At 46.2% G+C, this 70,488-nt stretch overlaps 6 protein-coding genes and 1 pseudogene across 7 annotated transcripts in view; 6 read left to right on the forward strand and 1 right to left on the reverse strand.

The window, feature by feature from the left end:
* Window positions 1–1,830: 1,830 nt before the first annotated feature.
* LOC136552710 (L-type lectin-domain containing receptor kinase IX.1-like) lies at window positions 1,831–4,559 on the forward strand (annotated as a pseudogene).
* A 3,389-nt stretch (window positions 4,560–7,948) lies between these two features.
* LOC136549126 (patatin-like protein 1) lies at window positions 7,949–18,846 on the reverse strand. The gene is made up of 4 exons (XM_066540414.1): window positions 18,791–18,846; window positions 16,621–16,702; window positions 16,322–16,483; window positions 7,949–8,083 (listed from the first exon to the last, which is right to left on the reverse strand). The coding sequence occupies exons 1-4, from the start codon at window positions 18,844–18,846 to the stop codon at window positions 7,949–7,951; spliced, it is 435 nt and encodes a 144-aa protein (XP_066396511.1).
* A 1,344-nt stretch (window positions 18,847–20,190) lies between these two features.
* LOC136549127 (uncharacterized) lies at window positions 20,191–21,072 on the forward strand. Its single transcript, XM_066540415.1, has one exon. It carries the CDS (start codon window positions 20,191–20,193, stop codon window positions 21,070–21,072), a length of 882 nt encoding a protein of 293 aa, XP_066396512.1.
* Window positions 21,073–23,689: 2,617 nt separating this feature from the next.
* Window positions 23,690–27,061, forward strand: LOC136552712 (actin-binding protein wsp1-like). Its single transcript, XM_066544279.1, has 2 exons — window positions 23,690–25,429; window positions 26,788–27,061. The coding sequence occupies exon 1, from the start codon at window positions 23,754–23,756 to the stop codon at window positions 25,050–25,052; it is 1,299 nt and encodes a 432-aa protein (XP_066400376.1). The 5' UTR covers window positions 23,690–23,753; the 3' UTR covers window positions 25,053–25,429; window positions 26,788–27,061.
* A 911-nt stretch (window positions 27,062–27,972) lies between these two features.
* Window positions 27,973–34,090, forward strand: LOC136550397 (uncharacterized). Of its 2 annotated transcripts, XM_066541953.1 has the most exons (5): window positions 27,973–28,590; window positions 29,831–29,900; window positions 31,127–31,226; window positions 32,063–32,129; window positions 33,633–34,090. In XM_066541953.1, exons 1-5 carry the CDS (start codon window positions 28,456–28,458, stop codon window positions 33,729–33,731), a joined length of 471 nt encoding a protein of 156 aa, XP_066398050.1. In that variant the 5' UTR covers window positions 27,973–28,455; the 3' UTR covers window positions 33,732–34,090. The 2 variants fall into 2 exon arrangements, 1 of the variants encoding a protein (XP_066398050.1); XR_010782268.1 differs by lacking the exon at window positions 27,973–28,590 and having other exon boundaries at window positions 29,688–31,598; window positions 33,633–33,700.
* Window positions 34,091–57,024: 22,934 nt separating this feature from the next.
* On the forward strand, window positions 57,025–59,822 carry LOC136552713 (amidase 1-like). Its single transcript, XM_066544280.1, has 9 exons — window positions 57,025–57,224; window positions 57,321–57,473; window positions 57,595–57,719; window positions 57,839–57,964; window positions 58,168–58,353; window positions 58,451–58,598; window positions 58,959–59,127; window positions 59,218–59,352; window positions 59,441–59,822. The coding sequence occupies exons 1-9, from the start codon at window positions 57,106–57,108 to the stop codon at window positions 59,612–59,614; spliced, it is 1,335 nt and encodes a 444-aa protein (XP_066400377.1). The 5' UTR covers window positions 57,025–57,105; the 3' UTR covers window positions 59,615–59,822.
* A 4,009-nt stretch (window positions 59,823–63,831) lies between these two features.
* LOC136549128 (DNA-directed RNA polymerase 2B, chloroplastic/mitochondrial-like) overlaps window positions 63,832–70,488 on the forward strand; it is an 8,919-nt gene continuing 2,262 nt past the window's right edge. The window contains exons 1-14 of the mRNA XM_066540416.1: window positions 63,832–64,615; window positions 65,340–65,558; window positions 65,656–65,789; window positions 66,402–66,468; window positions 66,565–66,623; window positions 66,938–67,055; window positions 67,476–67,589; window positions 67,689–67,820; window positions 67,917–68,333; window positions 68,524–68,574; window positions 68,694–68,764; window positions 69,544–69,640; window positions 70,251–70,403; window positions 70,482–70,488. The exon at window positions 70,482–70,488 is cut by the window's right edge and continues 68 nt beyond it. Of these exons, the coding sequence (XP_066396513.1) occupies window positions 63,851–64,615; window positions 65,340–65,558; window positions 65,656–65,789; window positions 66,402–66,468; window positions 66,565–66,623; window positions 66,938–67,055; window positions 67,476–67,589; window positions 67,689–67,820; window positions 67,917–68,333; window positions 68,524–68,574; window positions 68,694–68,764; window positions 69,544–69,640; window positions 70,251–70,403; window positions 70,482–70,488 (2,404 nt within the window). The 5' untranslated portion in view covers window positions 63,832–63,850. The remainder of the gene's footprint in view (window positions 64,616–65,339; window positions 65,559–65,655; window positions 65,790–66,401; window positions 66,469–66,564; window positions 66,624–66,937; window positions 67,056–67,475; window positions 67,590–67,688; window positions 67,821–67,916; window positions 68,334–68,523; window positions 68,575–68,693; window positions 68,765–69,543; window positions 69,641–70,250; window positions 70,404–70,481) is intronic.

Consider the following 70,488-nt stretch of genomic DNA (forward strand, 5'->3'; position numbering starts at 1 on the left):
ACCCCGTCGCTGGAGAGGTCTGCCGCCGCCGCCGCCAGGTTTAATTTCCCTCTACCATGGCTCAGTTTATAGTGCCGCAGCTGTTATCCCTAGCCACAGCAGTCCATCACCAGTAGCCGTGCTATGCGTGCGCGGTCCGACCCGATGGGCTGCAGTTGGACCGAGCATGCCCATCTGGCCGATGTCCCTAGGCCGAAACTGGCCCATTTAACCTATCCCTTATCATTATGTTTTATTTTTCATTATAAATCTGAAAACTAGTAAATTCCGTATAAATAAAATCAATAAAAATCCAAAAATACCAAATCCATTTTTGGACTCCTCAATAATTGATCTATACAGTGAACTCGTAAAATAGTATGTTTATGTACAGATTGTCAGCTGTAAAAATAAATTAAATCTAGGGCTTAATGTGTTTAATTTATAGAAATAATTTCTGTTATCCAAATGATGTAAAAATTTTATGGTAGCTTATTCATGGTGTGTATGATCTGTGGTAAAAATTTCATGCCTATTCGATGCCAGATGACTGAGTTATTGTTTTCATGGTGAAATGCTTGTTTAATGCTTTTAATATAATCATCATGTATCACCAGCAGTGGATCCAAAGGAGCGGCGGATCCAGGGGGGGGGGGGGGGGGGGCTGGGGGGGCTCCAGCCCCCCCTAATTTCTTGATTTCAAGCATAATCACTTATAGCAAAAGCTTGATTTCACCATTAAATCTTCATGCAAATCAACATCTCCATTGTTTTAACCCCCCTTATCCCGCATCATGCATCCGCCACTGTGTATCACATGCATTTATTGCCAGTAAATCATGCGCCCCTGTATGCTTGTTGAATGAGTCGTTTAACCATGCTTATATATCTTCACTAAATCAGAATTATATATACCGCATTAGCTCGATGCATGGTAAGATATTAAGGTGTAAGGCAAGATCTGTAGCTAAAGAGTTTAGCCAAAATATGGAATTATGGTGAAAATTTTCGCCAGTTGCATATGGCCCCGTTCGCTGGTCTGAAACTTGGCTGAAACTGACTGAAAACACTGTTCTGGCTGAATTGTTGTGAGAGAAAAACACTGTTCCGGCTGAAAAAAGAAGCCGAACAAACTAAATATGGGGTAAGCCGAACAGGGCCGTAGATGAGCACGGGGAGAACAATGACCGATATCCTGTGCGGCTGACTCTGATTGGCCAAAATAAAAACTTCTATTTGACAGCGACAAAACAAAAACATGGGGGAGATTTTCTCAAAGGGAGGTAAAAGATTTGCCATGCGTTTTATTTGTGAGAACAAGAAAATAAAAACAAAAGACGACCTAGTCTTTTGACTGAAAACAAAAAATTGGAGAGAAATTTTCAAGGAATGGGATTGACAAATCAAAGCTATATAACCTTAGGCAACTTGAGGGACCGTCCAGCATGTCTTTTTCGCTAGTTAGAAACTGAGACTTTTCAGCCGGGTTATTAAATCGTATTAGAACCATTGGAACTACTACCTTTTTGTGGTTCAAAAGTAATCTGGTGAGCAGCTTGCGAGCGAAGGTGTTGATCGAGTCATCAAAAAGAAAAGGTTGCAGTCAGTGCAGTCGGTGTCAATACTAGTCGTTATTCATTCAGACAACCTAAAATAACATCAGAGTTATCAACTTACGTCGACGTCTAGTGTGGAGAGGTGAGGAACCGTGACCCAGGCCAAGGAAAGCAACGGAACAACCGTACCCCCTTGCTCATGCTCGTTGAGGAGTGCGACCAAATGATGCAGAGCACAGCAACAACGTGCCTGAATCAGAGCCACATGATCCAACTTGAGTACTTGACTGCCCCAGTCGTCTCGTCTGTCCTATATCAAAATAAGCCACCGCTGAAGAAACCTCCACCATATTTAGAACAGCTACTTCGTTACGATCAAAGGGGTGAATCATCAAACTACAGAAAGAATATCAGATATTACAATTCAATGTTCTCGTTCACTTCCATGGGCGGCCACATAGATCATGAGATAAATAGACAAGGTGGTGGACCTTACGTCTTTCGCTTGAAGCTTGGATTGAGACCTGTCCAATGGTTCTTCACCATCTTGCTAATAGCCACATGCTTCCACGCCAAACCATGCACATGTTCCAGCAGCTCCTACCAGGATCGGAGGGCAAGGTACATCTGGAACACTACTTTCCAGCAGATGAACCAGGGCCTTCTGTTCCACCGCGACAACGAATCGGTCACCTTACAACCAGGCAGCCTGGGCTACTACATGGGGAATTCCTCTCAGCTAGGGTTCAACTTGACAGATCCTGGCTGGTTTGTCATCCCTAAATGGTTTGATCCATGGAAAACGAGCCGTGGCGATGATAGGATCGACTTGCAGGAAGCATCCTTCAGCATCGTCTTCACGTTGAGCGTAGTAAGCACTCCCCTGTTATTTGACATCCTTCCCAGACTTGAACCCTCACCCACTGACGCTGGGGGTTTTAGACCCTTTAGCTATGAGCCTGTCAAGATAGAGGTATTGGACAGCACAACATTTCATTCTGGAAGAACTATCCGGGTTACAACTAAGTTTCAGCTACCCGAGGAAGACGACCCTAATCCAGCGAGATATAGCGTGTGCATCAATTACGACCATGATGCGCACAACCTCTCTGTCTACCTAGTCCATGATGCAGATGCAGGAACAGATGTGCCCGCCGCCACCATGCAGCTCGATGCCGGAGACACCCTGACTCCAGATGCCTTGCTCTTCGCCATTTCATCCTCCATGGGGCAGCTCTTGCAGCTACACACCTGGAACTTCACCATCGAGGTCCCGGTGACTGAACAGTCACAAGGGCCTAATACTGCCACCATAGTGTCTTCTGTTGTCGGATCAGCAGGTGCTACAGCCGCTATTGCTGCCGTTGTGTACTTCTACTTGAACTCCAAGTACAGGAGGTGGAAGAAAGACCTTGACAAGCTCGCCAAGACCATGCAGAGCCTCCCCGGTGTGCCTATGCAGGTTGACTTTGCTGACATAAAAAAGGCCACCAACAACTTCCACGAGACCATGAGGCTAGGCCAAGGCGGATTCGGCACAGTTTACAGGTGCAAACTTCCTGCGCCAAAGAAGGGAGAGCTCATAGAGGTTGCCGTCAAGAAGTTCACTCGGGCTGATAACCGGGGATATGAAGACTTCCTTGCCGAGGTTAGCATCATCAACCGCCTCCGCCACAAAAATATCGTTCCTCTCGTCGGTAAGCCTCCTTGTGCTATATATTCTTCAGTGTGATAATATGTTCTTGTTTTGTCAGCATGTCTGAAAAATGTAGCAATTAAAAAATCATCTAATGTTCTTTTTTTAATTTGCATGTAATTTACGTCGGCAAACATAATCAGGATGGTCTTACAATAAAGGAGAGCCCATTCTTATCTATGAGTACATGCCCAATGGTAGCCTTGGACCAACATCTGTTCCGTAGGAGCGGTGATGAGCAACGGCAAGCTACTTGTATGAGCCAATGGGGCACTCGCTACAACCTGGTCAAGGATATTGCGACCGGGCTACAGTACGTTCACCATGAGTATGAGCCTATGGTGCTCCACCGCGACATCAAGGCGAGCAACATCATGGTCGATTTCACCTTCCAAGGACGGCTTGGAGACTTTGGGCTCGCCTGCGTATTGGCCAATGGCAAGGACTCCTACACTGACTATGGCGCCCCTGGGACCCTTGGCTTCAGGGCACCAGAGTATGTGTACAACGGCAAGGCCACTAGGAAGACAGACATCTTTGCCTTTGGAGTGCTCGTCCTTGAGATTGTTACAGGAAAGAGGGCAGTTGGCAAAGATGTGCAGTTTGGACATGTTACAGACTGGGTCTGGAAACTTCATGCGGAGGGCAACCTACTTGCTGCTGTTGATGTTGTGCTCACCACCACCAGTGAGTTCGATGCCGATGAGGCCATACGGCTACTGCAGCTTGGCATGGCGTGCAGTAGCCCGAACCCATCTGATCGGCCAAGCATGGCGGATGCGGTGCAGATCATCAGCAAGTCAGTGCCGCCACCAGACATCCCTCTTTCCAAGCCACAGCTCGTGTGGCCACCAGAAGGGTGGGGGGACCCATCATCGACCTCCAATTATAGCACGTCGTCCACTAGTAACTTCAACACCACCTCGACATTCATGGTTGAGATGACGGTGGGCACAGAACACATCTCCTGAACATGAAGTCATGAACACGGTAGATTCACCGGTTATCCCAGAAGGAAGAAGATCTTAGCAGGAGCCCGTCTCTGTCTATCACTCTTGAACATGCCTTGATCCACAGCTGAGCTCTACTGACGAAACCACAATGCATGTGCATATGTGCTCCATTGTGTTGTACTGGTGTGCGACTTTTTTTCTAAATATATTTGTATTCTTTGTTGGTACCACAGTTAGTTCACTAGCTACTAATTAGTATGTAGATAGTAGTACAGTCATGGTTTGTAGCAATAATATGTTTAGTTAGTGAGAACAGAATAGGTTGGTACCATTGACGAGATATATATCAGATCACCTGGATGATCGCCAACCACAGTCCCTCTGTTTGCCGTGATCAATGACTCCAAGCCAAACATGATATGAAAGCCTTGACTGTGGCATTTCGTCGAGCACATGATTGGTTGGAAGTTCGGAACCGAGTCTGGACAAAAGAGGGCAAGGGGGAAAATGCTTAGAGAAGTGTTTACGAAGGCAGAGAGGCGGGAATCGGGAAAGTGCGGGCCGTGTGAAGTATGAGAGGGAGACCTGCCAATGGGATCGGAAGGTCCGGTCCCGCGAGAGCCGGTCAGCCAGGCGGCCCGGACCCAGGCCACCGGCGCCGGTCGCGGGGGAGGCAATGAGCTTCGTCCCCCGTCATCGTTCTCATCAAGGCCAGGCGGCCGCACCATCACGCGCGCCGGCGCCGGAGCCGGCGCCGCCGCAGCCAGAAGGTCCCATCGCGCGGCGGGGGCAGCGTTGATCTATCGCCGAAGGCGTTTTCCTCGCGCGCGTCCTTGCTACTGTGGTCATTTTTTTCTGGCCCAAGTCATCGTCGCTCGCCGACGCCATGAGGAACTACTGGCCCATGACGATTTGTATTCGTTTGTTCATTTTGTTTCTTTATTACTGATGCTAGATTTATTTCTCTTTTATTTTTTTTCGCATGGACAACGCTACGTTTTCCCTTTTCTTATTTATTTTGATATATAATTTTTTTTCATTTCTAAAGTACTTAGGTGTGTACCAATCATGTTAGAATTTTTACCGTGAATTTGGAATTGTTTCGAGCCTTAGAACAATTTTCTAGCCAAGCTGAACATTCTCCCCATTAAAAGAGAACATGTTTTCTTTTAAGACCGAATAGTTTTGTCCTTAAGTTGGTAATAAATTTTGTTTTAAATCTACAATATTTCTCATGTCTTTTATACTTTTCTCTCTTCCTGTTTCGAACATTATTACTTATTGTTTCTTTATATATATACGGCTTGTTCTTTTGTTATCATTCTTTGGTTCCCCAGCCGCGGAATTTGGAATTGTTTCGAGCCTTAAAGTTGGTAATAAACGAAATGAAAGCTATTTGTTTCTAATGCCATGACCATTTATTTTTCAAATATGGAGCATTTTCATGTGAACCTATAACATTTATTTTCATGTGAACCTATAACATTTCTTTTCACCACGGTCGCGGAGGAATGTTCGTCTTCATAGAACTCCGTTTCTTCGCAAGCTTCTGTTTCTACTAGAGGACGATTAAGGCCCCGTTTAGATTCAAAAAAATTTGAATTTTGGCTACTGTAGCACTTTTGTTTATATTTAACAATTAGTGTCTAATTATGGACTAATTAGGTTCAAAAGTTTCGTCTCGCAATTTCTCACTCAACTGTGCAATTAGTTTTTTTTCGTCTACATTTAGTACGGCATGCATGTGCCGCAAGATTCGATGTGATGGGTACTGCGCAAATTTTTTAAATCTAAACAGACCCTAAAAACAATATCTACATGTCGTTTTTCGATGGATGAATTTATGAGATGAGACACGGATCGGGGAGAAGAAGATACAACACGTACTGTGCAGTGCTCTGTACGTGGCATATGAAAGCACTGGAGCAAAGTGCAGAGAGAGGACAGGGGAGGCGACGCAATGGTGACGGACCACACAGTGCACAGAAGCTGCCACAAGCTATTAGTGCATTGCAGCTCTCACAGGCAGGGGTCATTGGCGGCGGCAGTGGTATATGGTAGCTTTCATTGCAGCTGCATCAATTCAGAGTGATCCGTTCGCCCGTCCATCGGCCAAAAGACTTGATTGCCAACCGCCAAGTACGAGAGCTCCTCCGCTCCTGCCCGCCCGAGTGCCTCTGTGCCTCGCCTCCCAAAGAGGCAGACGAGAGCAGCGGCACGGGCTGCGTCGGCGTCGCCCATCCTCCCTCCTGAGGCCATGCAGGCGCCCCCCAGACCCCAGCGGCATTAACGCGAGCCGCTCGATCTCGATCGTCGCTGTCGCGGCAGTTCATCAGAGCTGGCCCGGTCGCCGCCGCCGGGGAGGGGTGCCGCGCCCGCGCCCCGGCACCATCTGCTCGCCGAGCTACCTAGCTAGCTCGTCCGTCCACCAGAGACTTGTGTGGCGTCAGCATGTGGAGCCTGGAGAAGGAGAAGCCAGCCCAGCCTCGGCCCTCGGCCCTCGGGGTTCTCTGCTTGGCTGCACCTAGGCTACGCGCCATAATGTACTGCACTCAGAAATGGCTTCAGTTAAGCATTGCGTGGCTGACTGTGAGTTGTAGGAGGTGTTTGGTTCTTTAGGCGTTCCTAAAATTTATGTCACATCAAATGTTTAGAGGCTAATAAGAAGTATTAAATATAAATTAATTATAAAACTAATTATATAGATGGAGGCTAATTTCCGAGACGAATTTTTTAAGCCTAATTAATCTATCATTAGCACATGTTTACTGTAGCACCATGTTGTCAAATCATGGACTAATTAGGCTTAAAAGATTCATCTCGTAAATTAGTCGCAAGTTATGTAATTAGTTTCGTAATTAGTCTATATTTAATACTCCATGCATGTGTCTAAACATTCGATGTGACAGGAATTTTAGGAGGAGTGGAAGAAACCAAACAGCCCCGTAGTATGGTATGGGGGAAGGAAAGGGAGATGAGATGGCGCGAGCAGTTCGTGGTGCGTGTCGTGGCATTTACGCCGCGTTTGACGAATTTGCGCCGTGCGGGGTGTGGACGTTGAATGCCGTGGAAGCGTGGCTCGCGGACGAGGGAGCAACACGGAGATCGCTCCGGGTTTTTGCCCATCCTCCCGCCGTGCGCCGGGTACGTTCCGTAGCAGCGCTGCCCTGCGCAGGGGACAGTGGTCGGACTCGGACACAAGAGAAGAGACGCCGAAGCACGGGCGCCGCTAGCGCTAGGAGGAGTGCCGGCCCGCACGAGGATAGACCATAGACGTTTGGTCAACTTTTTTTTTCTTCTCAAAATGGTGGGCCGGACTGCATCTGTGTCACGCGGGCCTCATATTAAACATCGCCTCGGCCCTCGGCCACCCTGCGGCTCGTCGTCACTCGTCAGGACCTTTTCTCTTTGCAGCATGATACAGTACATACATACGTACGTACGTACGTACATACATATGCATGCATACGTACGTACGTACATACATACATACATACAATTGAAATGGATGAACAGTGAGGTTACTTAATGGATCTACGAATTGATCTACAATTAATACACGCAAAATCAACCTTCGAAACCTGTCCCTGAAAAGAAAACGTACAAGACAAGAGAGGCACCACATGCATACATGGCCATCGTAAATACTGTCTCACACGCACAAATACTCTAAATTATAAGTTGTTCTGGCATATAACCAACTACTCCGTATAATTTACTTGTGAAAGATCTCTTAGCACAGACGCACGCGCGCACACATGATCTCACAACGCGCCCTTGGCCGAGCCGGTCCCGATGGAGATCACCAGGAACTTGTCGTAGTCCGTCGGGCCCCCCGGGAAGATCTCCTGCTTGTCCACGATCATCTTCCGGGTTATCTGGTTGATCGTCACCATTGTCTTCACGCACGCAAGCAAGCAGAAACAAGTTAAGATTATATCTATATTCAGGCATTGTTTATTGTTTATATATAATAACGATGGTCTCTTGTTTTTGTAAGTTCTTTAGGATATCTAGGTGTGGATCTAGTGGGTGAGTTCTTTTCTCTTTGGGATAATCGGTGACTTAGGGATTCAGAGAGAGTAGGAGAGAGAGAGAGAAAAGAAAATGTAGGAACATCTGACAGTCGGAGGAGCTCCCTGCCTTTGCTGGTTCGTCGATGTAGATCTGCACACGGCAGCGACGGTCGGAGTAGCGGTGAAGACCGTGGTGGCGCAGTGCAGTGGCGGCGACGGTGCTTCCCGTCACTGGTTGCGCCCCTCTGTTAGATCGGAGTAGGGTTTCTAGGTGGGGCGTACGGCTCAGGCGAACCTCGTACTGAGAGCCGCCGATCCCACCTCTATTTAATGCGCAGTGTGACGGGGGCCCGCCAACCATAGATGGACTGGGCGCCCCCGATCAGGGCGCGAGGTCAAGGCCCAAGTGGCCGTTGGGCCACTGTGGTTGGGAGATCAAACCAACATTCTCCCCCTTGATCTCAACTCACACTTTAACTTTAAACTTTGACTTTAATCATTTTCACTTTTATTTGTTCCATCATAGATTAGTGCATAGAGCATGCTTCATCGTCACGGTCAATTGCCGATAGACTTAACAGCTACAATACACATCTCTGTTCTGAAACAGATACTTTAACTTTGGGCCCTTTATTGTCCGGAAATCATAGGCTATACCATAAACCCATGTCGACTATGTGTTCTCCAAACACACTGGGTGGTAAACCTTTTGTACGTGGATCCGCAAGCACTTGCTTGTTACTTATACGTTCAATACTTTTAGTATGATTCTGGACTTTCTCCTTCACAACGTACAATTTTAACGTCAATGTGTTTGGCAGCACACTTGACCCGTTGTTATAGGAACGAACTACTTAAATGGTCATTGCTGTTGTATACCATTATCAATTCCGGGTGTAAGTTCTTTTAACCACTTCGCCTGTCCTTAAGCCTCATAACAAGCTATACCATGGGTATGCATCTTTGATGACATCATAACTGTTTCTTTGGAGCTTTTCCACAATAAAACTCCAACTGCGAGTGTTAGCTACTATGTGGGTTTCACTAAACATCTCGCCAAAATTTAACATTTGTACCCACAACTATTTGAGAGTACTTATTCTTTCTTACTCACCATGAGGCCTATAAATCTTTGCACAATTACAAAACATTCTCAACTCCATTCCTGTGATCTATATCTGGACTGGACTTCTGCCAAAAACATCCCGGATACATAAACTGTGTCAGGGTAAGTTCTTGCTTATAAGCATTCAGTAAGCTTCCAACAGCTGAAGCATATAGGACATCCATTTGATCGATCTCACATTTATTCTTATAACACTAAAAGTTTCAAAAACTATTACCCTTGACTATATGAACAGGCGTAGGTTTATTCACATATATACTTTATTTCTTTAGAATCTTCTCTAAGTATACACTTGAGATAGTTCTAATACCCCTTTTACTTTTATCTTGGTAAGTTCCAATTCCTGTAACGAATGATGCTTTACCAAGATCATTCTCATTGAAACTTGAGGACAATAACTGCTTCTTCTCCAACAGTAGATTAACACCACTACTAGTGAGTAAGGTGCTACCCACATGCAGGATTAGAAAAATAAATTTCCCTTGTTTAAACTTTGCATAAATACAATTGTCCTCTACATTCTCTTTAAAACCCAAACTTTCTTATTGTACTGTCAAACTTCAAGAACCACTGTCTTGAAGCTTGCTTTAATCTATAAATGGATTTCTTTAGGCAACATCCCTTTACGTTCTTTTCCTTCCACGACAAAACCTTTTAAGTTATGCCATGTAAACATTTCCATACAAATCCTCGTTGAGGAATGTGTCTTTACATCCTTCTGATGTAACTGTAAATCGTAATATGCCACTAATACCATTATGATTCTAAAAGAATCCTTGCATGCTCATTATAATCTATTTCTTCTCTTTATGTAAATCATTTCACCACAAGTGGCGCTTTATAGCTTTCCATATTCTCTTTGGATATCTTTCTATATTCCCTTTGGAGTCACTTTGTCTTGTAGACCCATTATAGCCTACTGTTTTGGCTCTATTAGGAATTTCTTCCTAGTCCCAAACATCGTTGGTATTTATCGATTTCATTTCATGTTCCCTTGCTTCTTGCCATTTAGACAAGTGAACGCCTATCATGGCTTCTTCAAATGAGGTGGAATCACTCTCTATTTGAATTTCTTTCTTAACTTTTACTTCTTAGTCACCATAAATATCTGATTTTCTTATTCTTTAAGACCTTCTAGGGCCTCGTGGCACTTCTTTTATATGGGGCTATTATTACTCTTCATTGCCAAAAGGCAATTGTTCTATAGCCTCCTGTATCATAAGATCCTTGTTTATTTATTCATCCTCTTTAAGAGCTAACATCTGGTGTTGTATATGTCATACAACATCCGCATGTATAAAGCAATTTGTTGCTCTAATAAACACTGTAGTGGATATGTAATCCCATTTCTATTCAAGCCTTAGGTATCTACATACCATGCTCCCCTAGATTACTCCATCTTCTATAAAGATGGTGTATCTTCAAATTTCTTATTTTGGGTTTAATCTGCTAAAACTCATACGGTGCATTTAGCACCGCCTTGATAACTCTGAACTCGTCCAGTATGAATACTAGCCGACTATGCTATCTTCCCATTGGAACTATAAAAAATCCAGGAATTTAGCTATTTCTTTACTTTAGGGGTATCGTTATTATGACCGTCTTACTCCATCAACGATCACATTCATCTTTTATAGATCACTTTTACCTTCAATACATAGTATGCATTGCATTATCTGAAGTATGGGGAAGTATCTTTCTTAATCTTACATTTCTCCCCCTCGAAATGTGGTATGAACTTTTCTACCACAATTTCGAAACATTCAGAACTCTTGTGAATGAGGAAACTTTGATTACTTACTTCATCCACATGATTACATCATGCAAACAAAATTCGTATGGGAGTACATTTTCCTCATTACACTTCAAAACTCAACATAGTCTATTATTATCAATACTTCTGCAAGTCACACTTGCATATCATTCTTATCTCTTGGTTCACATGCAACTTTCTTTTGTTCTTAAACTCATTGAGTACTTAATGACCATGACACAATCAGAGTGTACGATCAATACTATGATAGCATAAAAGCTACCTCAAACTTCTCTCCATGTGCGGGATACACTTAGAGCACATGAGTCATCACATCCTTCTCCCGCCATGCGGGATAAGTACTTTGCCAGACTCTCCCGCCATACAGGATTGGTTAACATATGTACTATGCCAACTTTACCCCGCCATGCGGGTATTTTCTCAAACTTTTCCCACCATGCGGATACTATCATAAACTTTTTCCCGCCATGCGAGATATTCCTTTGAACGGACATAATTGCCAGTATTGGCTCGTGTTCAATCATCAAATTCAGAAATAAATCTGAATATCCTTTTAACACACATGTTTAATCCAATGTTAGTCAAATTAAACATGTATATGACTTTTACAACTCTCATAAGTGAAACTGAAAATAAATTCTTCTCCACAGAGAGTACATAAAAGATATTTCTCAATGAAGACTCTCATTGATCTATCTCTTTTCTTGTATCAATATCCTAGAATTCTTTTCTTTTGAAGCTATTCTTTAAAAAGAACATAGTCCCTTAAACAATGGTATTCTTTCATACATAACTTGCCCTTAGGCATTTCATCATCTGAGTCATAAGTACCCAGCTCATTTCTCTTACTGCCTTCAAGAATGAAAGCATGGAGGTCTTTTGTCTGAAAAATATTCAACAATAATGCTCATTAAACTTTTAAAAACTTTATGTTCTATTTTATATCACCGTTGGGTAGAATTAGAATAAAACATCATTCTTCTACATTAATTTCACATCATCGTTGGGCAGAAATGGAATAAAACATAGAACTACTCCTCAAAATTAAATTCTCCCGTTGGTTCAAATTTAATTAGAAGACAATCAACTTAATTGCAGCGGAAACATGAAAATACATTTCTCTAGTTTAAGAGCATTCCTTGATCTTTATCTTTTCTCTGAAAAATTGGTCACTTTGATGTAAAATTCATCAGAGATTTAAATTTTAAACACAAAACTCATAGAATTATAATATTGTTATCATCAATGTTGGTCAGAAAATAACAATACCATAATTTCGCTTTAAACTTAAACTCATAAATAAACTTATAATATTGTTATCATCAACGTTGGTCAGAAAATAACAATGTTATAATTTATCTTAACTATCAACCGACTATTCCTCCAATTAAACTTTTCATCATTTACTGAATAACTATAACTGCTCTTCAAATTAGAAGACAATAAAACTTTTAACTTTGCAACGGAAACTTGACAAAATTTCTTTATATACTTTTCAGAAGCATTTTACTGTACTTTTCTACTCTCTGAAAATTCTAACACGTTGGTGCAATAATTATCAGAGATTTTAAATCATTCTTTGAATGAAATCAACAAAATTTGCTTCTAAAAAATAATAAAACAATTTTTAATCATCACTGTGCATTTTGGCCTGGTCCAGCACTGTATAGCCTGGAGCCCACCAACAGCAGTGCACGCGGCCCAGCTGCACACGCGCTCGGCCCTTATGCTACAGCAGCGCGCGGCCCGCAAGCAGCAGCAGCGCACGGCCCACCACTACGCGCGCGCCTTCCTCCCCACGCCCAGGGCGCAACCTGGGCCTGGGCCAGGAAAGCTCAATCCCGCCTGGGCCGCTGAGTGGCCCGGTCATTCCATGCCGTCGAATCTTGATCGGACGGTCGTCCTTGCATTTCGCGCGAACAAAACCGGCACCAGTGGCCTCACCGTGAAACCCTAACCTCATTTCCACCCTCCCCTTCTCTCTCATCGCGCAGCGCAGCTCAGAGACGCAGCCGCAGCAGCAGCCACCGAGTGAGCGAGTGGGCGAAACAATGGAGCAGCAAGCCCCAGCGCCGTCGCCGGCCCCCTCGCCGGCGTGCGCGTTCCCCAGCGGGTGAGCGTGCCGCCGTCGAGCGGCCTAGCCGCGACGCCCCTGTGGCCGGATCCCGACGAACAGTGCCCCCCGACCAGCCCTTTCTTTTCCCCCCGGCGTGCGCCGGCGTGCACGACGGTGAGGTAAGCTCTCTAGGTTTCCCTCTTCCTCTTTTCCCCTCCTGTATTTCTCTTTTCTACTCGGATCTGATTCGATTTGGGGACGGGGATTGGAATTAGGGTTAGGGTTTCGGCAAGTTAGGGTTTAGGCCAATTCGATTCACTGTTCTTCTTTCTTTCCCTAACCCAGTTAGGGTTAGAGTTAGTGAAAAACCCTCTTTCTTTGTCTAGATCCAAACAGATTTAAACCGTTCTTATCTTTTCTGTTCTTTTGATTCTCTTCCCGCGCGTCAGCAAGCCGACGGTAGGTGCTCCATCCCACGTGAGGCGGTGGTGACGGCGGCGGGGAAGCCCTGGTGAAAGGTCCTTGTTTGGTTTTGGTAATTGATTGACAACTTAGGTGGACTAATTGTGTTTATGTGAGATTCACAGGTGATTAGTCCACAGGTACATGTGTATGAGCAACATATGCCATGGAGGTGAAAATGGCTTGGAAATATTGCAAAGCTCACACATGTGATGATGAAGGAGCTTAAATGCACATGAGACATGACATTGAGTCATGTGATCAAGGTGGAGAAGATCAAGACAAGACTTGGCTTGATGGACCGGTGCAAGTGTGAAGGGCAAGTCGAAGGCTTTGGAGTGATGGACCATGTGGCGGTGAAGCTTGAGCAAGACTTGGCGCCGATGGACGATGGCAACAGTGAAGAGCAAGTAGAGTCAAGGTCGATGAACCAATATGATCATGTGATGATATGAAGTGGATCATATCATTGTTGATCGTGTTGGTGCATGTGTTGCATCGACATTGAAGGAGATGGAATGGAATGCGTAAGGCAAAGGTATAACCCAGGGCATTTCATTTCATCGGTCATAGGTGTGTAGAAAAGTTTATGACCGGGTTTAGGATAGATGGCCGTACTATCAAGAGGGGCAAACTTATTTGCATATCGGTCATCTAGTGCCACTCGAGTGATCTAACTTTGCATTGTCACTAGGATCGAGTGGCGTGGCAAGTTGAGTAGCTAACATCCTTTGAAAAATGATTATGAAAAGCTAACACACATACACATGGTGATGTACACTTGGTGGTGTTGGCACATTTACAACCGTTGCCCAGTGAAGGGATAACGGCTAGTTTAGCCCTTGAGGCTATAAATAGAAGTGGCTTTCGGCCATGGCTGGTGTGGAGCACCTTGGGGGACTTTGTGTCCATGCTTGAGAGTGCTTAGGAGCCCTCCATCTCACACATACTTGATAGCGATCATCCGATTGTGTGAGTGAGCGATTCTAGTGCGATTGCATCGTAAGGTTGCATCAAGTGGCACTAGGTGATCGAGTTGCAAGCCGGTGGTGCTTGTTACTCTTGGAGGTTGCCACCTCCTAGATGGCTTGGTGGTGGTCTCCGTCGAAGCGCGCAAGAAGCTTGTGTGGCGCTCCGGAGAAGTGCTTGTGAGGGGCATTGTGCTCGCCCCGCGGGAGCCACGAAGAGCAACTCTAGTAAAGCGTGTCATTGAGCTACCCTCACTCAAGGGGTAGGTTCTTGCGGCGCCCGACGTGCGGGCTTAGCGGGTGATGCTAATTAGCCGCCGAACCACCAAGTGAGCGGTCGACACAACGGGGACTAGCGTGTTGGCAAACACGTGAACCTCGGGAGAAAAATCATCGTGTCAACCTTGTTCTTCCTGTTGGTTTGCATCCCCATTACACAAACTTGCAATTACTTTTATACATATTAAGCTTGTGTAGTTGCTCTTGTAATTAGATAGCTTGCGTAGCTTGCTAATTACCTTCTTGCTTGTGTAGCATAGAAGTAGCTCCCTTGCGTGGCTAATTTGGTTTTAGTAACCTTATTAGTCACATTGCTTAGTTTGTGTAGCTAAGTATTTGTGCTCTCTAATTAGGCATTGGTTGCCTTGTTATTGAGCATTGCTAGTGAGCTTAGTTGGCCTTGTGCTTTTGCTTACTAGCATGTGTAGGAGCTCCCTTGTTGCTTAAAAGTACTAGAGGCATAGGTTTGTGTGACCTTGCTCCTAGCATTGGTTAAGAGAGCTCTAGCTAGCCCGACACCTTTGTTGCATAATTGTTATCTTTGAAAGGTGCTAATGAACATATATAGTGGGGTATAGTCTTGGCTAGACCGATAGTTTTAATTCCGCATTTGTATCGGTTAGCCGACGCGATTAAGTTTTAGAAAAGACTATTCACCCCCCCTCTAGTCGCCATCTCTACCCTTCACCTGGTAAGATTTCCCTCCGGACCGTCCAATTTCTTTAGGGTTAGGGTTCTTTAGGGTAATCCGAATCGAATTCGAATCCACTTCTTTCTTTTTCTTTCTATCACCCGATTAGGGTTTAGGGTTCGATGAACCCTCTGTAATTCTTTTCTTTCGATCCGAACTGGATCTAACCTATCTTTTCTTTTCTAATCGTTTCTCGCCCCTGACAAGATCCACGCCTAGGTAAACCGGCTCCGATACCATTGTAAGTTCTTTAGGACATCTAGGTGTGGATCCAGTGAGGGAGTTCTTTTCTCTTTGGGATAATCGGTGACTTAGGGATTCAAAAGAGTAGGAGACAGAGAGAGAGAAAAGGAAATGTAGGAACATCTGACCGTCGGAGGAGCTCCCTGCCTTCGCTGGTTCGTCGATGAAGATCTGCACACGGCAGCGACGGTCGGAGTAGCGGTGAAGACCGTGGTGGTGCAGTGCAGTGGCGGCGACGGTGCTTTCCGTCACTGGCTGCGCCCCTCTATTAGATCGGAGTAGGGTTTCTAGGTGGGGCGTACGGCTCAGGCGAACCTCGTACTGAGAGCCGCCGACCCCACCTCTATTTAATGCGTAGTGTGACGGGGGCCCGCCAGCCATAGATGGATTGGGCGCCCCCGATCAGGGCGCGAGGTCAAGGCCCAAGTGGCCGTTGGGCCACTGTGGTTGGGAGATCAAATCAACAGTTTTGTCCACCAAAACCTAACACACGATGTGCACGTACAACTAACTAGCACTTACTGGGTTGTTGGCGGCGACGCCGCCGTCGATGAGGTTGAAGTTGCGGGTGTTGCCGGCGTCGTCCCTGGTCTGGAAGAAGTGGGCGGGGAGGTACGTCGGCGCGGCTGACGTGCTGATGCAAACGTCCGAGAGGAGCGCGTTCTTCAGAGGCCGGATCTGAGCCTGCACGCGTGCATGTACGCGGTTAACACGTCGATCTTAGGAGTATATATCTATCCTATATATACATTCCTAGTTGTGCATCATGATTCATGAATGAAGCCTTGCATGATCGAACAGACGAACACCGCATCACATACATCGAAGGTGGAGAAGATGGTGGGCTGGAGGTTCTTGACGTCGAAGGCCGGGATGACGACGTTGGTGAGAGTCTCGTTCACCCTAGTAGTGCCAAGAGACCCTGAATCTTGGAGTGCAGGAACTCGCCGTCGTATTTCGGCCCCTTGAGCTCCAGCAACGTGTTTACAAAGTCTGGCCTGTGCAATCCACAATTAATGGATGAGAGAAAGCTTAGCACTACAACATATATACTACATCTATCGATCAGTGTATCACCACTAATAAGCATGATTAGCTACTTTTTTCATAGCAATGAAAAGGGGTTTCCAGCCTCTGCATAACAGTTGTGCACGCAAATTCTGGTTCGTTATTGCAGTTAGCATCAAGCTGGAACAGTGAATATAAGATACAAAAAGTAATAACATATGCTACTCCTACATGAATTAAGCCTGCATCATCTCAACGTCTGCCACAAAATCTGCTGTTAGGTCATCATCATCACCCATTCTTGGTCAACATGAACACTGCCGTACACGTCGCCACAACTTTTCCTAGTTAATATAATGTTTTGATCTTGTTAAGATCATCGCTATCATTATATATATATACATACACTCCCATATATATATATATATATATATATATATATATATATATATATATATATAGGGAGAGGCTATTCAGTAGCCGGCTACAAAATAAGTTATTCTGTAGCCACCTCCATTTACTATAATTTTATATACTAATTTACCATAATGTCAATACATATTTACCATAGTTGGGTTACTATAACACATGAGGATATTTACCATAACGTTATATTAAACCACTTAGTAAGGAGTTACTATAATCTCGTAAATTAACATAGTAATTATCATAACTCAAAGTGGCTACAGAATAAGTTATTCTGTAGCCAGCTACAGGATAGTAGTTATATATATATATATATATATATATATATATATATATATATATATATATATATATATATATATATATATATATATATATCACGTAAGGTCGACTGCTGTTTTTATATGACCTATTGGACAATAATCAAAACATATGGGAGTGTATGGCAACCTTGTCAGAAGTCAGAACTACAGCAAAAAGAAGTTTTTTTTTTTTTTACATTGGAATCTATCCTACCCAACGACTTCGACTTATTTGATTACTCAACCCTGGCAAACGTGCTTTGAAGTAATGATTGAGTGTTTATCCAAAAATAAAGATATTATTCCACACCAATTATTGTTGGTCGCCAACCTCTGTCTGATGCATGGTCATACACTCGTCCCATATAGCACCTCAGTTAGATGCATGGTATAGCAAAATCCCTGTTGGCAGTAGTGTGAGACCAATATCCATGCATGTATGGGGCAAAATTATGTTCGTTGCAAAAGCTGTTTAGAGGATTGCTTTTTTAGCATAGCAAAGATCACTAGACCAAAGTTTAGTATTACTGTTCAACCAAATTTAAAAAAAAAACTAGCCCAATCTAGAAAGAACTATGTTGCATTTTATTAAAAAGAAGATAACACTACTGCAGACGGGCTCTTTGCCGAGTGCTTAGGGCACTCGGCAAAGCCCCTATTGCACTCGGCAAAGGCTTTGTCGGGTGCCGCACTCGGCAAAGAGCAGTCGGCAAAGAACCCGTCGGTACAGGTTTCTTTGCCGAGTGCCATATATCGGACACTCGGTAAAGCCTTTGCCGAGTGTCACGTTAGCACTCAGCAAAAAAATCCGACGTCAACTCTGACGGCCTCTTTGCCGAGTGCCACCTCAGCGGCACTCGGCAAAGAATTTTTTTTCTTTTTAAAAAAAATTCTTTGCCAAGTGCCATACTCTTGCACTCGGCAAAGAAATTTTTTTCTTTTTTTTAAAAAAAAATCTTTGCCGAGTGCCATGGCTCTGGCACTCAGCAAAGCTGGAAAATTGGGTCTCTGCTTCCCAGCTTTGCCGAGTGCCATGGTCACGGCACTCAGCAAAGCCCTCTTTGCCGAGTGTGGCACTCGACAAAGAGGGGGGAAATATTTTTTTGGTTTTTTTACTTTCCATCAGCACAAAACAAAGAAATCACATATATATCAACACACAGCACAGGATATATCACATACACATTCATATTCCATCACATACACATCCATAACACATCACATACACATCCACTATCCATAATACATCACATACAAATCCATTGTCCATAATCCATCATATACATTCACATCATCCATGACAATATCCATCACAATATATATGTCTCTAGTAGTAGTTAAACATAAGGCTAAGTCTAACACAAGTCCATGCAACATAAAAAGAAACTATGTACTACAACGTTGGAATATAAATACTGCAACATCGCAAAATTATGTAGTGCAACATCGAAAAACATGTAATACAACATCGAAAAAATATGTACTGCAACGTCAAAAAATTATGTACTGCAACATAAAAAATTATGTGCTGCAACATCACAAAAATATATAGTGCAACATCGAAAAAACATGTACTACAACATCGAAAAACATGTGCTGCAACATAAAAAATTATGTACTGCAACATCTCAAATAGTAATACTACAACATCGTAAAAACATTTATTGCAACGACCCAAAAATCCCATTGTAACATTCGAAAATCATCTATTGCAACATAAAAAAAAACCATTGCAACACGGGAGAAAACAGCAAAAACGTACAAACAACAAAAGGGGTGGGTCCGAGGTGCAAGCTGCTCCAGCCCTTGGCCCCATCATCTTCGAGTTCGCAGGAGGGAGGAGGAAATATGATCTAAAGCTCATCGAAACCATAGCCATCGCCGCATCCCTTAAATCTAGAGGAGGAGGAGGGCTCAGATCCAGAGGATGGAGGGAGGGAGCGCCGATGGCGCGGGACGGTAGCTAGTTGGCCGTGCGGCGTCCGTCCCGGCGAGCGAGTGGGGCGGCGCAGTAGAATGGGAGGAGCGCTGCGGGGGTGAGCGAGGAAAGGATAACAATGAGTGCGGGAGACGGCATGCAGGATGGGTGGATCGGGTTCGACGTGGCTTGGGTGGGTCCGTCCTCATTCGGACGCCCGCTATATATCATTACCGCATTTACAATTGAGTTTTACTCAAATACAGTTGCCTGAAATTTTGTTTTCTTGTCTGTCAATTTTCACAGAATATCACATGTATACTGCCGGAACATCATAAAATGCATCACAGAATATTATAAAATATATCACAGAACATCACATGTATTTTAACAGCCGCCTGAGAACATCATAGAACATTAAAATACATCGTAAAACATAACCAAACATCACATGTGTATCACTTGAACATCGCAAAAAACATCATAGAACATCACATATATACTACGTAAACATCACAACATTATAGAACATCATGTACTACGAAACATTACATATATATTACATGAACATCACAAAATACATCACGGAACATGACCTGCCACGTAGAACAAACCCCATAGGATACACCAAGAAGGAGCATAGGAATGATAAAAAAAAATAGCATAGAAGCCCCCTCGCACATAACAACGGCATATGCACCAGTCCAGCTAAATCACGTCGAACTCATCGGCCGGCAATGGAAGGCAACAACGAATCAGCGGAGATCGCCCCGAGCACAACCGCCAGTGTCCTCAAGGAGCTGTCGGGGACCAGAGAGGAGGTGGAGCGCGCCCGCGAGGCGGCGGTGCAGGCGTGGCTGGCGTCCATGCCGCTCGGCGAGGAGCTGGAGCGGCTCCGCGCCAACCTGGCCGCGGCCAAGAACCGCCTCGCCGCGATGGCAGCCGAGATACCGCTGCTCAAGTCGCAGATCGAGTCCACGAACGGCGCGATCGCCACGAGGCAGGAGGCGACGGTGAGGAAGAAGGCCGCCGCGGAGGACCTCCGCCGGCACGTCGACGGAGCGCGCGCCAAGCTCCGGCGGCTGCGCGCGGAGGTCGCGGCATCGAGGGGCGCCAAGGACGCGTTGGAGCAGCGGGTGCTCGTCCGGCGCCAGGCCGCGCGCGCGCTTCAGCTGGCCGAGAGCGCCATCGCGGCGGAGGCCCACGCGCTGGCGTGGTCCGAGGCCGCGGCCTCCGAGCTGGCTGCGCGCGCGCGCGTCGACGGCGACGGCGACGAGGAGGACCCCCACTACGACGTCGTGGCGATGCCGGCGCGGAAGCTCGAGGAGCTACGCAGGCTCGTGGAGGCCGACGAGCGGAAGGCCGAGGCGCGCGTCGAGGAGGCCGAGGCGGCGCGGCGCGCGGTGAAGGCGCGAAGAGCGGCCGCCGTGGCGAGGCTGGACGCAGCGCGCGCCAAGAGGCGAGTGGCCGCTGAGGCCGTGCTTCGTCGCCGCGCGAACGGGGACGATGGCCGCGGCACGCGGGCGAGGAGCGCGCTGGTCCCGAAGAGCCGGAGCGGGAGGTCGTGCTTCGAGGTGAAGAAGCTGCGGAGGTTCCTGTGCAACCTAACCAAGGATTGAGGTGGTTGCGGGCGTCCTTGAGCAGCACAGTCCGTTAAAAAAGAGTGCACATCCCAAATACATATTACATATAAAAATACTAATGCATTTGGGATGTACGTGCATAAATATCTCTAAATGTGTTATTAGATTAATCATGTAATACATATTTAGAGATATTTGATAATGCATGATATAGCATGCGCACTTGTGATGATCGAGGAGACAACAATGGACATATATGTCTTTCAGGCGTCGTTTTGTCGACGAGATATGTTGTATGTGCTTGCTCAGTAGCGGTGGTTTATTACTTTATTGTAGCTGTTTTGATTGCAGGTTTCTACAGCTATAAGAACGTGTTTGGATGTAGCTCTGATCTGGAGCACCGACCAAGCAAGAATGCGCATCAAACCCAGGTGCCGGGAGCGATGCCTTCATGCGGGGAGCGATGCCTTCGTGAAGGCAGCTTTCCCACGCTATCACCTAAAGTTCGAAACAATCTGTAAGTTTTATTTGCCCTGTTCGCTTATCTTATAATACGTTCTTTTTAGCTTGTTTTTTAATTGGAACAATATTTTTCTCTCATAATAGATCTGTCGGAACAGTGTTTCGGTTTGTTTTTCAGCGAAGTGAACGGGGCCAGGGGCCATTATGTTGCATCTATCGTAGAGTAGAATGCTATCTAGTTGCCTAATTGCAGTGTAGCACAGATGCAGCAAAAGCTCTATTGAGCAAGTTCTGCGATATGCATTGTGGCAAAGAAGAGAGGGGATTTTGGCGACGGAAGAGTTATAGGAGGAGGATTGGGATCTCAGGCATAGGGGATCATCGGAAGGTTGAGGAGTAGAGATTTTTTTTCCATGTGAAACTCAACTTATTTACAATCCTACCCATATATATTGTGGCATTTTACATAACTAATAATACCTCCTGTCATGTCATGAACCTTACCTATAAAAACTGCGTTGTCTTTTAACATTGCTGCATCATGCTCTAACAACACGTCGTCAAGCACTTTGTTGACTTTGTACAACCCACATACATAGGTCGTCTCTAAGAGACTGAAATCTGACATACAGATAATTAAAAAGACAGGTGCATTGTATGTATCTAAAATTAATCATAAATATTATTTTGTATACTATTGTGTTGCTATTTAATAAAAAAATCGATCAAGCATAAATAAGATAAACATGTGTGGCCTAAGATAGCCGAATTCCTCTAATGAATGGCATACCAAAGGCAAGGTATCATGTAAGAGCTTATGAGGTCAAAACTGCACACGAAAGCAATGTACCATGCTCTTTTGCTAGCGAGAGTAAGGTCCTGTTTAGTTTTTTCCCCTAAAGTTTAGTCTCCATCATATCGTATGTTTGGACACGTGTATGGAGTATTAAATATAGATTAAAAAATAACTAAATGCACAGATTGCGACTACTTTGTGAGATGAATTTTTAAGCCTAATCAGTCCATAATTTGACAATGTAGTGCTACAGTAAACATGCGCTAATGATGGATTAATTATGTTTAATAAATTCGTCTCGTGGATTACTGAGGACTTGTGTAATTTATTTTATTATTACTATCCGAACACTCCCATGTGATACCCCATATGACACCCGATATAACACGTCTAAACTTTTGCCCCTAGATTTAAACCCCACCTAAACCATCAAGTTTTTATTTCCGCTTACAACATGCAAACCACTCTATTCTTCATTTCCCTCTACAGATTTTCCAAACATTTTGGCCCCTGGGACCTGAAAAGGCATCTTAGCTTGAATGCACATTTCAAGTTTTCAACGAACACCTAAACTACAGATGGTAGGCAGCTAGCAGCCCGAAAACAAAGCACGGACCACGGACACAATCAGAGGTAAATCATGAAATCAACACCAACAAACAATCACAGCAACACCCGGCTGACCAGAGATGCCGTGCCGGAAGGGCCAAGGCGCAGGATGACATGCGCTTCAACATCTCGCCGGACCCAAACCGGAGGGCAACATGCAGCAGTAGCTCCTGAGAGAGCATCTGCGCCCGATGAGTGCCGCTGGCAAGCAGCTTCTGCGACGAATGGGTCCTGCGGCCTTGCCGTTCCTCACAGCGTGGCCGGCTTGGCGACGAGCGTAGCGGCGTCCGGCTCGACGCGGCAAGGAGCAGCGCGGACGGCATGACGAGGAGCGAAGCAAAATCCCGCGCGCAAACCACAATCCGTGAGCGCCCCCGCGTGGGATCCAAGCACGGCGTCGACTCGAGAAAGACGCGGCCGTACAGCGCGGCGCTCCCCGTCGATTGGGCCTCGGAGCACGGGCCTTTGCCGTCGTCTAATGAGCTTTTTTCAAAATTGCTACGGTGGAGACGGGCGTTGTACATGCCCTCAGAAGAGTTCTTCCTGGGCCGAATTAGTTGGAGTTGAGCAATTCAATGGGCTCCTCAGAAGAGTTCTTCCTGGGCCGAATTAGTTGGAGGTGAGCAATTCAATGGGCTTTTGACAATAATTTGGCCGGCATGCTTATACGAAGTCAACCTTGGGGAGTTGGGGTTCGTAAACGTGGGTACTCCTAATCACCATCAGTCCATGCGGTGCGGCGTAACCAACTACCACTACCACCACCCTCCCCTCGTAAGCCACCTGACAGCTGAGCCCCACCTCGAGCGCTCGCTGCCTGCCAGCCTACCACCACTCCTCCCACCCACACATGGATTTCTCCGGTGGCGGCGGCGGCCGCAGCCGCCCCGAGCCGGCCCGGTGGCTGGAGATCGCCGGGAAGCTCCTCGCCGCGCGGGACCTGGTCGGCTGCAAGCGACTGGCGGAGCGCGCGGTGGAGGCTGACCCGGACCTCCCGGGTGCGGACGAGCTCCTCGCCGTCGCCGACGTCCTCCTCGCCTCCCAGCGCCTGCTCCCATCTGGCCGCCCCGATCCGGTCGCCGTGCTCCAGTTACTGCCCGCCCCCGGCCTTGACCCCGCCGCCGCCAAGCGCTCCTTCCACCGCCTCTCGCAGCTCGTGTCTTCCCCGCGTAACCCCCGTCCCGCCGCGGACACCGCCCTCCACTTCATCCAAGAAGCCTTCGCTGACCTCTCCAACAACGCATCCGCTGATCCACCGCCTGCTCCTGCTGCCGCTCCTCCTATTCCTGCTCCTGCTCCAGCTCCTGCTGCCGCTCCTCCTCCTATTCCTGCCCCTGCTCCTGCTTCTGGGGACGCCTCGGCCTCGGCTGATGCCGATGCGTTCTGGACGGTGTGCCCCTACTGCTGCCATGTGTACCAGTACCAGCGCGCGCTGGTGGGGCGCGCGCTCAGGTGCCAGAGCGCCGGGTGCAGGCGGGCGTTCGTGGCCACCGAGATCCCTAACGCCCCGCCTATTGTGCCCGGCACCGACATGTACTACTGCGCGTGGGGGTTCTTCCCCATGGGTTTCCCTAAGGCAGCCGATTTGAGCACCAACTGGAGGCCATTTTGCCCCATGTTTCCTGGGAATTCTGAATCTCCGCCGCAGCCAGCACCTGCGGTGACTGTGAATGTTGATGTGCAGAATGTTGAGAATAATGACGGTGCTGATGTACAAAATGTTGAGAATAATGGCGGACCCATTAACGCCAATTCAACGCCAGCAAGTGTGCAGCCCCCAGATAAGAGTGGTGACACTGGCCGTGCAGCAGGTCCATCTAGAGGAAGGATGAAGAAGACAACAGCCCGCAAGAAGGTTGGTGCTGTGCCCAAGAAGCAAGGTTCCAGTAGCGTGGGAAGTGGCATTGGGCCATCTATGCTTGGGGCAGATTCGTTGAATGGGGATGCAAGAAGTGGGCAGACAGTGGGTACTAGAGAGATCAACATAAATGAGGTGGCAAAGCCAACTGATAGCACCACAATGCTGAATTTTGGCGGGGATGAGGATATCGGGTTTGATTTGGATGTTGATGCAACTGATGCTATATTGGGGAATTTGCACAACCTACCATTCTTGAGGGACGATGACAATAACAGAAGGATGTTTTAGTTGTCAATGTGCTCAGCGTAGGTGTTCGTAGAAGTGGTGTGTATCATATGGTTGAAGGAATTCCTACTTAGTTTGATCCTTCACTACTAGCCTTGGTTCCATTGCCACCCTTTCTCATATTGATTCTGTGTTCTGTAGTTAGCTAGTGATCTGCTGTACTGTCTGGGTCAGTGCACTTTACAAATCTGTAGAGTAGAGTATCCCAAATTAGTTGGGGTACGAGTAATATGTGCCATCCACTGATTAGCATAAGGAGGTAACTGGTGAATGGAGCAATGCACTTGGCATGGATGATTGGTGAGGCTTTTAGTTTTTATAAGGGTTACGATGCAACAGAGGTCATATGGAGCACTAGCAGATAAATGCCATTTACAACAGTAAGTTTGTTCTTAATGTGCATAAATACCTCCTTTATTTAGAAGGGACATCTTAGTGATTTCATGGACTCATAATGTATTGACTAGATTCTCATTATTCAATACCAAACAAGTTGTGTGTAATGCTTTTAGTTTTCTGATACATACCTTTACCCTTGGATATAAAATAGTGACCTATACTCAATAAAACACCTGCATTGTCATTGTCATAATCATGCTGTTTTCGTTATTATTTGTTCATCTAACCATATTCCAACTTGTTACCTGCTTACCGAGAAGAAAATGGTCATGAATGCTTGATAGAATGTAGTATTATTCTTTAAAAAAAAATCAGAAATTGCACTTGACAAGGATTTGGTTACTACTATGACCTTATGTTACTTTTAATAAATTGCTCCTGGCTGGCTATAGCCAAAGTGCAGTAATAGTAAATCATGGCATGATGTGGCTATGTGTTCTTATGTAGCCTCGCCTAAACAGCGTTTAAATGGTTAACAAAGGCCACCTGTGTTGTTTAGGCCCGAAACGGTCAATTGAACGGTTGGACCGTTTAAACCGTATAAACTATCGAAACGGAATTGAGTTCAACTTGATTAAATAGGATAAACAGTCATTTAGTTCACCATTTAGTCAATAGGAGGATTACATCTACCACATTGGCACCCAGCTAATTTACATCATAAAAATATGAGGTGAGGTGAGATTTAGTTTCCTTCCGCAAAAAAAATATTTGATACTTTTTACAAGCATAGATATTTATACTTTTTAGCATAGCTGACTTTTACATACATAGATATGTATATTCAGTGTTATTACACAAAACCGTTTAGGCTGTTAACTCCATTTGAGCACTGTCTAAATACTAAAAGTAGGGTGACCGACTGTTTACCGTTTAGGATAATACTGATTGTAAGCATATGTTGAATGCATTATCTGCATGGAACAAGAAAAAAAATAATCAAGTTTACTGCAAGTTGTGTTCTTTTCTGCTAATAACATTGAGAAGTTTAATAGAAAATAGTAAAACCTTCTAGCAATATACTTTTTCTAGCAGATGATTGAAATTGCAGCAAAACTTACTAAAGTGTGTGGCATAACTGTACTAGCCTGTGTAGTATCTACTGGATTCCAACGTATTAGCTTTAAGTGCTTTACATTAGTTATGAAGAGGCCACTCTGCAACTGTGATGTGTGCTCTCTTAGACTAAGGGGGTGATTAGATACTTTGTGGTACAGTCACTTAGGTGTAACTTTTTTTTATTGTATGCATGATCCACATCTCCCAATTGTGTTTATATAATGTCTCATCCTCGTGTGAATGCCTAATTTACACTTGTGTTTATGTTCTCTTGTTTCAGATATCTCGATCAAAAACTCTATTCATCAGTTGATTGCCTTCACTAGTCATCGAAGGAGCTGAATAAGCGAAGTGGTATGGCCGTATGGGCGAATGGCTCAGTTTAGGAGACATCAGTGGCTAGTAACCTATAATTCTTTCTTTGTTGTTTGCCATATGCTAAGCTATTGATTTCCTTACCTGAACTAAATGAGATTTGTATGTGCCAAATTTTCCATTGTAAGCGGAAAATAGTAACGGTGGCTGGCAGCTACAATATTTATTTGTTAACCGTATTAACTGTAGTCATCACGAGCTCCATGACCTCAAATCGTTATATGTTTTCGTTTCGTAAAAAAGAAAAGGTTATATATTTTCTTGTTGCCGGGACACAGATAATTTTACACGACGTGGTAACTATTTGTATATTGGATTTATGAATTTCAGCTACAGCAGCAAGGATATAAATAAGAAAAAAGCTCTAAATTCCATATGTGCTATTTGATAAAATGCCCCAGGGAATGCCGAAGAGTTTTTGTGTTCATCCTTAAAGCCTGTTTCTTCGTTTTCTTTTTTTTTTATCAATAATTTCTTGGTTTTCTGAGTTATCATTTGACGCTTGCTTGTTTCAAATTAATATATTTTTGAACTAACCATAATATCAATATACTCCCTTTGTCTAAAAACTAAACGTACCTTTCACTTTTCAAAGAGCCAAGCCATTTTAAGTTTAATTAAATTTATAGAAAAATATTATTTATATCTTATTATAAATATATTTAACTATTAATCTAATACTTCTAGTATGCGGTATCATAAATGTTACTCTCCATGGCCTCATTCGGCTTGCTGAAATTTGGCTGAAAAACACCGTTCTGGCTGAATTGTTGTGAGAGAAAAACACTATTCTGATTCAAAAAACAAGTTGAATAGTAAGGATTATAAGGTAAGCTGAACGGGACCTATGTCCTGAAAAGAATAAAACGTAATTGTAGGTACAAGTCAAATCAAACTTTCTTAAATTTTTACCATATTTGTAGAAAATAATGTTAATATTTATATTTCTAAATAAGTTTACTATAAAAATATATTTTATAATTAATTTGATGATATTTATCCAGCCTTATAAATATTAGTATTTTTGTATAAATTTGATTAAACTTAAATTTGGTCGACTTCTAGAATTATGTAGTATATACTTCTAGAATTATATATATTTTTGGATGTAGGGCTTTTCTATATCTTCAATTAAATTTAAAATTGACTAAGAGTCTCAGGCACGTGCATTTTTCACGGACTAAGGGAATATTATCGTATCGTACCAGCCTACCAGGCGGTGCGGACTCCGGCACTCCGCGTCTCCGGCGACCCCTGCGCTCGGGCCGCAGCTCCAAATCTTCTCCCCGCCGCCCCTCTCGCCGGTCGCCGCTATTCCGCCTGCCGGGGGCCGCAGCCCAGCCTGGATCGCACCCTCCGAGCGACACCCCGGCGGCCGCATCCAAATTCCCCCTCCCGCAGATAACTGAAGCAGTCAGTCGAGCGGCGCGTCCACGGTGGCGGCGGAGGCCACGTGCGAGGCTGCGGCGTATTGTGTAACTTCTTCCTCGTTTCGGCGGCATCCACTCGCCGCCGGTGCGCATAGAGGCACACTCCGCCGAGGAGCGGCACGAGGAGAGACGACCGGTGCGGGATGGGGTCGGCGTTGCTGTCGACGCTGCGGCTGAAGAGTGAGGAGGACACCGCCATCCGCGACACCCTCGACAAGGTCCTCGTCCTCCGATTTGGTCGCGCCACCGACGCCGCCTGCCTCCACCTAGATGACATCGTGAGTGCCCTCTCTCCTATCCCTCAGCAGCCTCTCCATGTGGGCTATTGTTGAGCTGAGCGATCCTCGGGCCTTTCATCCCCTCGCACGAACCTCATGCTCCCTTCCCGTTTTGCCATCGTACCTGTAGCCTGGGTCCGCTCTGCAATTTTGAATTGAATCGGTGGTGGTTAATTTTGAGATTGGCTGGTTGTTGCTGTTTGCGAGGATGTGGTATTACTGTCTACGGTATTAGTTTTTTTCTAACGCAATGGCAGGATCTCTGCCTTTCATCAATTAAGAAAAAAAAAATGACCCAGTTTATAACGGAAACAGTCCTGAAAACCTTACAATCACACAATTTTTTAAAGGAAAACTGGCAAAAACCTAAACACGACAAACTAGATGGCTAACACTGAGCAACCCATCTACGCACAAAGGTGACACACAACCGATGGAGCCCACCGCACGTCATCGTTTTGGAGCTTATCACAAGCCGGCGAAAAGGAGCTCTAACTTCCCATGGGAAATAGCAGCCAAAGTCCCCAACATGCCGCCACTCGCAACAAGCCGCGACCTCCATAGAAAAAGAATACAGTGTGTTATCGTTCAAGCTTTGTTGCATACCACAACCAAAGCAGCTCCGACTTCAACACTGCACATCCACTCTAGGAGAACTAGAGACACGTCACAAGAAGGAAGCAAACTAGAGAGAACCGGAATTAGTGCTTTAATCAAAGCGGATCAGTTGGAGCAGTGGGTTCGCACTTCACACTGCCTAAGGTCAAAATTTTCTCTGAAACTACTAGAACGATGTGGGAAGATGAAATGCACTGAAAAGTGTATGATGGTTTGAGCACATCAACAGAATACCAAACACAAGTTACAGTTTTCTTAGCTCTGTTGTGAGTGTCGCACTGATAGTGGTCTCTCGCGGTGTGAAAATGGAATTAATAACTTGGTATGCAAAACTATTATTTTGACCATAGGAAGTGTCATTAAGGTTCTTTTTTCTGTATTCTAAATTACCATCTGTTAAATCTGTGGAGGCCAACAAAAAAAAGGGGGGGGGGGGGGGGGGGGGGGGGGGGGACATCCTTATTAGTGATAGTCTAACACCCAACACCTTCAATTACATTTTGTTGAGTATTATAGTATGTATACATGCTGTTAAGGAGGCTTTTCGTTCACTTCATTTCCATAGGTTAAGTATATGCCTCTGCATGTCTGTGAAATTTTCTGATTCATTGTGTCTTAACAGCTGGCCAGATCTTCTTGGGACATATCCAAGTTTGCTATAGTAGCATTGGTTGACATGGACTCGATCTCTGGTACGCCTAGAGGGGGGTGAATAGGCCTGTAAAAATTCAACTCAAACCGAAGTCCAATTCACTCGCGGCACTGCTGCTCTGTGAGCGCGGCACTGCCGCACCAAACAGCGGCACTGTCGCACCTGCAGAAAAGATTAGTCCACAATTCAAAATCTACCCAACGAAATTTAGATCGGGTAAATTTCTTAGCTTCCTGCAGGGTAGTAGATCACAGATCAACAGCTGAAAGTGGTGGGAACACCACACACAAGTAGATCGGCCTCAAACCCTAGAAATCACCTCAACAACAACAAGAACACAAGTGTAGCAACACAAGCACAAGATGACACAAGAATTTATCCCGTGGTTCAGCTCGCCACCAAGGCTTGTCTAAGTCCACATTGTTGAGGTATACCACTAAGGCTTAGGGCTTTGCAACCCTACCTCGTTCTCAAGTCAAGAGAGTGAACTCTTGAGATGAGGGGTGATTTTACTCGCTGCAAGACGTGGTTATAAACCTTCTGGGGCTGCCACAAACTTGGCAAGCTCACTGGGCGACGCTCTAGCCGGCTAGGAACCAAACTCCGAGAGTAACAAACACAACCGCCGGTCAAAACGTGAACCAAATGCTCTTTAGGCTTTGGGAATCAGTGGAGCTGCTCTCTAATCACTTTTGACACCTTTTTCTCTGAAGGATTGATGGGGAAATCAAAGGGAAAGCTTGAGAGCTTGAAGAGCACCAATGGAAGAGAGAGGAGATGAGCATCTGCTGATTTTCGTCGGTCTGAACCGTTGGGGAAGAAGAGAGTGACGTTATGGAGGACATGGAAAAGTATAAATACCCCCCTGCCTCCCAACAGTTACTTAAGTGCGGCAGTGCCTCTCTCTAGGTGCGGCACTGCCGCACCCAGCAAGACAGCAAAGGTGAAGGAGTTGTTAAGTTGGCTGTCTTGGTTGAGGTGTGAGGATGTTTTGTGTAAAGATTAAGCATTTGGTTGCACACTTTTAACCAGTTGTAGTGTCCCCCTTTATAGTATGGCTTTTCCCATACTCAATTTCAAAAGACAAAAGAATTCAAAACTCCTTTGAGCGTGATGCCGTCCTTAATTGTAACTGGGGGTTCCTCCTTTCCTTGTGACATCCTCTATAATGAATTCTCTACTTGTCATCTTAATAAATCTCATTAGTTCTCTAATTAGGTGGCCATCAACACCAAAACACACATTAGGGCTTGATTGCACTTACAGACTCTGAGGAGATTCAAGTTTACATTGACTACTTTGACATTACTTTGGTTCCAGCAACCATTTTCTTCTTCAATACCCATCACATGAAGATGGATTCAGGGTAAGTTCTATTTTTCACTTAAGAAGAATTCATTCCCATTCATTGGAGCCTTTCCTTTCAGATGTTAGTCTTTTTCTTTGACATAAACTCATAACAGAATATTACTTCTTCTTCTTCTTTTTTCTTCTTTTTTTGTGCTTGCTGAATTATTTGAATTGGTATAATGTTGAAAACTGGTATCTTTTGTGTTAACTGTTTGTCTCTTATGTTATCATCGTGGTGCTTTTGGTTTTCTCATGTCATCAATGTGTAACAGAAGTGAACTTTGTAAAGCTAGATTCTATTCTAGTGCTTAAGACATAAATGAGAAGCATTAGCCTCTGGAATGGCTAGAAGGAATAGGGTCAATAATAAGGAAGTAGGCAGTGGAAGGTATGTGTTGAATATTAAAGAGTTAAATGATAAAAGCAAAGAACTAGTTTATTATTGATACTGTTGATGAGAACTTTTGCATCTGTATTACTATTGTATGAAATGAGAACCTAGATGCCTGAATCCTGATGAACTTAGAATATTGACTATTGAATTATTTGCAAATGTTTGTATACAATGTATCCATTTAGCAACTAGCAGAGACATCTACCCTGATGTGTAAATGATTATGTGTAATTAAAAACTGCAAAGTACTGAGTTGGTTTTGACCTCTGTTATTCCCTATTTTTGCATAAATTCATGAGGTTAAGTTTATATTGTTACTTCTATTATGAAAATCTAAAGTAGATACTGAGGTGATATGCACCAGCAAGGATAATTTTTAGTTTTTTACTCGCTATATGTATCGTATTTTTACCTGCAACAGGAATATGGCAAGCTTATATTATAATGTAAATGTACAGGACACCTGATCACACAAAATGGATAGGTTCTTTTAGCAGCAAACAAGACTTCATCGATGTAGTTGAGGTGAGCAAACCACGAGTGCTTTCTCTACATTGCAATTTATATTCCCCTCTTCAGTTAACATCTGACAAGGCCACAGATTTGTTTGTGAATTTTCTACAAACTAGAAGAAAGGAGAACTGCAAACTTTGTATAGTCATATATGTCCATGTTTTGTATATTTGTCAACAAAAATGCAGATTAGAAGTTTAGAACAATTAAGTTCATGATTATGATGCATTTAAATATGTTTAAATATTGACAAGTGCAGGTTTCAAAAAACTCGGCAAATAGTATAATCAAACAATGTTTCTGTTGTGATATAGCAGTTGTTCAAAATAGTTCTTCAGTTTTTATTACTCTACAGTCTACACGTTTCATGACATGCTTGTTATCTCGAGGTATTTAATGTGAATTGACATTTGTTAGTTTGTCATTTTCTGTTTTTTTATTACTCTACACACTTCATGATATGCTTCATGATAGAATCACTCCTGAATTTTTAAGGCCCTTGACAGTCGACACAGGAAAGGAAACAACCATCCTAATAGCAGTTTCAAGGAACTACGATAGTACGATTTGAGAACAATGTTTCATGGTTAAATTCCTATTTGGAATGAATCGTGCCTACAGTCTCAGGATATTTGGATAATTTTAGTTGTTTCGTTAATCATTTCTATGATAGGTCAAATTGAGTTCTGCTGCAGACTTTATCAACTTGTCCTAACACATGCACTTCAGTAGCTGTACAGAAGTCAGGTTAGTTAGAAATGTAATTTTGGCACACATAGTACCAATGAATCAACGAATGGCTAATGATTGATCAAAACTTAGTCGCTTGAACTCTATTGGCACAATTTTTTTACTGTGTTGTTTTAAAGTAACTTGCTAGCCAGTGTTCTGTTCACCTCAATGCCCCTGCTAGGATATCCCCTATGACACCTATATGAATAGATTGGCCAGTGTGATGTCAAAAAGAGCATTTCTTTCAATGGTTTTACTTGGTTGCTTGACCTTTTACCACTCAGAACATTCTTGTGTGTATTGAAAAATTAGAGGACAATTTACTTTTTATCATTAAGAAATTTGTCATGTGCTAGAATTAGTAAAAAACTTACAAGGATGTGGCCTTTCCTTCTGTTTGAAAGCAATGACAGGTTAATCACTTGGTCCTGTGTGTTCTGTTCATCTGTGCCATGATTTTCAAATCTTGATTGTTGGAATATCATGTTTTTTGGTAGTATCTTTATTCCCTGAAATGTTTCGCTGCTCTTAAGTCTAATCTTTCCATAGCCGAATTGCCTGTCTGACTAGCAAAATTTATCACAGCCTAACTTGTGTTATCTATGCTAGTTATTCATAGCTGTACTAGTTATTTATCTATACCCATCGTGTATCCCACCCGTTACATTTTGGTCTTCAGTTTTCTTATTCACACTGTTTTGTGAATATTTACACAAAGGAAATGTTTATGAAGAAGATATTTGCAAAAATAATCTATCTGATCCCTCGAGTTCCTGATGGCAGGCAATATTTAGAGGCGCGATGAAAGGTAAACTGATAGTGTCTTGCCCCCTTCCTCCTGAGAGGATACCAAGGTTCCAGCTTCTTTTCAAGGACGTCTGAGGAAACCACAGCTCATCACTCGCACATGCTTAACGTTGTCTTCAACATGGTACGGGAAGATAGACTGCCTGCACAATCAGCTACCAGCTCATGGATTGGTTTTCTTTCTTGCGCATATGGCGGATGGTCTACTCGAAGGATATGGAGCTGTTCGTGAACTTATGAAGTTCGAGAAGAATAACCAAGAGTTAGCACCCGAGTCAGTTCACAGAAATTCTCTCTTTGTTAGTAGGCTATTATCACATTCAAATATGATCTCTTGATGCAGCACATGTAATCAGCTTTTCCATTTTGTAACATGTAGTGTTAAAACACAATTGACCAACTATAAAACAGTGCCGGTTGTGTTGGTGTCTACAAGTTCAAGTCCCTAAGACTGTCTCCAACAGGTGACCTAAAAGGCACTCGGATACAAAATGGGTCTCCGACAGTATTGTATCGACCTCCAATGGAATCTAAATCTAAGTATCCTCTCCTCGAGACCCATTCGCAGAAAGGGTTCTCTTTTGGGTCTTCAGCCTGTTCGTTTGGCTATGGCTTGTCGTAAACGATCGTAAATTTTCAGCCGGAATGTGCCGACCTCGGCGACCGCGCTTCTCGACATCGCCACCAACTTCGCCTCGGGCGAAGAGGCTGTTGGGGCCATCTTCCCCGACAACGACGCCAAGGGGAAGCGGAGGGACGAGGCTCCCGGGGCCTCGGCTCCCCACCTCTCCAAGAAAAATAAAAATGGTCGCCAGGGGAAGCAGGAGGTCCTCGAGGCCGGCCTAGTCGCGGCCACAGATCGCAAGAATCCCCGAGGCCCCAGGGGCCCCGGGCTCTTCAATGATATGCTTAAGAAGCCGCACCAGGGCCCGGTGAAGCACACCCTCGAAGAGTGCACCATGCTCCGGCGTTACTATGCCAAGCTCGGACTCCCCAACGACGATGCCAAAAAGAGGGACGCCGACGACAGGGACGACGACAAAGACGACAGGTTCCCCGAGGTGCACAACGTCTTCATGATCTTCGGTGGGCCTTCAGCGTGCCTCACGGCGCGCCAGCGAAAGAGGGAACGCCGGGAGGTCTTCTCGGTTAAGGTGGCCACTCCCTGATACCTTGACTGGTCTTGGGAGGCGATCACCTTTGATCGGGATGACCACCCCGATTATGTCCTAAATCCCTGGCAGTACCCACTCGTTGTCGACCCGATCATCGGCAACACCCGGCTCACCAAGGTGTTGATGGACGGAGGCAGCGGCCTCAACATCCTCTACGCCAACACCCTAGAGCTCCTGGAGCTCGACCAGTCGCACCTCCGGGGTGATGCCACGCCTTTCCACGGTATCGTGTCGGGGAAATGCACGTGACCCCTTGGGCGCATCGACTTGCCTGTTTGCTTCGGCACTCCCTCCAACTACCACAAGGAGGTCCTCACCTTCGAGGTGGTTGGGTTTAAGGGGACCTACCACGCCATCCTAGGGCAGCCATGCTACGCCAAGTTCATGGCGGTCCCCAACTACACCTACCTCAAGCTCAAGATGCTGGGTCCCAACGGCGTCATCACTATCGAGTCCACGTACGAGCATGCATACGACTATGACGTCGAATGCATCGAGTACGTCGAGGCTCTTGTGGAGGCCGAGACCCTCATCGTCAACCTCGATCGGCTTGGTAGCGAGGCGCCTGACTCCAAGCGTCGCACCAGGACTTTCGAACCCATGGAGGCTGTCAAGCTCGTCTCGGTCGACCCCACCGGCTCCAACGACCGGGCGCTGAGGATCAGCGCCACCCTCGACATCAAATAGGAAGCCATGCTCGTCGACTTTCTCCGCGTGAATGCTGATGTATTCGCATGGAGCCCCTCAGACATGTCGGGCATACCGAGGGAGGTCGCCGAGCACGCCTTGGACATCCGGGCCGGCTCTAGACCGGTAAAGCAGCGCCTGCGCCGATTCGACGAGGAAAAGCGCAGGGCCATCGGCGAGGAGGTGCAGAAGATTTTGGCGGCCGGATTCATCAAGGAAGTGTCCCATCCAGAGTGGTTAGCTAATCCTGTATTAGTTAAGAAGAAATATGGGAAGTGGAGAATGTGTGTAGACTACACCAGTTTGAATAAAGCATGTCCAAAAGTCCCTTTCCCATTACCCCGAATCGACCAAATCATTGACTCCACTGCGGGATGCGAAACCCTATCTTTTCTTGATGCGTATTCCGGTTACCATCAAATCAAGATGAAAGAGTCCGACCAGCTCGCGACTTCTTTCATCACACCATTCGGCATGTACTGCTATGTGACTATGTCGTTCGGCCTCAGAAACGCAGGGGCCACATACCAGCGGTGCATGGCCTAGGTCTTTGGCGAGCACATCGGGCGAATCGTCGAGGCCTACGTGGACGACATCGTGGTCAAGTCCACAAAGGCCAGCAATCTCGTCAATGACTTGGAGATAGCCTTCAAGTACATCAGAGAGAAGGGCATCAAGCTCAACCCCGAGAAGTGTGTCTTCGGGGTCCCCTGAGGCATGCTCTTGGGATTCATAGTCTCAAAGCGCGGCATCGAGGCCAACCCAGAGAAGGTCTCGGCCGTGACCAACATGGGACCAATCCGAGACCTCAAGGGAGTGCAGAGGGTCATAGGATGCCTTGCGGCCCTGAGCCACTTCATCTCGCCTCTTGGCGAAAAAGGCTTGCCTCTGTACCGCCTCTTGAGGAAATCCAAACGCTTTTCTTGGACCCCCGAGGCCGAAGAAGCCCTCGCCAAGCTCAAGGCACTGCTCACCAATCCTCCCGTCCTGGTACCGCCGACCAAGGGCAAGGCCCTCTTACTCTATGTCGTCGTAACGACCCAGGTGGTCAGCGCGGCCGTGGTGGTTGAGAGGCAGGAAGAAGGGCATGCTTTACCCATCCAACGACCTATTTACTTCATCAGCGAAGTGCTCTCCGAGACCAAGACACGCTACCCCCACATCCAGAAACTGATCTACGCCATAGTCTTGACTCAACGCAAGCTGCGTCACTACTTCAAGTCCCACCCGGTGACCATGGTGTCGTCTTCCCCTTGGGAGAGATAATCCATAACCGGGAGGCCTCGGGTAGGATAGCTAAGTGGGTCGTCGAACTCATGGGGGAAGCCCTGTCTTTTGCGCCTCGGAAAGCAATTAAATCTCAGGTCTTGGCTGATTTTGTGGCTGAGTGGACTAACACCCAACTGTCACCTGCTCAAGTCCAGGCGGAATGCTGGACCATGTACTTCGATGGGTCTCTGATGAAGACCAGGGCAGGTGGGGTCTGCTCTTCATCTCACCCCTCGGAGTGCACATGTGCTACATGATTTGGCTCCACTTCGCCGCCTCCAACAACGCAGCCGAGTACGAAGCCCTCGTCAATGGCTTGCAGATCACCATCGAACTTGGAGTATGGTGTCTCGACATATGGGGCAATTCATAGCTCATCGTTGATCAAGTGATGAAGGAGTCAAACTACCATGACCCCAAAATGGAGGCATACTGCAAGTTGGTACGTCGCCTAGAAGACAAGTTCAACGGTCTCAAACTCAACCACATCGTGCAAAAATTCAACGAGGTCGCGGACGAACTGGCAAAGATGGCGTCGGTGCAGGCCCTGGTCCCCTCGAACATCTTCGCTAGAGACCTCCACAAGCCTTCCATCGACTACGCCTCGGTGGCAGAAGAGGGCCCACCGGTCGAGCCCACCGCAGGGCCCGAGGCCCCCTCTATCATCGAGACCCCTTCGGTCGAGCCCGAGGTCATGGAGGTCAACACGGAGCCTCCCGAGGCCAACTAGGGCATAGACTGGTGGGTCCTGTTCCTTGATTGCCTCGTTCAAGGAGAGCTTCCTGCAGATAGGACCAAAGCCCGATGGCTTGCGCGACGAGCCAAAACTTACGTCCTCAGCAACGGCGAGTTGTACAAACAAAGCCCATCTGACGTCCTCCAACGATGCATCACCACCGAGGCAGGCCAAGCTCTACTTTGGGACTTGCACGCGGAAGCCTATGGGCACCATGCAGTGCCTTGGACGCTCGTCGGAAACGCCTTCCGCCAAGGGTTCTACTGGCCGACGGCGGTTGCTGACGCCACCAAGCTAGTACGCTCCTACGAGGGATGCCAGTACTATGCGCAGCAGACGCACCTCCTGGCCTAAGCCCTCCAGACCATCCCCATTACATGGCCATTCGCCGTGTAGGGGCTGGACATGGTTGGGCCTCTACAAAAGGCCCCCCGGGGATATACCCATTTGCTGGTAGCGATCGATAAATTCTCCAAGTGGATCGAGGCTCGTCTAATCAATCGAATCAAATCCGAGCAGGCGGTGCTATTCTTCACCAATATCATCCATAGGTTTGGGGTTCCAAACACCATCATCACTGATAATGGGACATAATTCACCAGCCACAAGTTCCTGACGTTCTACGACGACCACCACATCCGTGTGGCCTGGTCGGCCGTAGGACACCCTAGGACAAATGGCCAAGTAGAATGTGCCAACGACATGATCCTACAAGGCCTCAAGCCAAGAATATACAATCGGTTGAAGAAATTTGGTAAGAAATGGCTTGCCGAACTCCCATCGGTCATCTAGAGCCTGAGGAACACTCCGAGCCGAGCCACGGGGTTCACACCGTTCTTCCTAGTCTATGGAGCCGAGGCCATTCTCCCCACTAACTTGGAGTATGGTTCCCCAAGGCTATAGGCCTATAATGAGCAAAGCACCCGCACTGCTCGCGAGGACGCCCTCGACCAACTAGAGGAAGCCCGAGACATTGCGTTGCTACACTCGGCCAAGTACCAGCAAGCCCTACGATGCTATCAAGCCCGGCGCATTCGAAGTCAAGACCTGAAGGTGGGCGATCTGGTGCTGAGACTAAGGCAGAGCAATAAGGGCCGCCACAAACTGACGCCACCATGGGAAGGACCGTACATCGTCGCCCAAGTACTAAAGCCCGAAACCTACAAGCTGGCCAACGAGAAGGGCAAAATCCTCACCAACGCTTGGAACATAGAACAGCTATGTCGCTTCTACCCTTAAATTTCCAAGCATTGTATACATTATTTCTCGAAATACAATAAAGAAACGTTCTTTAGTTATTCTAATTTTTCGAGAAACCCCCTGAGCCTATTGTGGGGCTCAGCGTTACGATAACACCATAAGGGAGACTCGGCTCTGCCTCTGCAGAGGTGCCCACCACGGGGCTCGAACAAGACTCGGCTCTGCCTCTATAGAACCGAGCCTCCCTTGAGGGCTAAAAGGGGGGATCCCCCCTAAGTCCCAAACACCATTTTTTAGTCGTTCTTTCGAAAAAAAATTACACCAAACTCTCTAGCGTGCTCTGACAAATCGATTGTAAAAAACCTAAGGACCGAAAGACTATCTCAAGGCCAAAAGGCCGGCCGAGCCACGAGATGCCCTACACCTCCGGGCTACGGCACTCCCTCACCACCTTTTTCCTGAGGGACAACTTAGGCTCCGAGGAAGTTTTTTGTAAGAAATATGTGAAAGGTCCTAATATGGCTAGAGGGGGGGTGAATAGCCTATTTAAAAATCTACAAATCAACTAGAGCAATTTGATTAGTATGACAAATAGCGTAAAGCAAACTTGCTCTAGCTCTACAAGGGTTGCAAGCCACCTATCCAACAATTCTAGTTGCAAAGAATACTTAGGCACACAAACTAGCTATGTAATTACTCACTAAGAGCTCTCAACCTTGCTACTCTAAAGAGCTCAACTAGATGAATGTAAATAATAAAGCAAGCTCTCAATTCTAATTACACTAAAGAGCTTGTATCAACTAGTTCGCAAGAATGTAAATGAGTGAGTAGAGTGATTATACCGACGTGTAGGGGATGAACCAATCACAAGATGAATATATAGCCAATCACCGGGAGAATGACAAAGAAGAGAGACAATCGATTTTCTCCCGAGGTTCACGTGCTTGCCAACACGCTACGTCCCCGTTGTGTCGACCAACACTTGGTGGTTCGGCGACTAAGAGGTGTTTCACAAACCTCGTCCACACGATTGGACACCGCAAGAACCAACCCACAAGTGAGGTAACTCAATGACACGAGCAATTTACTAGAGTTACCTTTTGGCACTCCGCCGGGGAAGGTACAACTCCCCTCACAATCACCAAAGGCGGCCACGAACAATCACCAACTCGTGCCGATCCTCCACCGCTGCTCCAACCGTCTAGGTGGTGGCAACCACCAAGAGAAACAAGCGAAATCCGCAGCGCAACACGAATACCAAGTGCCACTAGATGCAATCACTCAAGCAATGCACTTGGATTCTCTCCCAATCTCACAATGATGATGGATCAATGATGGAGATGAGTGGGAGGACTTTGGCTAAGCTCACAAGGTTGCTATGTCAATGAAAAAATGCAAGAGCACACCCTTGAGCCGGCCATGGGGCTATAAATAGAGCCCCCATCAAATAGAGCCGTTATACCCCTTCACTGGGCAAAACGCGCTCTGACCGGACGCTCCGGCCATACTGACCGGACGCTGGCCCTCAGCGTCCGGTCGCCCGATGGACGCCACGCGTCACCAGCTTCAAACACAGTTCGTCAGATTCCAACGGCTACGAGACTGACCGGACGCTCCGGTCAAAACTGACCGGACGCTGAAGCCCCAGCGTCTGGTCGTTTCCAGTAAGCTCCCCGAGGCATATTTTTCCGACCGGACGCGTCCGGTCCATCTTGACCGGACGCAGACCAGCGTCCGGTGCTCAATCCCAGTGACTGTGCCGTCTGACCGCTCGACCGGACGCAGCCCTTCAGCGTCCGGTCGCTGAGTGACCCAGCGTCCGGTCAGTAGACCGACGCCAGCATCATTTCTACTAACTCCATTTCAACTCTAACTTCTTCACCCTTGCTTAAGTGTGCCAACCACCAAGAATTTTGCATCCGGCGCAATAGAAAATAGACATTTCATTTTCCCGAAAGCGCCGAATCCCGCCTCGCAAGCTCGGTGGGAGGGAGAGAGGGACCCAAACCCATCTCAACCCTGCAAACACCTTGTGCACATGTGTTAGCATATTTTCACAAATGTTAACAAGGGTGTTAGCACTCCACTAGATCCTAAATGCATATGCAATGAGTTAGAGAATCTAGTGGCACTTTGATAACCGCATTCCGATACGAGTTTCACTCCTCTTAATAGTACGGCTATCTATCCTAAATGTGATCACACTCACTAAGTGTCTTGATCACTAAAACAAAATGGCTCCTACATTTTATACCTTTGCCTTGAGCCTTTTGTTTTTCTCTTTCTTCTTTTCCAAGTTCAAGCATTTGATCATCACCATGCTATCACCATTGTCATGATCTTCGTCATTGCTTCATCACTTGGAGTAGTGCTACCTATCTTATAATCACTTTGATAAACTAGGTTAGCACTTAGGGTTTTATCAATTAACCAAAACCAAACTAGAGCTTTCAATCTCCCCCTTTTTGGTAATTGATGACAACCCTTATACAAAGATATGAATTAAAGTTCATTTGAATCCATGTTGCTTGCCCAAGCATATTTACTATGTGTAAAGGATATAGGCAAGTTTCATGAACTCCATATGGTAGTAATTGCTCCCCCTACATATGTGCTAAGAGTTTGGATTGTAGCTTTGCACATATGCTTAGATAGGAAATATAGGAGTCAATTTCTACCAAATGATGCTAAGGTATAAGAGATGGACCTTTGAAGCGTGATACCAATCGGAGTGCACCAATATACCATCCTTAGCACCATTAGTAACTAGACATATACAAGAACTAGAATACCCCATGAGATCAACATTATATGCAAGGGTCTAGTTTCTATAGAAAGAACATAAGTCTAGTTACTTAGCCTATGCATGCTAGTTTTTCATTTCAATATTCAAACCTACAACTAGCATACACCACACAAGCATGGATGTATGGAATTAAAACTTATGCCATGCAAACAAACATATGTAATGCTCATTCAAATGCACCATACAAGTTTATGAGCTTGCTCCCCCTACTTGTGTGCTCAAAATTTTAATTGATCACTTTCCTTTAGCATATCTCTCCCCTTATGTCCAATACTCCCCTATCACTCATATCTTTGTTTCTCTCCCCCTTTGTCAACAATTAGCACAAAAGGTGAGCTTAAATTATGGATAGGTTGGGGTGAAACCATGTGAAATAAGGATCATTGTCCCAAATTGGTTCAATCTAGATTACTTGCAAAAGATATTTAACTCGGTTTGATCCAAGGACAAGCTTCTTCACACCTCCAAATAAGGGTTATCTTGTACCATGTTGAGTTAAACACTTATAGCTCATTTTCTAAATCAAACACTAGGTTTACAAGCCCACAAACAAGTCATATGCTACCACTAGATCATTTCAAACATACAAGCAATAGTGGTACCATATAAGCATCAAATTCATTTGATTTTTATGAATGAGCCTAGGACATGATAGGAATGACTAGATGCACTAAACAAGTCCTTAGTAATGAATGGATGACATGTCAATCAACTTTACCTTGCTTTGCTCGAAGGAGAGGCATGTTATATAATGGGGGTGCATCAACACATATTGGAGAAGTCAAGTATGTTCAATTCATTCCTTAGCTTGCAAAACCTCTTCTCATCAAGTGGCTTGGTGAATATGTCGGCAAGTTGATCTTCGGTGCCCACACTCTCTATGCAAATGTCCCCTTTTTGTTGGTGATCTCTTATGAAATGATGGCGGACATCTATATGCTTTGTTCTTGAGTGTTGAACCGGGTTGTTGGTGAGCTTCACGGCACTTTCATTGTCACATAGCAATGGCACTTGCTTGAACTTGATTCCAAAGTCACTCAAAGTAGCCTTCATCCAAAGTAATTGAGCACAACAACTACCGGCCGAAATGTACTCCGCTTCGGCGGTTGAAAGTGCTACACTATTTTGCTTCTTTGATGACCAAGATACAAGTGATCTTCCCAATAGTTGACATGTGCCCGATGTGCTCTTTCTCTCAACTTTGCATCCCGCATAATCAAAATCCGAATATCCAATCAACTCAAATCTTGCTCCTTTGGGATACCATAATCCAACATGTTGTGTATGCTTCAAGTATCTCAATATTCTCTTTGTTGCCTTCAAATGACTTTCTCTTGGTGAGGCTTGAAATCTTGCACACATGCATACACTAAACATCACATCCGGTCTTGATGCGGTCACATAGAGTAGACTTCCAATCATAGACTGATACATCTTTTGATCCACCATGTTGCCACTAGCATCACTATCTAAGCTTCCACTTGTCCCCATTGGTGTACTAATAGATTTGCTCTCATCCATTTCAAACTTCTTGAGCATGTCCTTGATATACTTGCCTTGACTAACAAATGTGCCATTCTTCATTTGCTTGATTTGAAGACCAAGGAAGTAACTAAGTTCTCCAATCATAGACATCTCAAACTCACTTGCCATCATCTTGCCAAACTCCTCACAAAATTCTCGATTTGTTGATCCAAAAATGATGTCATCAACATAGATTTGCATTACAAACAACTCATTTCCAAGCTTCTTGGTGAAGAGAGTGGTGTCAACCTTACCCATCTTGAATCCCTTAGAGAGTAGGAAATCCCTCAATCTCTCATACCATGCTCTAGGTGCTTGTTTCAATCCATACAAAGCCTTTCTCAATTTGAAGACATGGTTGGGTTTCTTTTCATCTTCAAAACCGGGAGGTTGCTCAACATACACTAGCTCATTGATGTACCCATTGAGAAATGCACTTTTCACATCCATTTGGTACAACTTGATGTTGTGGGCACATGCATAAGCTAGCAAGATCCTAATTGCTTCCAATCTTGCAACCGGGGCATATGTTTCTCCAAAGTCAAGACCTTCAACTTGAGTGTAACCTTGAGCCACTAATCTTGCTTTGTTCCTTATCACTATCCCATCTTGATCTTGCTTGTTCCGAAAGACCCACTTGGTTCCAATCACATTATGACCCTTAGGCCTCTCAACTAACTCCCATACTTGGTTTCTTGTGAAGTTGTTTAGCTCTTCATGCATAGCATTGACCCAATCAACATCATTCAAAGCTTCATCTATCTTCTTAGGCTCAATGGATGACACAAATGAGAAGTGCTCACAAAATGATGCCAATCTTGATCTTGTTTGCACACCTCTTGAAATATCACCAATGATAGTGTCCAATGGATGATCTCTTGCAACATTGGTTGGTTGAAGCACTTGCACTTGATTGCTAGCATTTGATTGAACACTTGGTTGAGATGATGAACTAGCCATTTGTTGATCTTGCACATTGCCATTACTAGTACTTGCTTGGATTTGATCATGAGAACCATTAGCTTGCACATTTGAGTTAGAGTACACTTGATTCTTGTCATCTTCAATATCAATCACCTCTCTAGGCCTTATATCACCAATGTCCATGTTCTTCATTGCATTGACCAATTGAGTGCCTCTTACATCATCTAGATTCTCATCTTCCTCTTGGGAACCATTTGTTTCATCAAATTCCACATCATGAACCTCCTCAAGAGTACCACTAGCCAAATTCCAAACTCTATAAGCCTTGCTAGTAGTGGAGTAACCAAGCAAGAAACCTTCATCATATTTCTTTTCAAACTTGCTCAATCTAGTGCCTTTCTTCAATATATAGCATTTACAACCAAAGACGCGAAAGTATGCTATGTTAGGCTTTCTTCCATTCAATAGCTCATAGGGTGTCTTCTCCATCATGGGGTGACAATAGAGTCGGTTGCTATAATAGCAAGCCGTGTTGATTGCTTCGGCCCAAAATGAATGACTCACATTGTACTCACTCAACATTGATCTTGCCATATCAATCAAGGTTCTATTCTTTCTTTCAACTAGCCCATTTGATTGAGGAGTATACTTGGCCGAGAATTGATGTCTAATTCCAAATTCATCACATAACTCATCAACTCTAGTGTTCTTGAATTCACTACCATTGTCACTTCTAACTTTCTTGATTGTTGTTTCAAACTCATTATGAATGCCTTTGACAAATGATTTGAATGTTGCAAACACATCACTCTTATCAACAAGAAAGAACACCCATGTGTATCTAGTGAAATCATCCACAATCACAAATCCATATTTATTTCCACCAATGCTAGTGTATGTGGTTGGTCCAAACAAATCCATATGCATCAACTCAAATGCCTTAGATGTGCTCATCATACTCTTCTTAGGATGTGTGTTACCAACTTGCTTTCCGGCTTGACATGCACTACATAGCTTATCCTTCTCAAATGTGACATCTTTCAAGCCTCTAACTAAGTCATGCTTAATCAATTTGTTCAATTGTTTCATTCCAACATGACCAAGCCTTCTATGCCATAACCAACCCATGCTAGACTTAGTGATCAAACATGTTGACAATTGAGCTTCTCTAGCATTGAAATCAACCAAGTATAGATTCTCATATCTAAATCCTTTGAATATCAAGTTAGAGCCATCTACACTTATGATCTCTACATCATCCACACCAAATATGCACTTGAAACCAAGATCACACAACTGAGCTACCGACAATAAGTTGAAGTTCAAGCTCTCTACTAGTAGCACATTGGAAATGCTCAAGTCATTGGATATTGCAATCTTACCAAGCCCTTTGACCTTGCCTTTGCCATTGTCACCAAATGTGATACTATCAATCCCATTGCTCTTGCTTTTATTGATTGAATTGAACATTCTTGAATCACCGGTCATGTGTTGTGTGCACCCACTATCAAGCACCCAATGCCTTCCTCCGGCTTTATAATTTACCTACAAAAGAAGATCAATTCTTTTTAGGTACCCAAACTTGCTTGGGTCCTTGTAGGTTAGTCACCAAGGTCTTTGGTACCCAAATGGCCTTCTTCTTTGGGCCCACAATTGGTGTACCAATGAACTTAGCCTTCACACCATTGGCACCCTTATAAAGCATGTAACAAGAATCAAATTTGATTGAGGATACATTAGGTAGCTTGTTCTTGTTAGTCTTGCAATTTTGCTCTATATGCCCAACTTGCTTGCATCTATTGCAAAACCGACCATTGCCCTTCACAAAGCTAGCTTTGGGAGTGACAAAGGCCGCCTTGCCTTTCTTGGGGGTATAGCCTAATCCCTCTTTGTTGAGAGAAAACCTTTGGCTACCCAAGCACTTTAGCAAGCGGGCATCTCCACCATAGGCATTGCCTAAGGCACGAGTGAGCTCATTCACCTCCTTCTTGAGGGTCTCATTTTCCACCGCTAGTGATGTATCATTCATAGGTGGAGTGAAAGTGGTAGTGCTACAAGAAGTGTTAGTGGGAGCAATACCAATAGGCTTATAAGTAGATTCATTAATAAGATCACATGTTAGTCCCACATCACATGTAACTATCACTTGCTCCTCCTTGGCTTCCACCTTCTTGACTTGCTCAATGAGAGAGGAATGAGCTTTTTCAAGCTTTGAGTGAGCTTTGCCAAGCTTCTCATGGGCATCCATTAGCCCCTCATGAGTGGCATTGAGCTCATCAAAGGATTGCTCAAGAAATTTGACTTTCTTGTTCAATTCCTTACATTCCTTTCTCTTCATCTCAAAGCAAGTATGCACTTGCTCACACATGTCCATGAGCTCCTCCTTGGAGTACTCATCATCATCATCATCACTCCTACAAGCATCACTTTCACATTCATCATCATCACTCACATCATATTTTACCTTGGTAGGTTTTGCCATGAGGCACGTCGATGGAGTATCGAAGATAGAGGGCTTGTTGTTGATGGCGATGCTTGCTAGAGCTCTCTTGATAGATTTCTTGTCATCATCACTAGAGCTATCACTATCCGAAGAGCCATCACTATCCCAAGTGACTACATAGCCTCCACCCTTCTTCTTCTTTTGAAAGGTCATCCTCTTCTCCCTCTTCTCCTTCTTTTCTTTCTTGTCTTTCTTGTGTTTGTTCTTCTCATCTTCATCATTGTCACTATTGTAAGGACAATTGGCTACCACATGATCGGGACTCTTGCAATTATAGCATCTTCTCACATATTCTTTGCTCTTGGTATGATCTCTTCTTTTTCTTGCACCATAGCCTTTCTTCTTCATGAACTTGCCCATCTTGCGCACAAAGAGAGCCATAGCTTCATCATCAATATCACTAAGATCCTCATCATCACTTGACTCTTTCTTTGATTTGCCCTTGTTCTTGTATGATGATGAGCTAGCCTTGAATGCTACACTCTTCTTCTTCTTGTCCTCATCTTCCTTCTTGTCCTCCTTGTCATCCCCCTCCCTTTCCACACGGTATGTCTCTTGTGTCATGACTTCACCTAGTACTTGGTTGGGGGTGATCTCCTTTAATCCTCCTCTTATGATTAGCATTCTCAACATTTCAAACCTTGGAGGTAGACTCATCAAGAACCGATGAGAGACATCATCATTCTTGATCTTTTCTCCCAAAGCCTTCAAATCATTGACAATGACTTGCAAGCGATGGAACATCTCCGGTATGCTCTCATCATCTTTCATCTTGAAACCTATCAACTTGTTCTTGAGAATATATAACTTGGCACTCTTCACCTCCGGTGTGCCCTCATAGGTTTCCTCCAATCTCCTCCACACTTCATTTGCTCTTTCACAATCCTTGATTTGCTCAAACACCTTTGGATCAAGGGCATTGTATAGGGTGTTGAGAGCCATTGTATTGCATTGCTTGTTAGACTTATCTTGGTTGGTGGGATTGTCGGGATTAATGATAGCATAATCATTCTCGGTTACATCCCATACTTGATCATTGATTGAACCAAGATACACACTTATCTTTCTCTTCCAATAATCATAGCTTGTGCCATCAAAGAATGGTGGTTTGCCCCCCACATGGTTGAACACAACTTGAGCCATAATTTGACACCGAGGTTGTTAAGCCTTCAATCAAACGGTGACCACGGCTCTGATACCACTTGAAAGGTCCTAATATGGCTAGAGGGGGGGTGAATAGCCTATTTAAAAATCTACAAATCAACTAGAGCAATTTGATTAGTGTGACAAATAGCGTAATGCAAACTTGCTCTAGCTCTACAAGGGTTGCAAGCCACCTATCCAACAATTCTAGTTGCAATGAATACTTAGGCACACAAACTTGCTAAGTAAATACTCACTAAGAGCTCTCAACCTTGCTACTCTAAAGAGCTCAACTAGATGAATGTAAATAATGAAGCAAGCTCTCAATTCTAATTACACTAAAGAGCTTGTATCAACTAGTTTGCAAGAATGTAAATGAGTGAGTAGAGTGATTATACCGACGTGTAGGGGATGAACCAATCACAAGATGAATATATAGCCAATCACCGGGAGAATGTCAAAGAAGAGAGACAATCGATTTTCTCCCGAGGTTCACGTGCTTGCCAACACGCTACGTCCCCGTTGTGTCGACCAACACTTGGTGGTTCGGCGGCTAAGAGGTGTTTCATAAACCTCGTCCACACGATTGGACACCGCAAGAACCGACCCACAAGTGAGGTAACTCAATGACACGAGCAATTTACTAGAGTTACCTTTCGGCACTCCGCCGGGGAAGGTACAACTCCCCTTACAATCACCGGAGATGGCCACGAACAATCACCAACTCGTGCCGATCCTCCACCGCTGCTCCAACCGTCTAGGTGGTGGCAACCACCAAGAGAAACAAGCGAAATCCGCAGCGCAACACGAATACCAAGTGCCTCTAGATGCAATCACTCAAGCAATGCACTTGGATTCTCTCCCAATCTCACAATGATGATGGATCAATGATGGAGATGAGTGGGAGGACTTTGGCTAAGCTCACAAGGTTGCTATGTCAATGAAAATGTGCAAGAGTTCTCCCTTGAGCCGGCCATGGGGCTATAAATAGAGCCCCCATCAAATAGAGCCGTTATACCCCTTCACTGGGCAATACGCGCTCTGACCGGACGCTCCGGTCATACTGACCGGACGCTGGCCCTCAGCGTCCGGTCGCCCGATGGACGCCACGCGTCACCAGCTTCAAACACAGTTCGTCAGATTCCAATGGCTACGAGACTGACCGGACGCTCCGGTCAAAACTGACCGGACGCTGAAGCCCCAGCGTCCGGTCGTTTCCAGTAAGCTCCTCGAGGCATGTTTTTCCGACCGGACGCGTCCGGTCCATCTTGACCGGACGCAGACCAGCGTCCGGTGCTCAATCCCAGTGACTGTGCCGTCTGACCGCTCGACCGGACGCAGCCCTTCAGCGTCCGGTCGCTGAGTGACCCAGCGTCCGGTCAGTAGACCGACGCCAGCATCATTTCTACTAACTCCATTTCAACTCTAACTTCTTCACCCTTGCTTAAGTGTGCCAACCACCAAGAATTTTGCATCCGGCGCAATAGAAAATAGACATTTCATTTTCCCGAAAGCGCCGAATCCCGCCTCGCAAGCTCGGTGGGAGGGAGAGAGGGACCCAAACCCATCTCAACCCTGCAAACACCTTGTGCACATGTGTTAGCATATTTTCACAAATGTTAACAAGGGTGTTAGCACTCCACTAGATCCTAAATGCATATGCAATGAGTTAGAGAATCTAGTGGCACTTTGATAACCGCATTCCGATACGAGTTTCACTCCTCTTAATAGTACGGCTATCTATCCTAAATGTGATCACACTCACTAAGTGTCTTGATCACTAAAACAAAATGGCTCCTACATTTTATACCTTTGCCTTGAGCCTTTTGTTTTTCTCTTTCTTCTTTTCCAAGTTCAAGCATTTGATCATCACCATGCTATCACCATTGTCATGATCTTCGTCATTGCTTCATCACTTGGAGTAGTGCTACCTATCTCATAATCACTTTGATAAACTAGGTTAGCACTTAGGGTTTCATCAATTAACCAAAACCAAACTAGAGCTTTCAATATGTTCAGAGATGAGACAGAGGGCAGAGGCTCGGAAATATAATAAAAATGATTAAAAAGCATAGACGCATAAGTACTTTAAAAAAGGCCTCGACAGCCACAAGCGTTACGGTACAATAATCACCCTAATCCATTTACATGGCCCCTATTGGCCCAGGTCAAGGCTCAAGGTCGCCAATGTCGGCGGACGGTGTCAGAGGAACCACCTCCTCTTCAAACAGCTTGGCCAGCGCCGTGCCGGGGCCCTTAGCCGCCTCCACCAGCTTTGTGACCTCCTCATCGGCCTCCTCGTCATCCTCAGCCAAGACGTAGCCGTCGCTGATGGCCCCAAGGTCAATGTTGGCGTAGTGCGAGGAGACGACGGCCAGGGCGTGCTTGACGCCCGTGTGCAATGCCCCCCAGAGTCGCTCACGCACTTGGCCGCTCAACGCGATCAAGCGGCTCCCAAGGGAGCTGCCTGACTCGACCCCCTCAACCTCTAGGGTCTCGCAAGCGGTACGGGTGGCACTCTACAGTGCGTTGTGCTCCCCGATCTTAGCCTCGAGCACCACCTGCACTTCGATAGAGGCCTCAGCTGCCCGAGAGACCTCCTTCTCCAACCCTACGCCAAGACAAGCAAGATGGGGTTAAGCACAAAAGAAAATAAGCCGAACAGGGGCGAAGGCCTATGGGACTCACCCTCGGCTTTCTCTTTCCAGCGTTGGACCTCGACTCGAGAGGCCTCGGCCGCTCTAGAAGCCTCCCTCTCTAGCTCTACATCACATCGGGGAGTTAGGGGTCAAACTCAAGAAGAACAAATAAAACAAGAGGCGCGGCTCAACAGGACTCACCCTTGGCTTTTTTCTTCCAGCCTAAGGCCTCGACCTAGGAGGCCTTGGCCACTTTGAGGGCCTCTGCCAGGGCGCCTTTCATCAGCAGGTGCGCGCCCTGCTCTATCCCCAGCTGCCTAGTGATGGCCTTGGCAGAGGCCATCGCTTCTTCAGCCCGGGACCTAAAGGTGACCCGTTCACCGGCCACCCAGGTCAGCTCCTCCTCCACCTCCGCGCTCCGCACTGATAGAAGCTCGTTGGCATGGACGAGCAGGTCCTTCTACCGCTAGAGCTAGTCCTAGATGTCCCTCTCTCGCAGGAGGAACATCGACTTCCCAAGGGACCAGGCCTCGAGCTCCTGGATAGGCAGAATGGACGTCAAGTACTACGAGAAAACTAGGATAAAGATGACACAGCATCGGGAAAGAAAGCGCACACCTGGGCAACCTCAGGCAGATCGTCAGCCACGATGGACAGCGTTGTTCGCAGCGACCGCTCCGCCAGCTGGCGAAATTGCTCGAAGGAGCTCCAGCGCCTCCCTTTGGCCGTGTCCTCAAGGGCGAACAGAGGCTCCCCCTTAGGGTCGTCCTGGCTCCGCCACAAGACATGCGGGTGATCCCACCCATGAGGCTCAGGTTGTACCCAGACGAGGGCCAAGCTTCCCTCGCCAGAGGTCGGAACTGGCTGCTTTGCAGTGCTGGCCGCCTCGGCAACCGCCACCTCCTTCCCCCAGGAAGTATCATCAGAGGAGATTGAATGGACCTCCACTTCCCGGGCGCTCTCCTGCGATAGCGGTGGACCTTGGACCAGGGGCGGTACTGAGGCTTGCCCCACCTCCGTCTCCACTTCCTGGGCCGCCGGCTCCATCGCGCCCACGTCGACCTCCGCCGCCTCAGTCTCGGTGGTCCTAGGGGCTCCAACCTCCGCCACCTCGGCCTCGGTGGTCCTGGATGCCCTAGCCTCCGTCGCCTCGGCCTCGGAGGTCTTAGGGGCCCTGACCTCGCCCTCGGTGGCCTCAGCGACTGAGGGCGCCTCGGCCCCATCTAACTCGCGGGCCTTGGCCTCGAGGGACGTAGGCGCCTCATCCCCCGCTCGTTGCGAGGCCACCTCAGTAGCCTCTCCTTGGGCATCCGACGCTTCGGGTCGACCTTGGCCGAGGCCACGCCACGCTGTATGGCGGCTTGCGCCTCCATCACCCATTGGGCGGTGGAACTGGCGCTCACCTTGAGCGCCTTATGTGGCACCAGGGTGGGTGCTTCCTCCTGACGCTTTGAGCTAAAGGTAAACACTCACAAGGTCAGCATACTACCAAGGGACAAGCGAGAGATGCTGCAACTTCACTGACAAGACACTTACCTCGAACGGGGACACAACTGCTTCTACACCGCATCCCTTGTCCTCCACAACGGCGGTGGCAGCGGTGGCGCCACAGCCTCCATGTCCGCTGGTGCCGGCCGGCCCTTGCCGAACTCCGGTGCCCCCTTGACCCTCTGCGGAGGTGGTTGCATTGCCCCCATCGCTGCCTGCTCCACCTCCGCCGTCGAGCCCACCAGGCTGACGGTGCGCTTCCCCAACGCCCGTGCCTTGGGTGCGTCGGCCTCGGCCCTAGGGCGGGTAATCGCTAGCCCTGAGGCATCCTATCCCCCTCCTCCTGGAGACGCCGGGCCGCTCATTGACGCCCCAGGCGCAGTCCCCCTAACGTCAGGGAGATGGTCCAGGGGAACCCGCCCCGCCTCGCCCTCGTCGTCGTCGCTCGAGGAATCTGACAACGACAGCGACGGAGACGCCTCCACCAGGAGACCGTCATGCCTTTGCTGCTGACAATGTTTCTCCAGCTCCTCGCGCTCAAGGTTCTTCCTCTTGCGTCTTGCCTCCTCGGTGTCCTTCCGCTTCTTCTGCGCCTCAGCATGCGCCTTGTTCACCGCCCGCCGCTCTGTGTCCTCGGGAACGGGCCATGGGGAGGCTCGCACATCCCTCATCCCCTATAGGAATAGCGAACACAAATAAGGGAATAGGAAACTATGAGGAACGAGGAGGCCTCGGGGGCTATAGCGGTGTGTGACTTACCAGAGAGAGGTACCCCCACGACGAGCGCATCAGGAACGGGGCCAGGCCACTGCTCCTCAGCCGCCCCTCCACCGTCTCTCTCACCCGACATAGAATCTCCTCGTCGAAGAGGGCGACGGCGAAAAACCGAACACCATCGATTGGCTTGTCTGGTGTCATCTCGAACAGGCGCTGCCACCGAGCCATCAGTGGCAGCACCCTCCAGCGGTGGAAGGCCGCCACGACCACAGCCGCCGTAAGGCCGCGGCTGCGCAGCGCCTCCAAGAACGGTCGTAGCTTGGGCTGATCAACCACTGGGACGCCGTACCTCCACTTCTCCGGCTGGCTCTCCACGACCTGCTCGGTATAAGGGGGGAGTCTGCCATCGTCGTTGCGGAGGTAGAACCAGCTGTTGTACCAACGACGGTTGGACAATGCGAGCTGGGCCAGGATGTAGAGGAGCTGCCATTCTTGGTGCACTTGGAAAGTGTAGCCGCCAGCCCTCGTCGCCTTTCGTGTGCCTGTCGTGCCCGTCGGATTGGTGGTAAGCCCCGCCCAAAAGAGGTGGAGCCATAGCTCCCAGTGGGGGGCAATGCCCAGGTACCCCTCTTAGACGGTGATGAAGATGGCCGTCTACGCGATGGAGTTAGGGTTGAAGTTGTGGAGCTCCACGCCATAGTAGTGCAGGAGCGCCCGCATGAACTGGTCTACTGGTAGGTCGAGATAGCGCTCATGGAAGGCCATGAAGTTCACGATGTAGCCATCGCGTGGCCTCGGCTCTGGCTCGCCCCCCGGAGTGATCCACTCCGGTCTGTTGGGGTCGGTAACTGGGCAGAGGAGGCCATTATTGACAAGCGACTGCAGTGTTGCCGGAGACACATCGAACTGACCCCAAGGGTCCGCCTCAATGACAACAGCGTCGCCGGCCATGGATGCAGTGGAGAAGGTGGCTACGGTGGTAAGGCGAGCTCTCGCTATCCCTCTATCTCTCTCTCTTCTTCTCCCCGGCGCTTTCTGCTCTTAGCAACGGTTCGAGGGCAGAAAAGGTGAATGCAGGCAAGGTAAGGAGGAAAGGGGCAAGGTTCGTCACGTATTTATGCAAGAAAGGGGCGAAACAGATGGGCGATGAAACCAGGGAAGTTTCCCTCAGATCTAGCGCAGCTAATCCGGATCCGATTAAACCGCCCACACGCCCACCTTTTCCTTATTAATCACGCACGCACAATAACGTCCCATCCGCTGACATCGTGTCGCATCCGACCACAGCGATGGTAGGCACCGTTCCGTCTCCCCAAGAAAACCGCCTCAAAAGGCGTGCCTGCCGTTGTTAGCCGATGGGAGGGGAATATCCCCCGCCTGATTCCTTTCAGACTAAGGAACTGAGCACCGAGCCCGCTACGGTCTAGGGTTTGAAGGCTAGGCCCCCGAGGGTCTCGACAGCCGCCCTCATGACAACAGAGTCAGGGATGACTATGGGTGAGCCTGTACATGGCTGAGGCCCGAGCAAGCGATCGCTCGGGATGCCCTAAGTCATGTCCAAGATCAGAAGGGAGGTCTCTGAATGGGATCCCACCATAGGGAGACACCGAGCCCTCGGGGCCAATTGAACGGCCCTAGGACCCACTAGAGAAGCCCTCTGGTACTTTTGGAGTGCATCTCTAGACCACTTGTCGACCCCTATCGAATGGGGCACAGGCCTCCACTTAGACTTACCCGATAACAGCTCACCGGAGGTGTCACTGCTCGCGCCCACCGAGGGTAGCCTGGCATACTCCACCCCTCTTTCCGAACGAAAAGGATGCGTGAGGGCCGCACAAAAAAGACAGGAAAACTCCTGATCACCCTCTTGCTCCGCGCAGAGGCTCGGGGGCTCTCCCTGCATATACACCGAGGCCCAGCAACCCGAACTCACACTCGGGGGCTCGGCAAAACGCGATAAAGGGCACCGAGCCTGTTACGATCCAGGGATTCAAAGGCTGGGCCCCCGAGGGTTTCGACAGCCGCCCTAGGACAATAGAGTCAGGGATGACTATGGGTGAGCCCGTACATGGCCGAGGCCCAAGCAAGCGATTGCTCGGGATGCCCTAAGTCATGTCCGAGACCAGCAGAGAGGTCTCTGAATGGGATCCCATCGCAGGGAGGCACCGAGCCCCTGGGGCCAATCGAACGGCCCTGGGACCTACTAGAGAAGCCCTCTGGTATTTTTGGAGTGCGTCTCTAGACCACTTGTCGACCCCTATCGAATGGGGCATGGGCCTCCACTTGGACTTACCCGATAACAGCTCACCAGAGGTGTCACTGCTCGCGCCCACTGAGAGTAGCCTGGCATACTTCACCCCTCCTTTCGAACGAAAAGGATGCGTAAGGGCCACACAAAAAAGACAGGAAAACTCCTGATCGCCCTCTTGCTCCGCGCAGAGGCTCGGGGGCTCTTCCTACAACCAAGCCGAGACCTAGCGACCCGAACTCACACTCGTGGGCTCGGCAAACGCGATAAAACCCCTCACTCAAACACATGAAAAGCCCCTAGAGGAATAAATCCATTCCTCTAGGGCCTCGGAGGCTACACCCAGTGGATGCGCTCGCGCGCACCCACCGAGGCCTCGAGTATGAAACACCCTTCTGCCAGGAGCTACCGTAAGCCAAGTCTCATCAAAACCTCGAGAAGAGCACTCACGCTCTCCCCAAGGCTCGAGGGCTACTGTCGGGTACCATAAAAAGGGGTCCCCTAAGCAAAAACCAAAAAAATCGCTTATACCCTGTAAAAATCAAAGCCAAGAGACAACCACCAGCAAATCCCCACCTTATCCGAGGCTCAGATGGGCCGCCCGGCCCACCTCGAACAAAATCCGGGCCCACCTGAAGCGGGCTCGGCCCAAAATAAAACCATGAGGCCTCGGACGGGGTACCGATTCTCCATCTCGCTCGAGGCCCCGCACGTAAGGTCTCGGACGGGGTACCGATTCTCCGTCTCGCTCGAGGCCCCGCACGTAAGGCCTCGGATGGAGTACCGATTCTCTGTCTTGCTCGAGGCCCCGCACGTAAGGCCTCGGACAGGGTATCGATTCTCCGTCTCGCTCGAGGCCCCGCACGTAAGGCCTCAGACGGGATACCGATTCTCCGTCTCGCTCGAGGCCCCGCACGCAAGGCCTCGAACGGGGTACCGATTCTCCAACTCGCCTGAGGCCCCACCCGTGAGGCCTCGAATGAGGTGCCGATTCTCCGCCTCGCTCAAGGCCGGCTCGGCAACAACCCCATCGCCTCCGCCTTGACCGATTTCTTCGACAGGACGTCACGTCCAACCAACGCGGCCAACCACTCCCGCAACGTCAGCCGAATGACGGCTCGACACAGCGGAGTGACCGACGAGATGGGAGTCGCATCGACGCCATGCCATCTGAGATAGGACAGGGTAGGGGTTATCGGCCGCTGTGCTCGGCGCTATGCCCACGACCGACGCCCGTGCTGCACTGTGTTGCCTAACCCCATCTGCTCCAAGGACAGCGCGGCGTGGAGAGTCATGTCTGGGTCCCTGTAGCCTCGGAATCAGTGTACATGACCAAATGCTCCCTCCGAGCCTCGGCCATCCGCTTCGGGGTCTCGGTAGCCTCGGGATTCGCGGCCGCCAAGCCCCCCACGATGGTTCAGCCTCGGCATCGACTGGGCCTCGGCTCTCTACGTTGTCAACATACAGCGATCGGCACGTCGTTTACAGTATGTGCCATGCCCTATGTCAAGCCATCACAGGAGCTCCCACGTCGCACAGGATCGGGTATGACCGGCGCGTCGCTCCAGTACACCAAGGACAAGATCGCTCCATCGACCATGTCGTCACAGTGACAAGCTACAGGGCACGGACACACCGCCTCCGCTCACAAAACGCCACGCAGCGTACACATGTATCGCCCCTGTCTCCCCCTTCGACTATAAAAGGGAGTGGCCGAGGCCGTTTCTAGACACGCATAGACGAACTCACGAAACACAGACGCACACACAGGCGGAGACATCACTCAGACAGACACACGCGCAAGCAACGCGCAACACTCTGTAATACGTACGCTCCCTCACAGCAAGAGATCAACATCTCAAGCAATCCACACCGCTCCACACAGAGACCTGGGACTAGCTCCCTTTCTCGTCCAGCTTGTAAACCCCTACTACAAGCATCTCGATGCAAGGAATACAAGATCGCTCTATCAGACTGGACGTAGGGTACATATTGCCTGAACCAATATAAACCTTGTGTCTCTTTGCATCACTCTCCGGAATTAGGGGCACGCAGTACATTTTTACCAGTTGATTGAGGGCTCGCCGGTCAAAAACACCGACACTAGTATACGTAACCCTGCCGTTGGGTTTAAAACATCGAAAAAGAGTCTCTCATCTCCCATTCCTCTTCCTCCATTTCCCATTCCCCTCCAAACACGGGATAAGATTATCTCCTGTATTTCCCATTTCCCTGATCGGTTCCCTGTCCCACCCCACCTCTCATTCCCCTAATCCAAACGCCACCTCGGTGATGATGACGCAGCAGAATCATCCTGATATCATTCTGCTACACTGCTTGGGTTGAGAGACGGAACGGTAAGAGCGACGGCTGACGGGAACTGGGAAGGCATGGCGATGGGGTTGGAGGGCGGCGACTACGGCGCCTTCATGGAGAAATTCGAGCTGCTGCCTTCGCAATCTCAGCAGCAGCTCCCGCTTCACGGCCTCACCTTTGCTATCAAAGACATGTGAGCCCCTTCTCCCCCGATAATTTGATCAAGTTTTCGTTTAGAATTTTATCCTCAATTGCTGAAGGCGTGCTTATTTATTCTCTTCTTCTCCAGCTTCGACATCAGCGGCCGTGTCACTGGGTTCGGCAACCCGGACTGGGCGAGGACGCATGCCCCCGCCGGCGCCACCTCCCCCGTCGTCCTGGCGACGCTGGCCGCCGGCGCCATCAGCATCGGCAAGACCGTCATGGATGAGATGGCCTACAGGTGACGCCATGCCCATGCCTCCACCTGATACTCGTCTGACTTCGTTTGTAGCATCATATATATCTTGACTGCAATTGCATCAAGCTGACGAGGCCACTGACATTCACTTCAACTTTCACAGCATAAATGGGGAGAACGCGCACTACGGCACGCCGACTAATCCGTGCGCTCCCGATAGAGTTCCTGGAGGGTCCTCAAGTGGATCAGCTGTTGCAGTTGGCGCAAAACTCGTCGACTTCGCTCTGGGTCAGCAGTCCCTGCACCAGCCCTTGTCCTGGTTCCTCTAAATTCCTGATTATATTCTCAATCACAGGCTAGCAGCAAATTGATTTGCCTATCATTTCATTCCCCCTTGTCTAATGTAGGCACTGACACTGGAGGTAGTGTGAGGGTACCTGCTGCCTATTGTGGCATATTTGGACTCAGGCCTTCCCATGGATTGGTTTCGACAGAGAATGTCATTCCAATGTCACAGATGTTTGACACTGTTGGTGGGTAAATATTTCTCTCTTTTTTTCCCCTCGTAGATTCATCGCTTTCAACTTTCATGTCCTATTGCTGGCTGCTCCTGTATGAATTACGAAATTGAATCACACCTGTTGTACTACTTTTTACTTACTTATTTGGAAAATAAGTATGTTGTATTTGCTGTTGGTGTTAAGACTAATGCTGATATTCATATTGCATTTTACAGGGTGGTTTGCTAGAGATTTATCTACGTTATCTCGTGTAAGCAACGTGTTGTTGCCGATACCTGCTGACAACACTATCAAGCGACCAACTCATTTTACGATTCCTAAAGACTGTTTTGAAATCTTAGGCTCTTTGAATGACCACACATATCAGATTCTTAATGCATCAGTAGCTAAGAGATTTGGTAGTAAGTAATACTATGGACTCATAGCTTTAACCTTAATATTATGCTGCTTTCCCTAAAATATAAATCTTATCTGCTGTGGATGCCTTTATTGTCACAGATGATGCAGTAGACAATAGGAACCTTGGTGAGTTCGTCTCTAGCAATGTTCCGACTGTTGAGAAATTCATTAGCGACTTCTCCAGAAGCAAAGCACCATCTGTTCCTGCTCTATCTGTTATTTCATATGTCATGCGATGCCTCCAAAGGTTTCACTTACAACTTATTCAAACTATGTAGTAGCAGGGCAATAATACTAAATACTGTGTAATATTGACTATATAATTTATTATTCCCAAAATATTAAAATAAAAAGGTCATAAAGATATGCTTTCCCACCTTATTGTCCATAAAACACACTCTCCAATATCACAGTATGATATCCACATCTACACTTTGGAAGCATTCTTCTATCACTGGAGGGAGTAATTCATATAAATGGACCTGAAGTGGTATAGTTTGGCCTTGGCCAACAGTTTATAGATTGTTAATCAACATGAAGTTCTGCACTCAGCTCCTTGAGCTACCTATCTTGGATGAGGAAATTAAAACCTGAATATCCTTTTCAGGTCTGAATTCAAAGCTAACCATGCAGAGTGGGTCAACACTGTAAAGCCTAACCTAGGCCCTGGCATCCGAGAGCGGGTGTATGAAGCCATTGCATCAGAAGATGAACCCATGGAGGATTTTCATGTTCTGAAGACTGAATTCAAGTTGGCGCTATCTGCTCTTGTCAAGGTAACACAGGGAATTCCTCTGTACCAACTGCATTTGTAAATCAAAAACAAATGCATAATGTGTTGTTATTGGCTTGTCCCTCATCTGCAGGATGATGGGATCCTTGTGATACCGACAGTTCCTGGTTCTCCACCAAAGCTGCGCATGGAGGCTGTTGCATTAGAAAACTTCCGCGCAAGAGCATTTTCATTGCTGTCGATCGCCGGACTATCTGGGTTTTGCCAGGTATAAAGCTGCTGAACCTCGAATGGAATTCAGATACATTAATTAATGTTGCTGTGTTAATTGGTATTTATGTTGGGCATGGCTGCAGCTGAGCATTCCACTGGGAGTGCGCCATGGTGTTCCAGTGTCTGTCTCCCTAGTGGCATGCCATGGTGCGGACCATTTCCTCCTAAGTGTGGCTCAGGAGCTGTATGAGACGCTCAAAGAGGAGACCAAGAAAGCCTGGAGCTCACCAGACTCCTCTCTGAGCCATCAACCATGATTCATATGCAAAAAGTTCAGGTTCCATCGGTTCTCAGTCGCTCCGTGTCCTGCACGACTGCTTGTCGATCTAGTAGATATTGATTGATGTGGTACAGGTGTACTCGACCCATTTGTACGGAAGAGAAAATATGTTTTGCCACATAGGCACATACAGCGATTTGCTGCTTCTGTATGCATATGGTGTGATAAAGAGTATTTACTACAAATTCAGGCATGTTTGGAAATTGGATCACTGGACTGGAAAATGACAGCAGAAAGTCCAAAATTCGTGGCATGGGAGTTTGTGTGTGGAGAATTTGTGCATAAAAGAAAATGGTACATAAAACTGCAATATCAATACATGTGCGAGAAATGGACGAACTCAAAAGAAAATGGTACATAAAACCGCAACATCACTGTAGGAGAACTGTAGCACAGAGCCGGAGAAGCTCGGAATCACGGCTCCACCGGCTCCTCTTCTTAGTTCATTTTTTGCCTCGAAATCCAAAACGGCTCCGTGCTACAGTGATTTCACAGAGGAGCCGGAGCCCCTAGGAGCTATGCCAAACACAGCCAGACAATCCTGCCCGTTCCTTGTTTCGCTAGCGTCCATCGCGGCCGTACGTTACTTTGACTACCCACAACCCAGCCTCTCTCGCCGTCATTCCGACTGATGGGGCCCGCAGCCCAACCACCTGCACTTCGAGCGAGGCTCCGACGGCTGCATAGAAACTCCCCGCTTCCGGCCCTAAACCCTCGAGACTTTTCCCTACAAGCCATTATAAAAGTTTATAATTCCTTCTCTGCCACAGAAATTTTGGCTGCCCCTCCTCAGTCCATCGCGCAAAGTTTTCTGGTCCCGTGTGCCACTTCCGTGAGGTTAGAGCATGACGGCCGGTAACAGAGGGATACGATGACCGTTTTGCCCATGTGTCCAGGCGTCAGGAGCAGAATTTTGGACTTGCCCTTGACGCCACAAATTTGACAAACCAGTTACACAGATTCAGAAAGAGAAACCAGAACAACAAATTTGACAAACCAGTTACGAAAATTTCACAAACTATAACAGCATTTCACAAACCAGTAGACCAGACCATTGTTTTGGTCATGACATAGACCAGACCATTGTTTTGGGAGATCTTGTTTTGGTCATGCACAGACCACTGTTTTGGTCTTACAAAATGCAGGTTCTACATGAGTTACAAAATATCTGGAGTTTTGAGTCATCCCACAGACAACAACTAAATATCAAGCTTCCTTTTGCTTCTGGTATCCATAGCAGGACTATCTGGAGTTGTAGATACCTTGGCTCTTGTATTCATAGCAGAACTGTTAAGCTTCCTTTTCTTATTCACTGCTGTCTTGGATCTCCCTTTGTTCTCAGTTGTGTTGATATCGTCAGCAGTGTTGACATCGCCGCTAGTTATGACATCAATATCTAGGTTCCTGCTTTGCTCCTTCAGCTTGTCCACAATGTGTGGAAGTATCTTGCCCTGCATCTGCCTTGCAATCTTCCTTCTGTGGTTCCATTTAATTAATAACTTGTCTGATTGTATCAAGCAAGTCATCCAAATGCCTGCCTTTTCACCTTTAATCCAGTTGTTGAAGCTTTCAGCTAAATTATTTGTGACATAGTCTATCTTACATGTGACTCCAAATTGACTTCTGGTCCATAGTTTCTTATGGTTCTGTTGTAGATAAACCATAGCTGCTAGCTTAGCTGCTGCCATTGCTGACCAGTGTTTCTCAAAAAGGTATGAGTTCCAACTGTAAGATGATACCCACAAATGATCATCAACACACCTGTCCATGGAACCTTTTCTTAAAATTTTGAACAAGATGCCACATACACTCTCTATGCTCTGCATTAGGAAATACCTCACTCACACCGGGCATCACTGCTTGACCACAATCAGTACAGAAGGTCAGACCTGATGGACTCCCTATAACATCTCTCTGTCTCTCCATGAACCATATCCAATTCTCATTTGTTTCTGAATCTATGACTCCAACTGCAACTGGATACATCTAGTTGTGCCCATCTACTACACAGGCTACACACAGTTGACCTATAAACTTGCCCGTGAGAAATGTACTATCAACTGACAAGTATGGCATACAGCCTTGAAGAAACCCATCAATACATGGCTTCATGGCAAAGAACATTCTATTGAACCTAAACTTGTTATTAATGGTATGATGATCAATAACTACAAAGCTACCAGGACAAGATTTCTTAATTTGTAACTTGAACCTATACAGATTGTCAGAACTGGACCTCCAATCTCCAAATAATTGGCTGTGAGCTAGTTCCTTACCATTATATACTCTCTTGTAAGGTACAACCACCTTGAATTTATCCTTGATCCTCTTCTGTAGCTCCATAGCTGACACCCTAGGATCCTCAAATACCCAGTCCTTCACCTTTTCACAAACCCAAAACTTGGTTGCACACTTTACTTTACCACCTCTTCTTGTGCTCTGACACTCATGAGGATATGTGTTCTTCTTCACCTACAAATGTCACACCAATTATAAGTAAATCAACAAAAAAAGCAAGATGGCAAGAGTTACCTTCACTATTGTTTTGTCTGCACCTATAGATGCAAGAATCCTCCACCTACATCCATCAATTTTGGCACTGCAATAGACCCTATACCTCCCTGGATCACTCTTCTCTATGTTAAACTCAAACTCATTTCTAATTGCATGTGTAGCCAAAGCCAACTTAAAACAAGACATATATTTCATAGATGCTGCCTACTGTCATTGGTGGGTCATTTTTGTCATACACTATTTTAGGATTACTAAGTGAAACTTTATCTTTGACCATTTCATCTGCCTCATCCTCCTCATAGTCATCATCATCATCATCATCATCATCATCATCATCAGAATTAGATTCCCATTCAGAGTCAGAAACAGGTACATCCTCCTCAAATGCATCAGTACCCTTGGTCCGTGACTCTAATTCTATATACATGCCCTCCTCATCCATACCCACGTGCTCATTCTGTGGCTCAGGATTGTTTAGGTAGTTGTCATCATCAGTGGTTGTTGCCGTTTGAGAGGAAGCTTGTGTTTGAGTGGAAGCTTGTGTTTGGGTTGGTGCTGGTGTAGGCTCAGCTAGGTTATAGGCTTGCATAGAGGAGTTAGGCATTTCAGCTAAATCATGCCATAGTGGAATGACTGGTGTATCAGTACCCATAGGATGGTAAGCAAAGGTCAACAAGCAGGTCTTGACACTAGCATTTTTGGAAACACATAGCAACTAAATCATGGTCACTACTGACTTTGATGTTGGACTTGGTTTCACCACAGTAGTAGAACATGTCAACAATGTCACCATAACCACAAGGGTACTTATCCACAATGTCTTCGACCAAATCCTTGAAATTTGCGGTGTCAGCATCTACAACTGTGCTTATGCTAAACCAACGGCATCAAGAATTTGTCGCAACGATCCTTATTTCTAATCTGTAGCTTGTTTTGGGGTCCATCCTACATACGAACACCCATCAATTAAGGCAGATCTACAGCAACAAACTAAGCACCTACAATTAGGCTAAGTGCATGACAATGGAGGACAACAAGAGAAGAAGAAGACAACAGCTTACCCGTCTGAAAAGCCACGTCGGGCGCACCTCCGGCTCCACCATGGCGACTCCCTGGATCTCGCGGTCACCCTCAACCAAGGCCCCTGCTGCACGCGGCCTTGGATCTAGTGGGTCAACCTCTTGATCCCTACCCCATGAAACCCCCTCCTCACGTGTGCAGATTTGCTTGGTCATCGCCGCCTCTTCTCGTCGTCGCCTTGATTGGATCTCGCGGTCACCCTCAACCAAGGCCCCTGCTACACGCGGCCTTGGATCCAGTGGGTCAACCTCTTGATCCCTATCCTACGAGACCCTCTCCTCGCGTGTGCTTGGTCACCGCCGCCTCTTCTCGTCGCCGCCTTGGTTCCTTCGGCTAGGGTTTTGAGAGAGAGAGAGGAGCTCGAGAGAGAGACGAGAAATGAGGAAGAGATGGTTTCGTGGGACTTAAGTGGACACAGGGGCAAAACGGTCATCGTATCCCTCTGTTACCGGCCGTCATGCTCTGACTTCACGGAAGTGGCATACGAGATCAGAAAACTTTACGCGAGGAACTGAGGAGGTGTAGCCAAAATTTATGTGACAGAAAAGAAATTAGAAACTTTTATAATGGCTCGTAGGGAAAAGTCTCTAAACCCTCAACCCTAGCAGCGCCGCCCGTCATGTGGCGCCGCCTCCCCACCCGCCGCCTCGCCTCCGCCCTCCTCTCCTCCTCCCCACTCCAGCGCGCCGCCGCCACGCACGCTCCTCCTCTCGAGCGCCATCTCCCCACTACGGCCTCCGGTCTCGTTCCGCCGTCACGCTTGCCCCCGTGGCACCACGAGCCGCGGTGGTTCGCCTCCTCCGCCGCGGAGGCTGTGTCCTCGGAGGATGCCGAGGAGCTGCACCACGCGATAGAGGAGATCGTCCGGGCGCAGCCGAGTCAGAATCTGCCTCAACCTCAGTCGGCGGCAGAGGAGCGGCAGGCACCCGGGCAGAAGCACCGTGGCCGGCATAGGAGAAGTGGGCGCGGGCGGCATGTGGAAGTGATGGCGGCGGAGCACGGGATGACGTACCACAGGTACACCTCCCTTCGCCGGCGGCAGATCCGCGTCGAGACGGAGGCGTGGGAGCAGGCCGCCAAGGAGTACCGTGAGCTTCTCGCGGACATGTGCGAGCAGAAGCTCGCCCCCAACCTGCCCTACATCAAGTCGCTCTTTCTTGGTTGGTTCGAGCCGCTGCGGGACCAGATCGCCGCTGAGCAAGAGCTTGTGGCAGACCCTGGGTCCCGGGCCTCGCACGGCCCCTTTTTCAACATGCTCCCAGCGGACATGATGGCTGTCATCACCATGCACAAGCTCATGGGGTTGCTCATGACGGGCAGTGGGGACGGCAGTGTTCGAGTCATCCAGGCCGCGTGCCAGATTGGCGAGGCCATTGAGCACGAGGTGTGTGAATTGTTGCTTGGAGGGTGCTTCTTGACTCGGGGAATTGAGGCTTCTTGTTGTTACTTGTTAGTAATGTGCAGTCCATGAACATCGGTGGAGTTTACTATAACGAATTTGTAGACCAAATAACTCTAAACGGGGAGCTAATAAGATATCTGTTCTTCTCTCAGTGAACTATTTTTCTTTCATCATGGAAGTAATCTATGGTTAGGCATCATTGCAAAGCAAAAAAAAAAAAGAGTAATATTATTTTAGTCAAAGAATGTTTATATCTGCCATAGATGAACTTTGTCAATCATAATTGACAGACAATCCCTTATTAAATATAAAATTTAACTTCTTGGAGTAATTTAAGGGTAGGAACTATTATTTTTATATTGGTATGGCAGTAATTCAATGGTGCGTTTGGTAATCTGGCAATTTCATATTCTCTGTTTGAACCCAACCTGTTAAGTTTGTAGCAATTTTATTAATTTCATGTTCTCTGTTTGAACTCAGTCGTCTAAGTATGAATTTCTAACCAGTGCCCTATGTCTTTGAAGGTGCCATAAATATTATGTATTTCTCATATTTTTTACCTTGTTATTACATTTTATTTGGTTTGAATAAATTTATAGTTTGGTGTCAACTCTTTAACGCATAACCCAGTTCAGTGACAATATTTTGTGTCATGGTATCAGATGCTAATAAACCATGGCATATTGTTTTTTTCATCTTTCACTAGGTTCGAATAAACAGATTTCTGGAGAAGACAAGGAAAAAAAGCAACAAAGAAATGGAAAAGGAAGAAGAAGCTGCTGGTGACACAGACATTGCCAAAGAACAACAGCGTCTAAGAAAGAAAGTCACTGACCTAATGAAAAAGCAAAAGTTACGGCAAGTAAGGAAGATAGTGAAGAATCAAGATAATTCCAGGCCGTGGGGTCAAGATGCTCAAGCAAAAGTCTGAATCTTATGTTAGATATTTGACTTTGTGTTGTTTTCCGCCCAGCGCCTATTTCGACTTTTGACATTTCCTATTATCCTTTGCTGTTCTACAGGTCGGTAGTCGTTTGATTGAGCTCTTTATGGAAACAGCACATATACAACCACCTGCAAGCCAGTCATCAGATGGTCTGCCTGACATCCGTCCTGCTTTCAGACACGAAATGAGAACAATGGCAAAAGAACAACAGTAATAGTGTTACCTTTCCTTCCTTTACTACAAAATTGATTCTTGATGGTCCATCCATAGGTCATCTAAAAAATTTCTGCCGTTGGATTAACTCCCAGGTTTTATTAGCTGGGAAACGCTTTGATTAGACAACTATAGGGAAAAGCTGAAGGTTTATTTAATTGCATGTATACTTCCATGTGCTATTTATTAAACTATTTTGTCACTTTTTAGAAACTATATACATAGCATACATGTGCTGAAAGGCAATTAAAGATCATTATACATTAGGACATCCTGCAGCTAAATGCTGGCGATATGCTAATTTGAACTACTTCCCATGCAATTTCAGAGCTGTACTGACTATTTATTAAAATATTTTGTCACTTTTTAGAAACTATATACATAGCATACATGTGCTGAAAGGCAATTAAAGATCATTATACATTAGGACATCCTGCAGCTAAATGCTGGCGATATGCTAATTTGAACTACTTCGCATGCGATTTCAGAGCTGTACTGACAAATATATAGCCAGCTAAGTTGTAAAGATAACTAGCTTAATATTTTTTCCCCTAAATGTAGTTTGTTATTTTGCCTAACCTATATTATCATCTATTTTTAATTTAACAGGAAGAATAGTCGCAGATATGGTGTGATCAAGTGTGATCCACTGGTCCAGCAAGGCTTGGATAGAACAGTTAGTTGACCCTCTTACACAAATCTTGATTTATACTGGAATGCTTTTCTCCTAATTTTGCATTCCTTGGTTACCTGGGCATGTTCTCTTGAACAGGCAAAGCACATGGTCATTCCGTACATGCCTATGTTGATTCCCCCAATCTGTTGGACAGGGTCTGTATTTGTTGCCTATTTTCTTCATTGGTTGTCATATGATGCATCTTACAAATTGGACAGCACTTATGGTTTGGAACTTTGGCTTTTCTTCTGGTATTATTATTTACATAATGTAGCCACCTTTATATTAGTTCAGCGTCTGGTCCTTGTTTATACTAATAGATTCTGTTTGATCAGACTATTACTTTTATCACTTTGCATTTCTGGATAAGTATTGAAGTTATTCCTATATTTTTAGTAACATAATGCTTATAGTTTTTGCAATGTTAATCTGTCAACTAATTGTTTGGTTCCCCTAAAACTTTTTACAGATATGACAAGGGAGCACACCTCTTTTTACCATCATATGTAATGCGTACCCATGGTGCTAGACAACAGAGGGAGGCTGTTAAAAGGGCTCCAAGGGAACAGATGCAATCTGTTTTTGAGGTAGCTCTTTTTTTTTTGGTTTCTGACTTGTGCATATTCGATGAATAATCTTTTATAGCATACCTTCTTAAATTCTTTTATCTGTAACAACTATGGGATTTTGAGTCCACATCATGGGATGGTAGAGCTAGACTTGAGGGGGCTCTGAATTGTATTGCCCACCTCAAAGTAACAATTTGCGTGAACCATTTGGTACATTAAATTCAATAATTTATGCAAGAACATGTGTCTTACCGCCTGTGACCGGAAGGTCCCGGGTTCGAGTCACAGTCTTCTCTCATTGCACAGGCGAGGGTAAGGCTTGCCACTGACACCCTTCCCTAGACCCCGCACAGAGCGGGAGCTCTCTGCACTGGTACGCCCTTTATGCAAGAACATGTGTACCTCAAATTTCATTGCTTGATGTCCTGTTGGTTTCAGGCCTTGAATACTCTTGGGAGCACGAAGTGGAGAGTTAACAAAAGAGTTCTTAGCATTGTTGACAGAATATGGTCAAGTGGTGGCCGGCTTGCTGACTTGGTTGATCGTACTGATGTGAGTTGTCATTTGTTTTCTCATAAAATTGTTTTATGGCCTGATTTGATGGTGGTAAACTCTAGTATGGATCTAAACTGAACTGTTTCATATACTCAGGTTCCCTTACCGGAGAAGCCTGACACTGAAGATGAAACCTTGCTAAAGAACTGGAAGTGGCACTTGAAGTCAGTCAAGAAGGAGAACAGTGAAAGGCATTCTCAGAGATGTGATGTTGAACTCAAACTTGCTGTAAGAGTCTAAGGGGTCTTGCTATCCATTGTGGTGCCACAGTTTATTCGATCTTTTACTGTTTCATTTCATCTAATGCGTACATATTCATTACAGGTTGCTAGAAAAATGAAGGATGAAGAGGGATTTTACTATCCACACAACGTTGATTTTAGAGGTCGGGCTTATCCAATGCATCCTTACCTGAACCACTTGGGTTCAGATCTTTGTCGAGGGATTCTAGAGTTTGCTGAAGGTCGGCCACTTGGCAAGTCAGGCTTGCGTTGGCTGAAGATACACCTAGCAAATTTGTATGCTGGTGGTGTTGATAAGTTGTCATATGATGGCCGGATTGCATTTACTGAGAATCATTTGGAGGAAATATTTGATTCTGCTGATAGGCCTTTAGAAGGCAAACGATGGTGGCTTGGTGCTGAAGATCCATTCCAGTGCCTGGCAGTATGCATGAATCTCACTGAAGCTTTAAGAAGCTCATCTCCAGAAACAACAATCTCACATATTCCTGTGCACCAGGTATTTATATTCTGTTCGAGCAACATTTTCCTTCTCAATTTTCTGAAGAGCAAATATAGTTGGAGATAATTTTTTCCAGATGTAAAATATCACTGTAGGGACCCACTCAATATATGTTTTATCTTTGAAATGTTGATCCAGGAAATGTAACCCAATTTGAAATTTCCATTAACTTTTTTTAATATTTTAGGATGGCTCTTGTAATGGCCTGCAACACTATGCAGCACTTGGAAGGGATAAGGTTAGTTCATACCTGAATAGATTCAGTTGTTCTCGTTGATATTTTTTTTGTCATTGCTATGGGTAACTGGCTACCTAATTTTTCTTGTTAAGTGACCTTTTTTATTAAAATTTTCCTAGTTGGGAGCCATTGCTGTCAACTTAGTCGCTGGAGAAAAGCCTGCAGATGTTTACACTGGAATAGCAACCAGGTATGTATTTTGTGTCAATTATATTTTGAATTGTAAGTCTGTAACTTGTTCATATTAGTGCTTGATGTGCTTTGGGAACATGTAGCAGTCTATATTTTGCATGAGTCTATCCTCCCATATTCACCCATCTGTTCTGTGTGGTCTTTATGGGTGCTGGGAATCACTTACCGCAACATATCTCAATAATCATGTGACCACATCTGATTTCATAAAATGCTTTAGAAAAAGAAAGGACCAAATACAATTGAGGTGTAATTAATTTGTTTTAATTTCCCCATCAAAAGTTATTAGTGAGGATCAGCAAGGCACTAGATACCAGCTGCTTTTACTACTTTCTAGATATATCCAAATTATTCCTGATTGTGAGTCAATCTTGGCAATTCATGTGACCTTACGTGATATGTCCTACAAAGCATGATGTCTTGTTGTCATCTGGTGCCCAGGTGACCCACCTGGGGTTTCTTTCTGAAAATATCCTTTTAACCTTTAGAATTTGTGAACTATTATTATTGAAGTCTCGTCACGAAATATCCCACGGGTTCAAAATTGATATGTTATGTCTTTGTAAGACTGTTGTGATGCTTCTTTAGTCTTTGTTACCAGTGTTGTCTGTTACTAAGAGCTTGGACCCTAAACCCTAGCCCTAAATCATCATAAACCCTAAATCTAAATCCTTATTTGGGTATCTTTTTACTATTCATTTCTTCATCTTGATGCAACAATTGACTAGCTAAGTTATATTATTTTGTATTCATAATGATGAATCTGTTGTGCTCCAGGGTGGTCGAAATTATGAGGATGGATGCACAAAAAGATCCTTCTATAGATCCTTCTATAGATCCTGATGTAACTCGTGCTCGTCTGATAGTTGATCAGGTGTTGCTTTTTTATCAGCATTCATATAAACTTTTAGTTGTTACTACATATTGCCTTATAAGATAGATAAGTTGATGGTCGAAAGTTGAAAAAAATCGCATAAAAAAAGTAAGACATATATGGGCAGGCACTAAAGGTTGAAGCCTTGATGCATGATATCATTTACAGGTGTCTTCATGCTAAACCAGCTAGGACCCTTCGATTTTTTTATTTATTCTATGAATTTGCAATTGAATATTTTTGTTATTATTGCATGCTTGCTAAATTATTTCCTAAGGGACACCCTTTTAAATGTTTGAACAGTTAACAGACTGATTAACTATTGTTGCTGAAGAATGAGGATTACCATATTGTTCATAATGCGTTTTAGGAATCGATGCAAAACCCAGCTGATCTATTTATCTATTAGCAGCGTGGCACTTCTTTATTGGGAACCGTGGGAGTTTTCACTTGATGTAGAATCCTTCTGCCTAATTGGGTATTCTGTAATTAGATCTACATTAAGTTGTATACTGTAGAAAGTTTGTTAGCTCCATAGAGAATAATTGAAAGTTACGGGTTTTAGTGTTTACTTGTTAGTTTTATTTAATGGCTTATTTATCTAATGCAGGTGGATAGAAAATTGGTGAAGCAAACTGTGATGACATCTGTGTACGGTGTCACCTATGTCGGAGCACGTGAACAAATAAAAAGAAGACTAAAGGAGAGGGGGGTCATTCCTGATGAAGCGGAACTGTTTGGTGCATCATGCTATGCTGCTAAGGTGGAAGATCCTATCCAGTGAAGTTGTTTAGATTCTCTGTTCTATATGTCTAATCATCATTTTTTTTATCCTTGATAGGTTACTC

This window comes from Miscanthus floridulus, chromosome 4, assembly GCF_019320115.1.
Source record: "Miscanthus floridulus cultivar M001 chromosome 4, ASM1932011v1, whole genome shotgun sequence".
Taxonomy (NCBI): Eukaryota; Viridiplantae; Streptophyta; class Magnoliopsida; order Poales; family Poaceae; genus Miscanthus; species Miscanthus floridulus.

Bases quoted from the DNA above. Each gene is read 5' to 3' on its own strand.
- LOC136549126 (XM_066540414.1), bottom strand. From the start codon at position 18,846: ATGGATATTGTCATGGATGATGTGAATGTATATGATGGATTATGGACA. The intron at 16,703-18,790 runs GTATGTGATGTA...TGGCACTACTAG, and splicing joins GGATTATGGACAATGGATTT to GGTGAACGAGACTCTCACCA. The intron at 16,484-16,620 runs GTATGTGATGCG...GCACGCGTGCAG, and splicing joins CCATCTTCTCCACCTTCGAT to GCTCAGATCCGGCCTCTGAA.
- LOC136549127 (XM_066540415.1), top strand. From the start codon at position 20,191: ATGGAAGGCAACAACGAATCAGCGGAGATCGCCCCGAGCACAACCGCC.
- LOC136552712 (XM_066544279.1), top strand. From the start codon at position 23,754: ATGGATTTCTCCGGTGGCGGCGGCGGCCGCAGCCGCCCCGAGCCGGCC.
- LOC136550397 (XM_066541953.1), top strand. From the start codon at position 28,456: ATGGGGTCGGCGTTGCTGTCGACGCTGCGGCTGAAGAGTGAGGAGGAC. The intron at 29,901-31,126 runs GTACGCCTAGAG...TTGCACTTACAG, and splicing joins TGACATGGACTCGATCTCTG to ACTCTGAGGAGATTCAAGTT. The intron at 31,227-32,062 runs GTAAGTTCTATT...GTAAATGTACAG, and splicing joins CACATGAAGATGGATTCAGG to GACACCTGATCACACAAAAT.
- LOC136552713 (XM_066544280.1), top strand. From the start codon at position 57,106: ATGGCGATGGGGTTGGAGGGCGGCGACTACGGCGCCTTCATGGAGAAA. The intron at 57,720-57,838 runs GTCAGCAGTCCC...TGTCTAATGTAG, and splicing joins ACTCGTCGACTTCGCTCTGG to GCACTGACACTGGAGGTAGT. The intron at 58,354-58,450 runs GTAAGTAATACT...TTATTGTCACAG, and splicing joins AGTAGCTAAGAGATTTGGTA to ATGATGCAGTAGACAATAGG.